The 60,948-nt window shown below is 49.5% G+C and overlaps 2 protein-coding genes and 2 long non-coding RNA genes across 4 annotated transcripts; 2 read left to right on the plus strand and 2 right to left on the minus strand.

Moving 5' to 3' along the window:
- Positions 1–17,008: 17,008 nt before the first annotated feature.
- LOC122371324 lies at positions 17,009–18,092 on the minus strand. Its single transcript, XR_006254712.1, has 3 exons — positions 18,073–18,092; positions 17,636–17,807; positions 17,009–17,372 (listed from the first exon to the last, which is right to left on the minus strand). It is a non-coding gene; the product is annotated as an uncharacterized LOC122371324 (long non-coding RNA).
- A 1,053-nt stretch (positions 18,093–19,145) lies between these two features.
- On the minus strand, positions 19,146–23,036 carry LOC122371325 (amiloride-sensitive sodium channel subunit alpha-like). The gene is made up of 5 exons (XM_043347568.1): positions 22,603–23,036; positions 21,152–21,273; positions 20,488–20,654; positions 19,958–20,092; positions 19,146–19,286 (listed from the first exon to the last, which is right to left on the minus strand). Exons 1-5 carry the CDS (start codon positions 23,034–23,036, stop codon positions 19,146–19,148), a joined length of 999 nt encoding a protein of 332 aa, XP_043203503.1.
- Positions 23,037–28,230: 5,194 nt separating this feature from the next.
- LOC122371329 lies at positions 28,231–29,867 on the plus strand. The gene is made up of 2 exons (XR_006254713.1): positions 28,231–28,607; positions 28,865–29,867. It is a non-coding gene; the product is annotated as an uncharacterized LOC122371329 (long non-coding RNA).
- Positions 29,868–32,011: 2,144 nt separating this feature from the next.
- On the plus strand, positions 32,012–55,021 carry LOC122371332 (chondroadherin-like protein). The gene is made up of 8 exons (XM_043347577.1): positions 32,012–32,303; positions 39,623–40,030; positions 40,620–40,869; positions 46,653–46,823; positions 50,997–51,119; positions 51,308–51,493; positions 53,448–53,634; positions 53,947–55,021. The coding sequence occupies exons 1-8, from the start codon at positions 32,110–32,112 to the stop codon at positions 54,066–54,068; spliced, it is 1,641 nt and encodes a 546-aa protein (XP_043203512.1). The 5' UTR covers positions 32,012–32,109; the 3' UTR covers positions 54,069–55,021.
- The last annotated feature ends 5,927 nt before the right edge of the window (positions 55,022–60,948 follow it).

Below are 60,948 nucleotides of genomic sequence, written 5' to 3' on the forward strand. Positions count from 1 at the left end.
CGGGTAGGAAAGGCACCACCCGTCTCATCAGCTCTCGCTATTTCTGGCATGATATGCGCCGTGACATTGCGCGATGGGTGAAGGAGTGTGAAGCATGCCAGGAAGCCAAGGTGCACAGGCACACTCGTTCTCCGCCCGGTCGATTCGATGTGCCCTCGCAGCGGTTCGAAACTGTACATATAGACATAGTCGGGCCGCTGCCCCCGTCAGTACCCCACGGGCACCCCTTCACCGCGCCATTTCGTTATTTGTTGACATGCATCGATCGCGCCACGCGTTGGGTCGAGGCCGTGCCGTTGGTCTCGATCACCGCGGAAAGTGTAGCCTCTGCTTTCCTCGACACTTGGGTGTCCCGGTTCGGAGTTCCGCTGCATGTTGTCACGGACCGCGGTTCCCAATTCGAATCAGAACTGTTTGCACACTTGTCTTCAATGATAGGTTTCCATCGCCTCCGAACCACTGCTTATCATCCGACATGTAATGGGATGGTGGAACGAGTCCACCGAACGCTCAAAGCCGCCATCCGGGCGCGCAGGCAAGAGTGGCTGCGCGCGCTACCCGTCGTTTTGCTAGGTTTGAGAGCCATGCCAGCAGAGTCGGGTTTTTCGGCATTCACTGCCGTCACAGGCGCGCAGGTGCTGTTCCCCCGCTGCGCCGTCGAGAAGGTCCCCGTCGGGACAAAGTACGTCCAAGAACTGGCCAAGCGTATGTCAGAAATCGATTTCGTCACACTCTCACAGGGCTCGAACCATGCCCGCACACCACCGACACATGTGCCACCCGATCTCATGACATGCACACACGTGTGGGTACGCGTTGACCGCGTGCGGCACTCTCTGGAGTCCCCGTACCGCGGCCCCATGCGAGTCATCAGACGCAGCCCTAAAGTGTTCACGTTGGAGCTGCCGACTGGCGCCCACGACACTGTAAGCGTCGACAGACTCAAACCGGCACACATGCCGCCACCTGAGGACACGCTTGGTCCGAGCAGTACCGAGCCTACGGCTCCGGAGCAGCAGCCGTCACCATCGACCTCGCTCGGGCCCTTTGCCACTGGGGCGCCCGACGAGCCGACACCGACGCCAACGACTACAAGACCGTCCAGCAAGAGGACTTCAAAACCTGGAGTGACGTCTTCCGCATCGCCGGCCAGGGACGACAAGCCGTCCGCGGCTGCGCCGGTGCACACCCGCAGCGGCCGCCGCGTGCAGTTCCGGCCGCAACCGGACTTCCGATACTTTTGAGTGCGCCCGCGTACGTGCGTTCGAGGACGATCCTGATCGCGTGGCGCCGACAGTGAAGTGATAACTGCGTCGCGCGGTGTAGTGATTCTTGCGTCGCGCAGGACCGTGCAGTGACAATTGCGTTGCGCCGTACCGTGTAGTGATTGTTGCGTCGCGCAGTGAAGTGTCGATCGCGTCGCGCCCGGAGTGATGTGAAAAGTGATTGTTTTGGCTTATCGTGTATGCGCTCCGCGCTGAGGCGGTGAGTACTGTGGTAACCACGTGTGTCGCCGGCCGGCACGGGAGTTCCCGGCGCAGACCGATTCGCGCGCCGACTTGTGACGTCGCTACCCCGCCCCGGCGCTGGGGAGGCGGCCCAGGACGTGTCTGTTCGTGAACTTTGTCCCATCACGATGCGACCGCGTGGCTGCGGCCTGCGCTGCCGCAGTGCGTCGGCCAGTGACCAATCCGCGCTCCGATCGGCAGCCACGTGGTGTCCGAGTGCTTCTGCGCATGTCTGGGCCCGGCCCGCTGCGTCGGGCCGCGCGCTTCCCCGGGACTTCTGGCCGACCCACATATTATGTGGTGCTGTGGGGCTGTTCACCACATATCAGTGACTGGATTTTACGGTAATCAGAAATGGAAAATATCAACCTGGTGCGTGTTCCAAAAATTCAATCAGTTCGATCCAAACGGCCCCAAGTAAAAGAATTAATTTAAGAGCGGGTTGTTATATTTAAATTACCAAAACGAAGTCAAAAACCAAAACAGCGAATCAGACAATGGAGCGACGAAGAGACGAGAATGAAATCCAAGTTTGCCAAATATGCCCTGCCTAATCTGTTATAAATCCCGGACAGAACGGGCCTAATGGAGCCAGACGTGACGCGTCTGCTCGGGTCAAGAGCTCAGCCTGAAGTCCCGGGGAAGCGCGCGGCCCGACGCAGCGGGCCGGGCCCAGACATGCGCAGAAGCACTCGGACACCACGTGGCTGCCGATCGGAGCGCGGATTGGTCACTGGCCGACGCACTGCGGCAGCGCAGGCCGCAGCCACGCGGTCGCATCGTGATGGGACAAAGTTCACGAACAGACACGTCCTGGGCCGCCTCCCCAGCGCCGGGGCGGGGTAGCGACGTCACAAGTCGGCGCGCGAATCGGTCTGCGCCGGGAACTCCCGTGCCGGCCGGCGACACACGTGGTTACCACACCTCCCTGTGTACGGCAACGGCAGCCGAAAGAATCTAGACAAGATTCAAAAAGTGATTAACTTTGCTGCGCGTGTCGTATCAGGTCGAAGGAAGTTCAGCCGTTCAGCGGACGTCAGGGCGGCACTGGGGTGGCTCGATGCGGAGGACCTATTTAACCCTCGCATGTGTAGGGGGGGGGTCGGATGGACCCCCCCCCATGGTTTTTCGCGAATAACTCGCGTAAAAAGCGGTCGATCGCGACGAAACTTTCAGTACCCTCACATTGATCAATTTTACACATACCCTGAAAATTTCATGACCCTGACCCTAATGACCTTTGACCTGTGACCTCTTTTCCGAGACCATGTTTGGCCGGAATCGCGATTCCGCGTATGTCGGCTCGCATTAGCCGCGCGTTTGCAAGCTTTTCGTGGTTTCAAACGTTCAAACATGTGATTTGATGTTACTCCCATGCATTAGGGTGGGTGTCAAGGTCACCTGAAGGTCAGGTCAGGTCATTGACCTTTGGTGACCTCGGTTCACTTTTTCGAGTTTTACATGTTTCTAGGCTAGTTTTTGGAGCTGAATTCGAATTTAGCAACCATTTGAACATTAACGAAGTAGTTTTGGGGACTTCGTAACATGTTACGAAGCTGTCAGAGGCGGTTGACACGTAATACGAATACCCGTCACGACGCCTACTGGTTGACCTGACCTGACCTGACCCGACCTGGTCTAAATGCTTAAAGACATCATCTGTGATCAAAACTAACACGATATTCGTGATCAGCACCCCGAAAAACCCCTTAGCAGCCACAATTTACGACTTTCTAACAGGTCCCGATTTTCCCGACCTTGGGTCATTGACCTGACCTGGAAGGTCAACCAATGACCTAGGACCTTAAAATTGGGTATCACCGGCTTCCTCTCGTCACGGGCAACACGCTCGTTTTTTCCGCGAAGCTCTAGCTCGATCAGGGGCCAAACGGCAAGGGGGGGGTCCAACCGACCCCCCCCCCTACACATTAGAAGCTGGAAAACGCCGCACACATGCGAGGGTTAAATTTCATACGCTCGCATTACTCCACAAAATTTGCATGCATCACACACCAGTGTCGCTTTCATCCTCACTCCAAACAAACCGTGAGGCACGAGAACGGAGCACTCGACATGATGATGACCTGCGTCTGCCACGTGTACGGACGGAGACTGGGAGGCGCCGGTTCTTGTACCGTGCACCGATGCTGTACAATGCCCTCCCAGTGGAAATGCGCACGATGACAGTCGCCAATTTTAATCACGCTCTCAAGCGAGTTATTAGCACGAGGGAAACATAGGAATGTGTGTTTTACTACTAGTTACCTGCTGTCGTCGTCATTATTGTCTTATTTTAGTTTTTCCCTTTTTATTATGCCCGTTTTAGTTTATGTGCATGTGGAAAGTGTGAATGTCTTTTTATATCACTGCATTTTACAACTTGACTGATGGCAAGGAATAGCCACTATGAGTGGATTTGCCTGAATAAAAAAAAATTGGTATTGGTAATTGGAACATGACCTCAGTTTGACCTCAATAACTCCTGACCTAAGGTGACCTAAGACTTGAAATTTGGTGTGAAGGTGTCAAATTGATGCCCGGGAAGGTAGTGAAAATTTGGCGGCGCTGCGCGCCGCCGTTTTCTTGCTATTCAGGAAAAACCACAGGGGGGGGGGGGCAAAATGGCCCCCCCAATGGGGCGAGGGTTAACTGGAGATGGCGGCATACATATGAAGCTTTATGTTAAGTAGCACACTCTGGAACATGTCGTATTATACATCGTTCGAATCGCCGATCTCTTCTGACCATGTCCACCAAAGGCCATCGCGCCATTTTGCGCCATTTTGCTTCTACGGTGGATAACGTGAGCCAGTTCAGTCCGCGAGCGGCTGTGGCTCCTGTTCGATACGACTAAGCTCATTGACCTGGGTCGAAGCTGGTGTCACCTGGTGTGCGCCTAAATGCTTGTCTTTTGCCATAAGATGTGCTTATTGAAATGTCATGTAGGCATAACGCTGTGCTCAAGAAAAACTGTCCGATTTCTTGTCGCGTTTGATGTCCAAGCTGCACAAGTCCCGTGGTCGGCTCAAGATCTAACGTCAAAAGCGCCTATGTGTTTGTATTGTTCGCGTCGCGCTGAGCTTAGTTGCTGCCCGGCCGGGGCCGACTAACGGTGGCTGGCAAGTGGCAACAGCTGTAGATGCGGTCACGTGACGCCCTGGGGCGTCCTGGCGGTCAGTGCAGCGCGGTCGGCTGGCGGGCTCGCCACACTTACGTTCGGAGCGGCCTAGGCCGGCGGGCGAGCCGTGCGAACGTGCGCCAAATGTTGGGCCGAGCGGCCTGTCGCTGTTGGGCCGAATCTCCTTGGGCAGTTCGTTTCTTTTCTTCTCTTTGCATTGGCAGGGAATACGTCCTTGGTCACGTGGTGATGTCTTGCACCACTTTCAGGTAATGTGGGAATTAATGCGTGCTAATTCTGAAAAAGGGCCACTGTGCGTCGGTCGTCCGAGGCCGCTGCCGTTCTCAATACTGACTGGTGGCGACACCTATAGCGATCGGCTCTTGGGTAGTAGTTGTGCAGCTCTTTCGGCAGGTGACAGGGCAGTAGGGCTTTGCATGAGCGAATCGATAACCGGGATCGGGCCAGGGGCGTCGGTGGGGCTTGTGGGAGCCGAGAGGATGCATCGCCGAACTGTGGACATTGAGTGTGAGGATGGTCGGTAAACAGTGTGATGCATTCAGACACCTCTCTCCAGCCTCCGATCTTTGCAGAGGCGAAGCGAAGCACCCGTCAATTGGTCACCGGCCACCGCCATGCCTATGGTATATGTATGTATGTACTTACATACGTTCTAAAGTGCCTACACCAGCAGGGGCGTAGCCAGGATTTCCTCAAGGCCGAGGGGGACACACTTACAAGGGCCCATGGTAACATGTAAAACATGTAAAAATCTTTAAATCTAAAAAGTCATCGGATTTCATCCACTATTTCTTAGAGGGGGGCCAAATAAATAGCAAAAAAGTTTATTAACCCTCGCCGACACAGGCCATTTTGAGTCCATCGACGGCACAAGGGGGAGGGGGTTGGTATGACCCCTCTCGCGTTTGGCCCCTGATGGAGCTAGAGCTCAATGACCCAAAAATCGGGAATATCGGGACCTGTTAGAAAGTCGTAAAGCGTGGCTGCTAAGGGGTTTTCCGGGGTGCTGATCACGAATATCGTGTTAGTTTTGATCACAGATGATGTCGTTACGCGTTTAGACCAGGTCGGGTCAGGTCAGGTCAGGTCAGGTCAGGTCAACCGGTAGTGGTCGTAACGGGTATTCGTAGTACCTGTCATCCGCCTCTTTACAGCTTCGTAACGTTAAACCCTCGGTCCCGGACAACTCCGGGGAGCTGCAGTACCTACCCGGCGGCCACCTCGTCAACTCGCAGGTCCTGTGGGCTTCCGTGATGCTTCAGTGCTTCACCGAAGCACGGGTAGAGCAGAACGATGTGGGGTGAGGTGAACGCCTCTTCATTGTAGGTACAACGTATACAGCGCCCGGTCCCGCCGAAACTCGGTAATCGACCGTGACATATTCTTAACTGGCGGATCCAGGAAGCGGTTTTTTGACACTGCGGGGGCATACCCTAAAAAGGTTTCTCTAAATTAAGAAAACGTCGGATTTCGATTCCTTGCGCACTGCTGTGCAGTTTGATTAATAAACTTTTCCTCAGAAAAGTTGTGAAGTTTTCGTTTTTTCCTCGAAAACCGACTTCGGACGCTGCCCCGGATGTGAGCCTGTGGGGGGGGGGGGGGATATTTGCCCCAACTGCCTTCCCCTGGGTCCGCCAGCGGGTTTCCCCATCCTGAGCTTAACTAAAAACGTCTTAAAATCCCACCAGAGAGCCGATGGTAAGGTCAATTCAAATCCGATAACTCATCTCTGTCTGTCCGCCTAAATATGTATACTACACACCGTTCGGTGCCCGGCCCTGTCGGAGCTCTGAGCTGACCGTGACATTTTCGGTTTTACCCCCATCCCAAGCTCGATTAGAAACGTTCTCCCTACCCACCCGATCGCTCATGATGTCATTTCAAATTCAATACCGCATCTCTGTCTGTCCGCCCATTCATTGCACACCATACGGCGCCCGGCCGACCCCACCAGAAGGATCCTAGCGCGCTGAGTGGTTGCCTCCAGCCGCGTCATTGCGAGGCCCCGCGAGGCCCAAAACTGAATACATTACGTGAATAGCCGTGTTGCCCACTGAAGGCAGTATTGGTATAACCCTCGCCGGACCTATTGGTTTTCTACATACGCGCCGGCCGAGGGGGGGGGGGGCGGGTACGACCCCCCTCGCCGTTTCGCCCCTGGTGGAGCTAGCGTGTCGCGGAAAAAACGAGCGTGTGCGTTACGAGACGCAGAGATTGGTACCCGACTTTAAGGTCCTAGGTCAACCGGTGACCTCTGAGGTCAGGTCAAGTGCCCCAAGGTACGGTTCAGTTTTTGGTGAATAACTTCGCAAAAAACGGCCGCAGAGCCGCGATTTTGGCAGCATCGTGTTCGCCTTGCTCAGGCACGTCGAATGATATACTTTTTGTTCGGGTCAGGTCAACTTGGGGTGTTGACCTCAGGTCAAGGTCAGGTCAGCACCCCAGGTCACGAAGTTGGTCGAAAGAGGTCATGTCGCATATCATTCGATTCGGCAGGTCTCCCGGAGTCCATTGGTGGCTTTCCCGACTCGCTAGCTCAATTTGATCAAGAGTTATTGATGAAAAACTAATATGACCTTGATGACGTCATAAATGACGTCACGCAAGGTCAACATTGCAAAAGTGACGCATCTAACCTTGCAAGGAGTGCATCAAATCACGATTCCGTGTGCTTGAGATAGTTGGAGATCGTTCCCGGCGCCAGAATAACAGTTTTCATTTTTCCCCATTGACTTATAATGGTGAGGTCACGAAAATGACCTGACCTCAAATGACATTTAGGAAAAATCCGAGATATACAAGTTGTGAGACTCATAATGGATACTAGATCCTGCAAGTTTCATTTCCCTGTGACATCTCCTCTGGCAGTGAGGGCGTTGCGAAGTTGCGACATCTGAAGACCGTGCAGAGGTTCACTTATGACGTCATAGGTCAGTGACCTGACCTGGCCCAAAAATGCGGTTGGTGTCAAAAGATCTGGCTTGAATCAAAGGTCAGGTATGCCAAGTTTCAGCTCTCTATCGCCAGCGTGGTCGGAGCCATCGCGAAAAAAACCCTATGGGGGGGGGGGCGGCACCCGCCCCCCCCCCCCTCGGCCGGCGAGGGATAAATTGCATGGCAATTACAGGATCAGTAACGTTTCCACCCACACCACACCGCACACCCACATTGCACAGCACTAGTGCACACATAGATAAATATGTAGTGCACCCCCGTAGTTGACACATTACCGATAACGGCACCGGCGATATGCTTGGCGTCCACTTTGTATTGTGTAATTCTGTGTCCGTCATTGATTGATACGGCGGCCGACGTTCTCGTATATCCTCACATCGCTCCGTACGTGCAGTGGACATGTTCATTGTCCAGTGAACACGACCTTCCCTGACTGATAGACGGCAAAGTAAGTCGGTCATTGACTTTGGCCAATGACCATTGCCTCAGTGTCATAAGCTCCTTCTAATGGCAGAAAGCGATTGGCTGACGCTTCGTATGGTTGCCCATTGTGGATGTGTTTTGTCAATTCCACGCTTAGTTTTAATAATTATATTTAACCCTGGCCGGCACAGGGGTTGATGGTTTTTCCCCTAAAACCCCCTAAAACCCCCTAAGGTTGTTCGCGAATAACTCGCGTAAAAAGCGGCAGATCGCGACGAAGCTTTCAGTACCCTCGCATTGATCAATTTTACACCCACCCTGAAAATTGCATGACCCTGACCCAAATGACCTTTGACCTGTAACCTTCTTTCCGAGACCATGTGTGGCCGGAATCGCGATTCGGCGTATGTCGGCTCGCATTAGCCGTGCGTTTGCGAGCTTTTCGTGGTTTCAAACGTTCAAACATATGATTTGATGCTGCTCCCATGCATTAGGGTGGATGTCAAGGTCACCTGAAGATCAGGTCATTGACCTTTGGTGACCTCGGTTCACTTTTTCGAGTTTTACATGTTTCTAGCCTAGTTTTTGGAGCTGATTTCGAAATTAGCAACCATTTGAACATTTACTAAGTAGTTTTGGTGCCTTTGTAACATGTTACGAAGCTGTCAGAGGCGGTTAACACGTATTACGAATACCTGTCACGACCCCTACCGGTTGACCTGACCTGACGGGACCCGACCTGGTCTAAATGCTTAACCCTCGCGGGCCCGGGGGGCGTTTTTCGCCCCCCCCCCCCTGGCGAATATTTGCGATAGCTCCCGAACACTTAGGGATAGGAAAGCGAAACTTTCAGTACCTTTTCTCCCATCAATTTGACATCTTCTGAAGTAAAAAGTTTGGATCTAGCCCCCTTGATGACGTCAAAAGGTCCATTTTGCTAGACCCCTGCACGGCAAACTTCGGCGTCACAGACGCAAACCTTAGCCCTCGCCCATGTAGGGGGGGTTGGTGCAACCCCCCCTGAGGTTTTTCGGAAATAGCGCAAAAACGGCGGCGCGCAGCGCCGCCAAATTTTAAGTACCTTATGGGGCAAACCTTGCGCATCTTTTAATAAAAAAATTTGACCGGGTCATGTCAGGTCACGGAGTTATGACGTCACAAAGGGAACAGCCTCAGACCGGATTTTCACAAACTGAGTGCCAACGCCCGAGGTTTCCTGCCGGTGGTACGGACATCGGTTGATGGATCGTGATGAAACTTCCCATGCATGTTGGGGCAAGTATTGGCTATCATATGGTATAAGAAACTTGACCGGGTCAGGTCAGGTCACGGAGCTATGACGTCACAAGAGGAACAGCGTCCGGTACTATTTTTGAAAAGCGCCCGAACCACTATTTTGCTAATTCTTGTCACCTCAATGGGAATATGCAGCAATATTAGCTTCTATAGGGAGCAAATGGACATCCCAAATCCAAAAATACAATCAGATTTCAAAAATTTAAATTTTGATTTTTCGAATTTCTGCCGCCGACTGTGACCTTGCCGACTTCCGGCGCTCCCAACGCGCCATTTTTAGAGCTAGGGAAACGAAATACATACCAAACGATAGAGAATTGATCAAGGAACACGATAGTGAAGGTTTCAAGTCGATATCTCCCACCGTTTTGCCGCAATCGCCACGGAAAATTTGAAAAAGTCTATTTTTCCGAAAATTTGACCTTTGACCGGTCAAAAGTAGGTCAAATGTTGACCTAGGACCAAAAAATATACCACCAATCGCGAGATCTCGGCGAGAGCAATCCGTTGGTCTTTTCCGTTAAGCTCTACGACGCTCCGTTTTCAAACGCCAAGGGGGGGTCGCACCAACCCCCCCTGCATGGGCCAAGGTGGCAGATCGCCGTTTACGGGCGAGGGTTAAATAGCTGCTAAAAATAGAGTTTTAGAGATAAAGACAAATTACGAGCACGGATGTGTAGCGTTTGACCTAGAGAAAAATAGAAAAATAGTTTTGGTGACCTGAGGTCAGAGGTCAGGTCAACGACCCCGAAATGTGGTTTTAGTTTTTCGCAAATAACTTCGACAAAAATGGTCCTAGAGCTACGGCAGTGGTACCATCGCATTCTCCTTGTCAAGCCGCGTCGAATGATATATATTTTGTTCGGAAAAGGTCAAATTTTATGTTGACCTCACGTGACCTCGAATGACCTCTGGATGACCTTGACACATGAAAGGTCTTTTATGATGGATTTGTATCCGCTGATCACGAATCTGGCATCTATTTTCCTCTCAGCCTTCATTTAGAGCTTCCGGATGGCAAAATTGTCTTATTTGTTATAACTAACTTGAATTAGTGAAATAGCCTCTAGCAGGGATACTCTTCTGTAACCTTGACCTTTGAGCAGCCTTGTATCGTAAGATGAACCACAAATAGGGAACTGATAAGCCTCAAAACATGTCAAAACATCTTGGAAGTTAGCACGCAAGATGTGCGAAAAAGTGCCAAGTTTGAGGTCAATTTTGAGCGTGACCTTGACCTTGACCTTTGATTTTGAGCACAATTTCGGAATCCTCAGATTCTTTTCTTTCGTTTGACACCCAATTTTGCCGGTTTGATGCAGCCTGCCGTCCTCTAGAAGGCTTACTTTGAGATCACTACACATGTGCCGGTTTTTGCCTTTGACCTTGACCTCTGACCTTGAAAATTGACCTGAGGTAAAAAATTTTAGGTGCTTTAGAATCGTCTTGTAAGGACCTTTCGTTTGGTATCGCTTTTGTTTCCGTAGCTCCCTTATCCCGCGCCCCACTGGGGTCTGTGTATAACACGCCCTACTGGGGGGGGGGGGGGGCTATTCATAGCCCCCCCTCCTAACTCCGAAACTACTGGGCCGATCGTCAAAATTCAAACGGCGTCTGATAGCCCCGGAAAAACTGTCGAGCGAAACCTAATTTCATTGACCTCGAGGTCACCGATGACGTCACAGGTCAGGTCAAAGTAAAAATTATTAGCACTTTGGCTTGTTCACATTTTGGGCTCTGGCCGCCGTCTTACAAGTCAGATCAGGCTCATTTTTGGTTTCCACACTCGTGAACAGATGCTCTAGATACCTTGAGGGTACCAAACTTGTACTTTGATTTTCAGGTCAGGGTCAGGTCATCACAGGTCACGAAAATATTATATCATGCGTCGGTCACGTGACACATGTTTTATGGTCCATTTAGGCCATAGATTTCGAATTTGATGTCGTCTGTGTCATTCAAGGTCATTTTGAGTCGAAATTAGCTTAGGTCAGGTCACTTTCAGGTCAAAAAAGGTCAAATTTTGAAGTTGAAATTTTTCAACAAAAAAGGTGTCTATTGGATGCAGTTTGAGCTCAGGAACACGATGGTGCCATTTATATTGGTGTACGATGCCAAATACGTACTGAAAAATTGATTTGAAAAATTAATAATTGTGAATTTTTTGCAATAATGCGTATAACTTGGCCATTTTTGAAGATATTTAGCTAAAACTTGCTAGAGTTAGTCATAATCATGCGTTCTGTCACATATATTCCGGTTTTTTTTTCGAAAAGTCAAAAACTTTTTGAAAAAAATATAAAAAATAAATTTTGAATATTATTATATAAAATTTTCGAAAATTTCAAAATTTTGAAAATCCGAGATAGCAGTTTGATAGCGCGGTCAATTCTGAGTTCTTTCATGCAAAGAAATTGGATCTAGCTTAAAAACTGAGCTCTTGGGAGCGATTGCCGTGGTTCAATGTTTTGCGTCGAAATCGGACGAACATGACGTCACTCTGACGTCATTTCCGGCCGACCTATGGTAGCTACGAAGTTCAAATTTTGACACAAGGTGTCAAATTGATGCAGCCGAAGGTACTGAAAGTTTGGCGTCGATTCGTCAAGCGGTTTGGAAGTTATTGCAGAAAAACGGGAGGGGGGGCTATAAATAGCCCCCCCCAGTGGGGCGCGGGTTATTTACGGAGTTAGACAGGGGGGGGGGGGGGGGCGAAAAACGCCCCCCGGGCTGCGGTGGTTGGGATTACCCCCCGGGCCCGGCCGGGTTAACCCTCGCCCATACATGGGGGGGGGGGGTGGTTGCCACCCCCCCCAGGTAGTCTTTCTGCTCTGCACTCAACATTTTTAGAACTAGAAGGCTGATTTTTCGTATAGCTGCTCCTTTATCCTTTCTTGATGTCCACTGAAAATTTCAAGTTTCTGTGATTTTTGGTTTCGGAGATATGACCTTGTTTTTCAGGTCATGTCATGACCCAAATGGCCAATTCTCAACATCTTGCGCTGGCTATGGGCCTTGTGAGCTTTTGACACCTTGATTTCGGCCTTTTTTGCCAGTCTTACCTCCCACCTATCATGGAACATGTTCAGTTCAGTTCAGTTCATTGTATTTTATCATATGTAAACAAGAACAACGAACAAAACAATAGAGGATTGGCGCAAAAGCAAAAGGCTTAAAGACATCATCTCTGATCAAAACTTACCCGATATTCGCGATCAGCACCCCGGAAAACCCCATAGCAGCCACACTTTACGACTTTCTAACAGGTCCCGATTTTCCCGATTTTCGGGTCATTGACCTTACCTGAAAAGTCACCCGATGACCTAGGACCTTAAAATTGAATATCATCGGCTTCCTCTCGTGACGGGCAACACGTTCGTTTTTTTCCACGAAGCTCTAGCTCGATCAGGGGCCAAACGCGAGGGGGGTCGTACCCCCCCCCCCTCCCATTGTGCCGTCGAAGGACGCAAAATGGCCTGTGTCGGTGAGGGTTAAGAAAGAAAGCATATCTCAGTGTTCTGAGTCTAGGGCTAACGGAGTTTTTGTTAGCTTCACAACACCAAAAATGCCTTTACAAATATGTGTCATTTGCTTCTACTGAATAGTAGCTAATTGTCGTGGCCACTCTGTCTTACTTTTGTATCGATAAACTGTGCTGGTCATGCACGTGCTGAGCCATTTTTCTATTCGGTATACCATATAGATCAGCCGTCTGCCAGCGGACATTATAGTCATTAATCAATATAGCACTTCCGTGTAAGTAATTAGTCCGTTTCCTCAGTGGGAGCGACACCATTTGCAGTTCGGTGTTTGCTGTTTTGCGCGGAGTAAAGGTATGTCGATCAGTAATTACGACCTCCATTTACTACCGTCAGCTCCAGTTACTTGTTGGGTATTGGGTTATTGTTACAATGTAACGGTATTGACCGTTGTGGTCTCTGCATCAGTAATTCTATTGAAAGGGCTTCCTCGTCGGCATCAGGGTCATCGTGTTTTTCGTGCATTTTTATTTGTGGTTGAAAGCAGGACTAGTTACTGCTTTAGAATTGGAGTTGGAGTCAGAGTCGACACTTCTTGGATCATATAGAAAGCGAATAAACGAATGTTATTAGCCGTTTTCACGACGGTTATCTGGTACTCATTTGATGCACATTTGGTGCATATTTGGACAAATTAGGTTCACAGTTGTTTTTAGCTTGTATACCTACAGGGTGTTCCATAGTGAATGTTCATTTTAAATAAGCTCAAAATCTAAGCAATTGTATTCATAACGCATAGAGCGATTTACCATTGTATTGGCGAAAGAATGGCTTTTTCTGTCGTGATGGCTTCAGACACTTGCATGCTGTCAGTTTTCGGCACTGGCGCCGTTTCTGCTGAGGCAGATTTCGGCCCTCCTGCAGACATGCCGAACCGCCTGCGTGACGTCCTCTGGCTTCAGCCCACGAGCAACTGCATCCACGGGGTTTTGCAGTTCCAGAAGTGTAGTGGGAGGGTTGCGCCGTAATTCCGTAATGGTACGTTATGCTTTTTCTTAAAATGGTACCCATACCTGCGGCGGACCGCAGTTATGTTTCTCAGCCTACCATATTCTGCGACTGCCCAAACTGCCTCTCCTTGTGTGAACGGCGCAGTGCATCAGCACTGTATTTCCAGCTAAGCCGGCAATCGTTGATTATTTGAATGATTATCAAATTATCACACGTTAATTTTCAATAACGCCTTAGATTTTAGAATAAAGTAATACAATGAAAATATCCATTGAAAAATATACAAACTGCAATACGACCGTAATCACAAATGATAGTCGTTTTCACGACGGCCATCTGGTACACATTTGGTGCACATCTGGTGCAGATCAGGTGTAGACTTGGTCAAATCAGGTTCAGTGTGTCTCTTAGTAGCTATCAGCTAGGGTTACACTAATTGCTTATATGCCTGCCCTGTCGTATTATCAGAGAGCATCATCGATTAAAACACTGAAATAAATTCATAAAATGAAGATATTTGCTGTAAAAGACATTAGGTGCAGATCTGGTCAAATTAGGTGCACTCGCCGGATAGCCCGTCGTGAGCCGTTTTCACGGCTACAGCCGTGAAAACGGCTTTTACGCTAAACGGCTTTTACGCTAAACGGTTTATATGTGCGGCTTGGCAGCTCGGTAGGTATTATAATACCTACCGAGCTGCCAAGCCGCACATATTTCATTCAATTCAGGCGTAGTACAGTAGAGACATCTGGAAACTAACGTGAACATGGAAAGTGTTAATGAAAATTAGCGTCTTATTACTTGATAAATCATTCAAATGAATTACAGTTGCTTCTAAGCTAAAAACCTACTGAAAATAACTATAAACCTAATTTGACCAAATATGCGTCCAATGTGCAGCAAATGCGTACCAGATAGCCGTCTTGAAAACAGCTATTGTATATAATTGTATGTGTTATTGATGCTTTGATTTACAAAGGTCGTGATCTTTGTTTGTTTGCCGGAAAGTTGACAATGTTTCAGAGTCATGGCGGCCAGCTCGGAGCTGCAGCTAGTCGTGGGTGGATCAGACGAGCTTAGCCTTGCGCTTCCCAATCTTATGTACACGCTTCCTTACACAACATCATCGCACACTGACAGACGTGAGTTGCTTTGATAGCGCTTCAAAAGAAATGGCCATGATCGATGCCGGAGTGGAAATCAATTTTTCAAAGCCGGAGTTGTCTGATCTACTGAAAAACTGTCGACTCCGGTAGCCGAACTCCTTCGAGAGAGACATTTTAGGCGGCTAGACCGAAGTGGATGACGCCGAAGAAGCGATAAGACGGTCCCAATAAGTATAAGCCGACGCCGAACGCTTTTGACCGTCCCTGTGTTGATAGCAACAGTGTTTCCGTGTGGGGCCAAACCGACACGGTCTGTCGCGCCCGACCCGAGCGTTTCGCCGTGCGAGGAACGTGCCTACCGTGAAAAACGCCTACAACATCTGAATAGCCACCAGTATCAACAGAGCCAACTACATTTCTGAATGGTCGTCACTCGTTAGTAATAACACAGGCGACTTAATGTCTGTAGAACCAACAGAACGGCCCCGCGCGGCCCGCTACAAACTCGACCGGCGGGTCGCGGCCGTTTGCTATGTGGCGCTCGCTGTTTGCTGTTGGCAGCGCAGTGTTTGATGGCGACATTGGCGCACCGGTGTAACGGACGTCAAATTAGTGTGGCGCACGTTTACTTGCGTCCTTTCCAATGGCACTGGATCGACTAATGATGCCATCATTTCTCGCTCAGCTGCCGTTTCGAGGGAGGATTATTTGGTTACCATGATCATGCCAAATGGGATTTCGTGCAGGCGAATGCTGGTAATTATTTTCCTTGCACGGTTTGTTACAAACCTACATGTCTTTGATTGTTATATCCGATCGACGTCTCTTATATTGCCTGTATTTTAACCCGCGCCGGGCCGGGGGGGTGTTTGAACACCCCCCCCCTTGCGGTTTTTCGCAGATATCTCAAAAACGGCGGCGCGGAGCGCCGCCGTTTTTGGCACACCTGTTCGTGCATCTTTTCCGCACATGTTGTGAAAATTTCAGACCCAGGTCACCTTAGGTCAGGTCACCAGGTCACGCCAAGTGACCTCACCTCAGAAAAAATAAGAATGCTCGTCATAGCTACACCGACTGAACGATTGCCTTGAAACTTTCAGCGATTGATAAGAGAAACACTATCTATAAAATGTATATCTCGGAATTTTGATATCGGTGACCTAAGGTCAGGTCAATTTTGCGGCCTCTCCATTATAAGTCAATGGGAGAAAGTTGAAAAACGCCTGTTTTGCACGAACGCTATTCTAGACACTCTCAAACATCGAGATGTAGGTAAAATAGACACACTGAACCAGAAAATGGCAACTGTGACCCCTCGTTATGTCCCCGAGGTCATCTCAGGTCACGAACAGAATCTAACAGTTTTTCGATGATAACTTCTGATAGAGGCGTGCTAGAGCGCTGAAAACGCCTTAGCTGTGTTCGGCTCGACGTTGCGGATCGACTGATATGCAACATGACCTTTTCCGGTCGGGTCATGACCTTGACCTGAGGTCAAATTTTCAAGTTGACCTTTCAAGGTCAAATTATAGTTCATTCGACGCGTCTCGACGAGAGGAACACGATGCTGGCAAAAGTAATGTCATAGCTCTTTTGAGTCAAAAGTTATTGCCGAAAAAACGTTTTTCGTAAAAACGGCTATTTTTGGAGTTTTTGCCCTCTGGAGGCTAAACCGTTGACCTGAGGTCAAATCTGAGAACATTACCCAGAAAGGTCTGTAAAAGGGCTATCGAATGCGTTTTTTTGCGGCGCTGTAGCTCTATCGGTTCCCGAGATAGCCGTTGGCAGTTTCCAAAATGTTGAAATAGTCAACATTTTACCTTTGGTGACCTCTGGTGACCTGACCTTTGACCTGACCCAAAAAATGACCGAAGTGTTTTCGTCCTTATTTTTGACGTTCTTTCGATTGCCGCTTACCGCGTGTCGCTACGTGGCCCAGGAGCCGAGTTAGAAGGGGGGGTGTTCAAACACCCCCGCGGCCCGGCGCGGAATTTCAGAGCACCGGCCCGGCGCGGGTTAATACAGAAACGACGTTTACCGCTCTAGCCTTGCGATTCTTATCGGCTGCAATATTCTGAAACACAAAGCTGTTGTCTGCTCCGTGTAGTATAACGTGTCCTAGGCACAAGACATATAGTTGAGGCATGGCGTCAACCCAATATTGAAAGCCGCAAGACATGTGCGAAGTAACGATTGTGTTGAACATTAGTTTACAATAATCTGAGCTTGAATAAGGCACAGTTGTCATCACCTTACGAGCTATTTTCGTTTCACCAAAATTATCCGTACTGCCCAATACGAGGTAGATTGTCTTATAATTGGATCGGATAAGGTCCTGGTCAGAGTTATTCTATTTGAGTTGCAGGCGTCTCCATCATTTGATGGCTGGTGTGTAGCTTGTTTGCAAACTTGTTCTCCGGGGCTGTGAAAACAACCCGCACGGCTCGCTTCTCCGCTGAAAGGGGAAGAATCTGAATTACAAACATGCAAATGTCGAACAAAAGTAAAAGTGACATGGTAAATGACACATGTGAAATATTTAATTGTTTGATTTGTTGGGGTAGGCCCTTTCGGTCTAATAAGATAATTGCAGAGCCTCAAGGATGATGGGAATTAGGGAGAGACATTGGTCTGGGCGGGCATCCTGGTGAGTCGTCGGGGCTGAGCCCATCACGAGGACAATGAGCATCCGGCGCAGGGTGTTGGGTGAAATCTTACCGGGCACCACCTGGCTGCTAGAGTGGCCGTCGAGGGGGTAGTAGCCGCACATGAAGCGGGCCGTGTCCCACGCCAGGAAAACCAGCAGCTCCACCAACTCTACCAGCAGGATGAGAGCAATACCGAGGTAGAGGGAGAGAGCGCCGCCCAGGCTGCTGATGAACGTCGAGTACTGCAACAAGGGGCCATTCACATAGGATTAAAGTGCAAATGGGCGCCCTGCCAGTGCACATGTATCCAGTTTAGCGCCTCCTCGAATACAGCGGGGTCATGTTTCACGGCACGCAGATTCCCAACACTACCCGGTATCGCCGACAAGCTTCCATAGAAACAGCAGCGATCCCGACACTTTGGCAGTGTGTTGGCGGCGTGCTCTCAGTGTACTTACTTACATTGTACGTACGTACTTACATTGGTCTCTATACTTTGGTACTTACCGTGTACGTGGCGCTCTCCGTGATTGAGGCGATGTTGAGGTCACGAAAGTAGACGTTCAGCTTGACGAACTCGCTGCCCCAGGCCTCGGCGATCTCTGCGGTGGTGAAGTTCGTGTGCTGCAGAAAGTCGAGCTTCTCGAGGAGGGTGCCCAGGTATTCACCCTGAGGCCACGAGGCTACCGAAGGCTGCGGCTCGTACACTGTTTCACTGAAAAAGAACAGACGGGAAACGGTTTACCCGGCAATGGCAGAACATATTTGCTAAATGCCTTAGTTCGTGTGTAAGGCAATCGGCGTCAATAACAAATAAGAAATGAAGTGCTAACTGCCAACGTCCGTCGATGTGCTTCCTTGCACAATTTTCAAGTTATTTATCAATGTCAATTTTTATTGAACAGCTGATCATGGAATGAACGGGGTCTGACTCACTAGCAGGGGCTGTGTGAACGGGGTCTGACTCACTAGCAGGGGCTGTGTGAACGGGGTCTGACTCACTACATAGCAGGGGCTGTGTGAACGGGGTCTGACTCACTAGCAGGGGCTGGAGCAGGTGCAGTACTCCGATCTGGACAGGGCCAGCGCCTCAGTCACGTTTGTCGAGCATCCAGAGTCCACCGCTGCAAACAACATGAAACAATACAAATATACATAAGGCTACTAACCTGTTGCCTGCATGGGACGTCCTCCAGGAAGCATAATTACAGTTGTTTCTGAAATATGTTTATTCATAACTTATGAGGGTAATCTGGAATTAGAAACGATTGAGAATAGCATGCCAAAGAAAAAGAAACGAATTATACTTTTCTGATACCACTAGCAATTACTTATAACGAGCTGCTGAAATCCACGGCAGAAGTAAAGTACAGAAAATCGCTCATTTTGCTCACGCGTAAGCAAAATTATGGACATTGTCAAGGGCTGCCGAGCAAACTATGCCGAGCAAACTAGTTACGACGTTCCGGCTTCTGCCCCAAAGCTGCCACAAATGCGATAGTCACACACCCGGCTGTGCTATTATCAACAATCAGATTTAGTCACCCGGGGCGCGCGCCGCTGAGGGCGCCGCCCGGGTCTCACTCACTGCCGAAGGAGAGGTCGCAGGCGGGTCCCACGTCCTGCAGCTCGCCGTCCACAGTGAACTCCAGCGGGTACAGCGGGTCGTGGCAGCCGCAGTTCTTCACCAGGTGGTGCTGCAGGCACATCCTGTTACACTCCTGCAAATACATGGAATAGATAAAATGCAGCTGGATAGCAATATCTCGGTGCAGACGTTGAAGTGATGGATGAATGATGAAGAAGTTGAAGAATATATGATGAAGATGATGAAGAAGACGAAGATGGCACACAAAGCCCTTAGATGGATGAAGAACTTCATCCATCCAAGAGCTTTGTGTGCCCGGGCATAATTAATCTAAAATCAGAGTATGTAGAAACAACGTTCAAGTGACATTTCAAAGAGACAAAGCAACGCTCAGAACTAATTGACTGGTGGAGGAGGCGCAGCCCTGAGCGCCCTTTGTCTCCGAGCGAGAAGGAGAAGTCAAGATTCCTACAAACACCGTGAGATCGACTAGTTAGACGCCTGACGTGGTGGTACATACAAATTCACCGAGCGCGGGCGCTCAGACTGATATGCACGTGTCATGTCACATAGGTGTGTATGTGTAACTGTAAGTACAACTGATGCAGGGTATATTGAATTAGGTGTGTTCTGAGACCACTCACCGCGAGAATAGCGCGCCCAGCTGAGACCAGATGTGCACTGTGCAGTGTTCAGTGTGCACTGTGCCGTGTCCAGTGTACACCGTGTAGTATGCACTGTGCATTGTGTAGTGTTCAGTGTGCACTGTGCAGTGTTTAACGGTGCGTGTGTCAGGCGTCTCACCGCGAGCGTGTAGCGCGCCTGGCTGGGACCGACGACTCCGGTGGTCGGATCGACTCCGTACGGCTCCAGACCAGAGTCAGCCCACGTCGAGATACAGTGAGACGTGTACGGATACGGCATGCGGACGATACGGGTCTGTCGGACATCGGTATGGTCAACGTACAGTTGGCACACTCGAGTCTCAACACGTACAATTGTCATATGGAGCGACGAGATTACAAGGACTTTCACTGTTTTGACCGTGCATTTATTTGCTTTCTTTCGCAAGTAACCATTCGAAGGACAATACGTGTCTGCTTCCAACGTCATTTGTTCTTATGAAATACTTTACACCTGTTCTTGTTTTCCCATTGAGAGCTAGAAGATAATCAAGCATAACTTGTGTGCGTCTTCTAAACTAAAATGGAGTGGATCTTCTCCTTTGCTATTATGTACATTGCAAAATGACATTGATCGGGCTTCAGTGATGGATATTGAGTTTGATGTGAGACTGGTTGGTGTGGTGCCGGTCGGGGGTGAGATTCGCTCACCTCAGTGATGGAGATGGAAGTGAGGCTGGTCGGGCTGACCTCCATGCCGGTCTCGGCCATCAGCGGCGTCACGTCGCTGGGGTGGATGGCCACGCGCGCACCTCGCGTCTGTGACACCGTCGACGGCATGTAGTTGTTGGTGTCGACGAACAGCACCAGACTGAGACCTGCGGGGAGAGAGGGAGAGAGAGAGAGAGAGAGAGAGAGAGAGAGAGAGAGAGAGAGAGAGAGAGAGAGAGAGAGAGAGAGAGAGAGAGAGAGAGAGAGTTAGAGAGAGAGAGAGAGAGAGAGAGAGAGAGAGAGAGAGAGGGAGAGAGGGAGAGTCGATCAGCGACGCCAGAACCGAGAAAAGTCGAGCAAAAGCCTCTGTCCTCTCGCATTAGAAATTAGAATACTTATCTCCGTAGAGGTCAGGCTGCCAAAAAGTAGTTCAAGCATACTATTCGATCCTTAAGCCTCGCTATGTTTTGCTGTCAACACATCATAATTCCCTTATAAGGTTACCTGTTGCAAAATTATTGATGCTTTAAATGACATTTGCCACAAAAATATGTTTTGTAAACGCTAAAATGCGTTAATTTACAATACTGTTGTGGTATTCTCAATTCCGTCAATACAATGCTCCAATTCCGTCAGGACGGCTGCCCTTCAGAGTCGCTCTCACCGGTGTTGGGTCCTACCATACTGGCGACCCGCTGACCGGCCTCGCGGTCCGCCGCAGAGCTGATGTTGGAGTTAAAGGTGAAACAGTTGCCGTACTCGGGCGTCGAGAGCACGCCGAAAAACCTGCAAGGTGCCCCCATTAAGATCTTATGCGGGTGGCTAAATCGAGCTGATGGCTGAATACCACAATTTTATAATCGCTGAGAAGTTGGTACCCTCTTTGAATACGTCGATCAGCTACTAAGTTCTCCTTATGACTGAATTTACTCTTAGCTTGGAATTTAAACTAACATTGTTTAGCGCATTTTGATGCAGTATATTTCCTTGGTCGTAGCTGATAACGAGTATACCTCTAGGTTCTAGTCTAGCGCCGTTCTGAGTTCTTACTCTGGATTCAGACAGTCCCGTCCGTTGAAGGTGCAGCTCTTGATGAGCGAATTGAGACTCTGCCCCATCTCCAGCCTCGTCCCCAGCGAAACATTCATGAAACTGCGGTAAAATCCTCTTCTTTTGTCATAGTCGGCGTCGACTCCCATCCTGAAAAGTACGAATCAGGGCTCAGCCCCACAAAATCTCACGTTGAAATAAATAAAAAGTTATCACTCGTATGCTAATTGTGTGGCGGCCCTTTCCAATGTTCAATAACATATTGCTGAAAAATCATATTGAATTGGCTTCCCGTAGGCACATATCGCAGATAACGTTGCTTTTATTAGGCGCCTACATATGTGGCCCTAACCCGAATTGTGCATTTCAAACTAGTTGGAAAATGGAAAGTAACTGTCATATGCACAATGCACATAGTGCTTGGCTGACCAGTTATTACGCTAAATGATAAACTTTTCATTTAGCTAACTGCCTGCTTACTCTGGTTGTTCATATTCCGAAGCACCGAGCTCTCTCTTTCTTCGATTACTTGCCGTTCTTTCCTAGAAAGAAGGAAAATCGCTGAGCCCATATCCCATCAATGCTGAACACGTATCAGTTGAAAGGTTTGGCTATTCTTTTCGGTTGTAACTCTTGAACGACTTGTTAGACAGTCGACAGTTCGAACAAACCAATGAAGAATGGAAATTCTAAAATAAAAGTAAAACCTATACATAAGCTCTGTTTCTTCATATTCTACTCAATACCGTATAAATAAGTTATTAAAGCGCTCCCGTTACCTGTGCTACTAGTTCATTCCACCACCGTCTTTGCATGCTCCTCTTCTGGCGTAGTTTGCTGCTTTCCTCGGATCCCTGAGCGCTACCGTTACCAATTTCCAGCGCCGCCAGAGGCTCGGACGACGCGGCACTGTCCCCAGGGGTCTCGCTTCCGCAGCCCAGCTCAGCGAGATGTGCACTGATGTTGACTGAATTCTGTTCACCAAACTCTTCCAGCTCACTGCATATCCCGCTCGATAACTGGAAACAGCTCGTATTCTGCAGCAGGCTGGGAAGCGTGCCCAACTCGAAGAACATCAGCTTCATAGGCATGCACAGGCCCGGAATGAGTGAGAGGCACGCCGATCTCTGGACGAGATCCAGGATCAGGGAGTCGTCGGGCTCTGCGAACAGCTGCTGCATCAGGTCGGTGCACATGACGCTGTTCTGATTGCAGACGGTGACGGCCGGAAAGGTGACGGCGCTGTCGTAGGCGATCGAGTAGGAGGTGGACACCGGGTAGGTCAGGAAGTCACTGACCAGCAGGCTGACATCGTTCAGCGACACGACCAGGCCGGTCAGCCAGAGGGAGCACCAGACCAGCCGGCGCAGCGGGTGGCGCGCGCGGCTGGCGTTGTTCACGCCGGCCAGGTTCGTATCGGAGGCGAACTGGGCCGCGGCGCGCCGCCATACCTCGCAGAGGGACGGACGCTCCTCTGGCGTCAGCACCGCGGCCGTCATCGCCGCTGACGGGGCGGTCCGAGCGGCGCCGAGCGTCAGTGGCGAGTGGCGCCGGCGGCGGCGGCGGAGCGGTCACCGCCGCCGCCCCCGCCGCCAGCGCGCGCCGATCCATAGCTCTGCGGCGGCGTTCGCCACCGACCGGCCCCGGGACGGGCTGTGCGGGGCTCCATCGGCCCACTGCTCAGAAACAGACGGGTTCACTAACAAGACACATCATCGGCCGAATTTAAATGATTTTGTTTTTTTATAATATATACAGCGGACAGCTCATGAGCGTTCATAAAATGTTCGTGGGTACGGTCAAGAGGGGGATGGGATGAGACACACCTAGCCACTTCGTTCCTAACTGAGCTCGAGGATCGCGGGAAAAAACAAGCTTTTGCGCCGTTATTATCATTTTTTAGGATGAGGCCCTCTCCGTCTAACGAGACATTTTCAGACCAGAAGATGTGATAGGATTTAGGAGGAGTCATTAGTCTGCTCACGAGCAGGCGCTGGTGCACAGCCGGGGCTGAGCCCATCACGTGGACAAGCCAACCAGCCCCACAAACGGTCACCCCAACACACGATAGGCCTGTTCCCGAGAACCAACACATGTCGGATGAAGATGACCGTCCAGCCCGGATCAGGGAATTTTAGATCTAGGGACGAACTCAAATCTCCTGAGGATAGAAAATGCCGAAACGGTATGCGTGCACCGGTAGGAGAAGCAGTGATTTGACTTTGATGTTTCAAGCCAACGGGTGACCTATGAGGTCATGCGTCTATGAGTGCCGTAGGGTAGGCGTTTGTTTTGAGGCAAATAACGTCGCCAAAAATGGTCGCAGAGCTGCTCAATGCATAATACATGTCGAGGGTGCCTCGATTTGGTGTGAAAGCTTTTGGCATAAATAACGTGAACTACCTGTTCAGTGTTCATGTTATCTATGCTATCGGCTAGTGCGAAGCCTTCCTCCGGTGCCAAGCACCGATGCGCCCTGTCGGAGTCAGTAGTTCCTTTCTACTGCGCTAGGTGGCAGGCCGGTGGGTGGCGCTAGTGTCGCGGCAGCTCAGGCGGCAGCTGAGCTCCGGCCTCCGCTGAGCTGTGACCGCGCTGCTCCGGTGGGCGTGAGCGACCAGCTGCAATGAGGTCATGGAGTGCACACACTTTGAAGCCTGAATCCTAGATAACGCCAAGGAGCAAGGTACCCGACATAAGAATGCCGGACATCCATCAAAACTTGTTTTGTCAATTACAGACAGGCACTGGCGGATCCAGGGGGGGGGGGGGGGCCACCGGGGCCATGGCCCCCCCCCCCAAAAGCTTGAAAGGGGGGGGGCCAACATATCTTTTGGCCCCCCCCAAAACGCTTGGAGAAAAATTAATGTGAGAAGGTTGCGTAGTAGATACTATAATCAGCAGCGTGATTCAATAGCGCAGAGAAAGTCAGGGGCGCGGGAACTACTTTCAGACTGGGGGAGCACACCATAATAGAGATCAACCTAGGGTCCCCCCAAATCTAGTTTTCTCACCGGCTTTAGGCCACTTATTTTTCATCCCTTGGCTTTTTCAACAACAAAAAAAGAAAACAATTGCAAAAAAGGACGGTATTCCGTTTGAAAGTTGTGGGGGCACCGCCCCCGCTGGCGGATTCAAGGGGGCCACCGGGGCCATGGGCCCAAAAAGCCTGAAAGAGGGGGCCAACAATCTTTTGGCCCCCCAAAACGCTCGAAGAAAAATTAATGTGAGAAGGTTGTGTAGTAGATACTTACTAGAATCAGCAGCGTGATTCAATAGCGTAGAGAAACCCAGGGGCGCGGGAACTACTTTTAGACGGGGGGGGGGGGGGGAGGTCACACCATGATAGAGATCAACCTAGGATCCCCCAAATATAGTTTTGTCGCCGGTTTTAGGCCACTTATTTTTCATCCCTTGGCTTTTTCAACAAAAAAGAAAACATTTGCAAAAAGGAGCGGTATTCTGTCTGAAAGTTGTGGGGGCACCGCCCGCACGGCCCCAGAGTTGGGGGGGGGGGGGCAAGCTGCCACCACTGCCCCCTCCCCCCGGTTCCCGCGCCTATGGAGAAACTACCGGGTTTACTAGCTTCCTTCATAAAGTGTCGTCATGTCTTATCGTCACCCGAGAAGGTCTTATTGCATAAATATCGATTGAGCTGTCAAGTTAACAAACTTGCTGTGGCAGCCTGACCTGACATGACCCGGCAACTTTTCATTCACGGAATATGCGCAATAAATTTTTTAGGAAAACTCACTGAGTTTTCGTTGAAAAAAAAACTTGTTTTGTTTCGTAATTGTACAAGAAGCATATGAGGGACCTTTTTGTCCCTTCCTGCGAAACGGTAAAAGACTTATTTCGGTCACAGCTCAGGCCAATCTCTAAGGGTCAGTCGGGTCACTTATTTCTTAAAAGGGTCCTTACGGCATCCAAGGACCAATTCCGGCTTTTGAGTGCGCCACATCAGCATTTGATGCTACGACAGATGTCGAAATCTGAATATATGTTACAGGCCGTATGAAAATTCGGTCCGTTTGCAAACGGCCTGGCCCAGTCAGGCCATATGAAACTACCTGAAAACACCGGCCGTTTGCAAACTATGACCTGAAATATCAGACCGTTTGAAAACGACCTAGTTAGTTTCGGCCTAGCGGATCCAGGGGGGCCACGGGGTCATGCCCCCAAGCCTGAAAGGGGAACAACATATATTTTTTGTCCCCAAAAACACTTAAGAAAAATGAATGTGAGAAGGGCGTAGTAGGTAGAGAGAAAATACCGTATCATTAAAAATCTGTGAGCTTGATAAAAGTGTTGGTCTTGTCTTCACCCAAGAAGTTCTTATTGCACACTTTAACCATGGATGAAAGAACCTTCATCCCCTGGTTCTCCTTCATCCATGCTTTAACTCTCGATCGACGTGTGAAGTTATCGTGTAAGGTATCATGAAGCCGATCGCGACGAAACTTTAGTACCCTCATGGTGACAAAGTCTGAAAATTTCATGACCCTGACCCAAGTGAACTTTGACTTGTGGCCTATTTCTCGAGACTATCCGTGCGTTCGGAGAGCATGGAATATTCACCGTCCCCGGGAATATTCCCCGTGCCGCGTTCGGAGGCGTATCTCTCTGAACGGCTAATCTTCGGAAATATTCCGCGCGCATGGAATATTCAACGGATTCCACGTGGAATGTGCCTCTCCGAACGCACCATATGTTTGGCCATGTTGGAGGCCATGTTTGGCCGGAATAGCGATTCGGCGTATGTCGGCTCACATTATCCGCGCTTTCATAGTCTTTTCGTGGTTTAAAACGCTCAAACATGTGATATGATGTTGCTCCCACGCATTAGGGCGGATGCCAATGTCACCTTACGGTCAAGTCAGGTTATTGACCTTTGATGACCTTGGTGCACTTTTCCGAGTTTAACATGTTTCTAGGATAGTTTCGTTTAGCTGATTTTGAATTTAGCATTTTGCAGCCATTTGAACATTTACGAAGTAGTTTTGATGCCTTCATATCATGTTACGTAGCTGCCAGTGGTAGTGGACACCTGCTATACGGACGCCCATAAGTACTCCTACTGGTTGATCTGACCTGACCTGCCCTGACATGGTCTAAACGCATGAAGACATTATCTATGATCCAAACTAACATGAAATTTGTGATCAGCACAAAAAAAAACGTATTACAGCCTTACTTTAGGAGGTTCTGACAGGTCCTGATTTTTCCGTCTTTTGGGTCTGTGACCTGACCTGGGCGGTGTTTCACGGCACGCTGCCAGCCGCTGCCAGCGCTGATGGCACTTTTGGTTTCAATGGAGACATCAACAAGCCTATACCCACAACACTACCGAAGGCTGACCTTAGCTCGCGGAATGCGCTGTCAGCGGCTGTCAGCACGACCGTGAAACACCGCCCTGGAAGGTCAACCAATGACCAAGGACCTTAAAATCGGGTATCATCGGCTTCGTCTCGTCACTCACGGGCAACACGCCTGTTTTTTTTCCGCGAGCTCTTGCTTAATCAGGGGCCGAACGGCAGGGGGTCCAACCGACACCTCCCAGCCCGCGAAGGCTGCGCCACGCACCGACCCGGAGCGGGCTAATTGGTCGACAAAAGCAATTTGAAGTGTTTTCAAAGTAATATTTAGGCTCGGGTTGGGTGGGCTACCATTTCTATATTTTTTTTTTATTTTTAGTTTAAAAAAATATCGTTTCAGGGCTGTGACGAAAAAATAAGTGGCCTAAATCCGATGAGAAAACAGGATTTGGGGGTACCCTAGGTTTGGTTACTTGCAGGAATTGGCCCCCCCAAAACGCAAGTCTGGATCCGCCAGTGCAGACAGGCCTACCTAATTAGGAAACCCTTACCAAACCAAATATTAGCCAAATCATTTGGAAAAATACTAAAAAAACTAACTTCGAAAGTCAAAACGTTTCAACAATTCAGAACATTTCATACTACAACCCTCGCCCGCATTGCTGTTTTGCCAGCCGCGAACGTACAAAGTACAAACCTATAGTGGAGAGGGGCTCTGTCGGACCCCCTTGCCGTTCGGCCCCTGATAAAGCTAGAGCGTCGTGGAAAAGCGAGCGTATTTCCCGTGATGAGAGGATGCCGATGATACCCAATTTTATAGTTCTAGCTCATTTGTTGACCTTCCAGTTCAGGTCAATGACCCAAAAGTCGAGGAAATCGGGACTTGCTAGAACTTCGTGAGGTGGTGGTGTTACGGGGTTTTCGGGGTGCTGATCACGACTTTCATGTACAGGGTGATTTTTTTTAACTGTTAAAAAGTAAATGTCAATGGTGGTCCCTAAATCGAAAAATCGCGTGCAAAAAAGCAATGCACGTGATAGATAAATCTGGGACATTTTGTATGGTGTCATGATTTGTCCCTTTTAACCGAAGGCCTCGGCTCCAATGCACTGAGAAACACATTTTAGAACTTATACTGATAGTACTCACCTGAGTACCTTCGATGGTTTCCATTTTGCCGCTTTGAGGAATTGGTCTTTCCCGAGAACTGTGCATGGTCTCCACTTCGGTTTCAGGAGTGGATTTGGTCTTGACCGAGATAGTTTAGTACTGGAAGTTGTCTAGCTACCCGTGTAACGCAAACAGTCGGTCTGCGGTGAGATTCGAACCAGCAGTCATTCGGTCAGAAAGGATGGTAAACTCACTTTTTTCCTAATAGTTCTCGCAGCTGACGTGTTTTGACGACAGATGTCAGCACAGAAGGAAACTAAAGGCGTAGGTGGCGCTGTGTTAAGAGTAGAGCAGTTTGAAGTGCTGCGATTCCATTTTCGCTTAGGAAAATAGCAATTATTGATAAAAATAAAACATGTATTTTTCAGTAGAAGAAATAATTTTTAATGAAAAAGAGCCTTACTATATGACACGATGTTTATCGATTTTAACAGTTCAAACCAATTCAAATGGATATCCCTAAGGAACATCTCTATAATGCCTCAGTGCTTCCGGTCCCTCCTTTCTCGAAAGCACTGCGAAGGCTGCCGGCAGCGTGGTTGTTCCTTTCGCGAGTTGGTGTCTGGCGCACAGCGCGAACGTCTCATGGTGAGTTTGTTTTCTGTACTCTTTGTGTGCACTTAACAGCTTGAAAGTAACCACAGCAAAGGTAATTACTTAGGTACTCTGGGAGGTGGCAAAATCTGTGTGCCATTGCCCATTTTTGGGATATAGGTTGCGATTGCCATCTGTTTGCCAGTGTTAGCAAAATCTGCTTAAATACCAATTCGTGTGCTTTGAGGATATGGCTCAGAAATTAAGCGTTTCTGCCGTTTCTCTAATATTTGTCTTACTCTCCCTTTCAGAGCAAGAAGCCGTAGAGACAATGCTCTCAATGTTGGACACCGAAGTGAGGCAACTCATCGGGCACAACGCCAAAATGTCCCTGTTGTGTCCTGGCCCTGGGTCACGCGTGTCGCGTCTTGACAGCCGTGACCTTGAACGACCTTGACCGGCCGGGCCGGGCCGAGCGGCCGAGGGTCAGTATCGTCCGAGCGGCGCTGGTGTCAACTGTCAACACAGCTGAGTGCCGCGAGGTGAGGTGAGGCGTGTTCGCCGAGAAGGTCCGGCCACAGTGAAATAGTGAAATAGTGGTGTAATCGATAATATGCGTGGCCAGTACGCGAGTGAGGTTGACCCTGTGCGCGACACCGCGTCAGAGACGCACATAAGTTAACACCGTCGTGTCGGATCGCTCGTACCGGTGATGGGAGACAACGAGCAGCTGGAGCGTCTGATGGCGCTCATGGTTCAGCAGTCAGCAGGCTGCCATGCTGGAATAGCTCCTCCCCAGCCAGATGCAGCTACCAGCTGCGCAAACTGTCTAGCGGCCAACCGGCTGTCGTCGCCTCCGCCGCTCCTATGGCTAGACTTCGGTCTCACATGGACTGCCGTCGGTAGTGTTCACATGCCAGCCCATACATTTTACCTGTATTAACTTTTTAATGTCTGTGCCTGTGTAACTATTGTACGTGCCTGTACTTAACAGTGTTTGAATTGTACATCGTTCGCACAGTCTGTGGACCGTGGGGAACGCCGCTTGACATGCATTTTTGCACTTACCTACCTGCATTCCGTGTTAAAAGTAAAGTAAAGGGACTGAGCTGTCGTGCACCGGGAGATATTATGGTCTCTTGCTAAACGACACAGTTGAAACTCAGCACGCTGGTTGGTACTGACTGGGGCGGCAAGCGAAAGGGTTTGGGCAGCTTTTGAAACAAAATGTTCGCATCGAATGACTGCATCGCATGTTCTGTTCCAGAGTGAGTTTTTTGACATCTGACACAATAAATATACATGCCTGTTCTTTACCTTGTTTGTGCATGGATGGAATGGGAAGGATCGAGAACGCGGATGCTGTGCCATGAAAAGCTGGCGCTCTACAGGGAGGGAAGAGGGGGGAATGGGTCGTGAGCGCGAATGCCGTGCCAGGAAAGCCGGCGCTCTTAAGTTGTAAAGTTCTCGGAGACCATACAGGATCATATTATGAGCGGGAATGGTGTTCGTTTATGATCTCATGACCTGGTAAAGGTTCTCATGGGAGATCATCCCGCAGTATAAGAGTACCTTATCCGGGCAAAGTTCTCGTTCAAGATAGCACACCATTCTCACTCGAGAACGTTACGGGAAAAACCTGAGAACTTTACCAAACTGGAGACCAACAACTGTAAACAAAGTTCTCCCCAATTGAGGCTCTCATACAAGACCAGAACGACCCCTGCATGGTCTCCGAGAACCATGGATAGGCTTGAGTGTTTCTCAGTGTGGTGCCTGAAAATGTCCCACCAATCGGGCACGCATGGTCCACCGCCGTTCAGTAAGGAACGACACAAAACGATGATTTTGAAGCATTGAGGCAGTTCGAAGCATGCGATCATCGAGGAGATATCCCAGAAAGACGTTAAATAATGCACGAACAAGCTTGTAGTCATAAATAACCTTCAAATGGTCCATCTAGCGTATGTGCAGCCTCTGAAGAATCAGTCTTCAGGGAGAAAGAAAAACAGCGAATCAGACACCACCAGGGCTGCCAGTAACGAAATCCTCGACCTGCCCTTCATAGACTTCTAGTTTTTGGACCCAGCTATGGCAGATATAACAAGAAAACATTGGAAATATCTGGCAGAGCTAAAAATGGGTGATAGGAGCCTTTTCAGTCCGCCTAAAGGGTCTAGGAGTCCACGGTGCTGTTCAACACGTGCTCAGGCGGGCTGATTCGTGTCGGTGAGAGAGGGGGCAACTTCAAGCACAAGTAAAATACACGATGGACGTTCCTTCACATCGTGTCTGCATGAAATCAAAATGTCCCAGAATGCTTGTCATCCTGGTATATAATTTTGCAATATATATTTATATTTTAATGCCACTAGACTTCATTACTTTTTAACAAGTAAAAAAAATCACCCTGTAGTTTTGATCACAGATAATGTATTCATGCATTTAGGCCAGGTCGGTTCAGGTCAGGTCAGGTCAACAAGTAGGCAGCACAAGGATATTCATAGCAGGTGTCAACCACCACTGACAGCTTCGTAACATGCTACGAAGGCACCAAAACGACCTCGTAAATGTTCAAATGGTTGCTAAGTTCGAATTCAGCTTCAAAAACTAGCATGCAAAACTGGAAAAAGTGAGCCGATGTCATCAAAGGTCAATGACCTGACCTGACCTTCCGGTGGCCTTGACATACACCCTAATGCATGGAAGCAATATCAAATCACATGTTTGAACGCTTGAAACCAGGAAAAGACTGCAAACGCGCGGCTAATGCGAGCCGACATACGCCGATACGCGATTCCGGCCAAACATAGTCTCGAATAGTACCTAGGTCACAGGTCAAAGGTCATTTGAGTCAGGGTCATGCAATTTTCAGGTTAGGTGTACAATTGGTCAACGCGAGGATATTGAGAGTTTCGTTGCGATCGGCAACTTTTCACGCGCGTTATTTGCGAAAAACCTTAAGGGTGATGCATCCCCCCCCCCCTGTGCCGGCAAGGGTTAACCTGTGCCGCCGACTATTCGAAGGGCCAGTGCCGAAGAAATAAAAACGGCAAGAACGTTTTTTGTCATCACATTATCTACCGTTAATTAAATAACGAGCTGTATCGGGACGAAAGTGGGATGCACTAACACGCAGGCGAAGTTTCTTGCGTTGCGACATTACATATTAGTGAAGGAACAGGGTTTGCTATTTATTCGCTTGCTTTATACTACACATACCTACTCGGTTTATTATCATTATTATAATTAATTTGCTCATGCCCGAGATGAAGACAGGAAGGAACAGCCCAGAATGAACGCCATATGAGCAGAGGCAGACCGTGGATCTGGGAGTATATGCCACAGCGGCCGGGCCGCTCGTGAGTGATCAGATGCCACATCTGATCGCTCACAGAGCGGACCGTGCCGGGCCGAGCGTGCAGCCGGGGCGCCCAAACAGACGGCCCAGGCCGGTGCGCGCGCCGCCTCTGGGCCGCGGCCGCCCGGGGCGCCGCGCCGCCGGCAGTTCGGGCCGCGGCAGCCGGCGGGGACGGAGGCCGGGTCAGTGGCAGCCATGCAGGTCGTGCTGTGTCTCTGCGTACTGCTGGGGCTGCTGCGGTGGCTCGACGCGCTGCCCACCACCGGCTGTGCCAGGGCCAGTTTCGGCCCCGGAGCGATCTCAGAGATCCGCTGTGTGGGCGACCGATGGAGCCCGGCGTCCGAGGAGGTCGACTGCACCGTGAAGGAGGAGGACGGCTTGGTCCACAGGTGAGTTGGACCGTCACCTGCCGGCGGGCGCCCGGGTCACCAGAGCGGCGCCCTCGGCGCTCGGGAGGCGGGCGGCGGTCGCCCGACCTGGCGCCGTAACGGTTACAGTGACGCCACCCATTCATCAGCGTGTTCTGCTCCGCGCCCGCGACTTGCCCACTGGAGACACGAGTCGGCTATGACGGCGTGACCTGCTGTTAGTTGGCCTTCCGGTTGGCTGACGGCTGACTTTTTTCCATTTTTGCGGCAGCGTACGATCGGATGGAGAAATCCTGGTATTTACATATGTTGGAGGGACACTGACAGATGCATGAGCACTTAAAATTTTACAATAATTTTACATGTTGTGACCAAAAATATTTCCAATAGTTATGATAGATTGGCCATACATGACGGCAGAATGATGTCATGTTCTGCCATTTTCGACCAAGAAAGGTTGACCTTCCAGGTCAGGTCAATGACCCAAAAGTCGGAAAAAATCGGAACCTGTTAGAACGTCGTAGTGTGGCTGATATGCTTTTTTCGGGGTGCTAATCACGAATATCATGCTAATTTTGATCACAGATGATGTCTATGCATTTAGGCCAGGTCGGGTGAGGCCTGATCAGGTCAACAAGTAGGGTCCTTCCGGGTAGTCGTATTGCGTTTCAAACGCCTCTGACAGCTTTGTAACATGTTACGAAATACGAAGGCACCAGAACTACTTTGTAAATGTTCAAATGGTTGTTAAATTCGAATTCAGCTCCAAAAACTAGCCTAGCAAGCTGGAAAACTAAAAAAAAAAAATGAAACGAGGTCATCAAGTGTCAATGACCTGACATTGACCTTGACATCACCCTAATGTATGGGATCAACATCAAATCACATGTTTTGACGCTTGAAACCACGAAAAGACTGCAAACGCGCGGCTAATGCGAGCCGACATACGCTAAATCGCGATTCCGGCCAAACATGGTCTCGAAAAGTAGGCTACAGGTCAAAGGTCATTTGGGTCAGGGTCATACAACTTTTAGGGTAGGTGTACAATTGATTAACGCGAGGGTACTGAAAGTTTCGTTGCGATCGGCCGCTTTTTACGTGGGTTATTTGCGAAAAACGTTAGGGGGCTGTATCAACCCCCCTCACCTGACCTTCACCTAAGCTGGCCCCAATGGTCACCTAGCCCACACAATCGCATTTTTCATGTAACATGGACTATATAACATGCATCAAACAACACTAGTTCATAGTGTGACCCTCAGTGACCTCTTTGAACTGACCTGGTATCAGTGACCTCAGATAGCAAATTATGTGTTAGACAATCAAGTCCCCATCGGTGATTTTCAATAATTTGCCTTTTAGGGGAAAATGGGGAAACACCACCCTTTGTGGAACACCGCCCACCCCGATATCAGAAATATGAAAAGGTCTAGGGCGACAGCTGACTGTCTTTTGGCAGCGTGACGTCAAGAGAATTGCAGGTATGAGCAGTGCACCGCATTGTTTTATTTAGATGATTTGCGAAAAATTCCGAATTTAAGTTTCATGAATACGTTTCATACTTTTTTCTAGTATAATTAGCAGAAGAAAAATTATCCTATTTGACAGACAATAGTCCTGAAGTAGGTTTTTTGCCATAATTAGGACTCATCCAAACATTTCGTGCTTCTGCTCGAGTGCTATTTTTGTCGTGCTGCCATATTGAAGGATTTTGTAGAAAAATGCAGACCCTTGGGTAACAATACCCACTTGGGCTATTTGGTATTTAACCCTCGCCCTGGCAGGGCATTTTTCATAACACGGCCTGGCAGGGGGGGGGGGTCGATGCGACCCCCCCCCCCCCCTCGCGATTGGCTCCTATGGCACCTAGAAACACCAAATTTGGTAGGTAGGTGGGCCCCCCGGAGTTCTCGCCCCTGTGCAAATTTGGTTGCTCTAGGTCAATATTTAGGGTTTTTTTGGGGGGTATGAATGTAAAAATTTTGCTAAAAACAGGTCAAAAGTTTTTCGCTTATAACTTTTGATCTAATTAAGATAGAGCAAAAAGAAAAGCACCAGTGAACTCAGCACGTCAAGGTGCGTCCAATGATATACTTTTTAGCTTGCTTAAGTGTACTTAAAGTTTTTCTTAAATTTTAAGTAAACTTAACTTCATAAATTAAGTTCAAGTTACCCAAATTGCATCATATCGCATATCATTTGATTCGGCTCATCAGCAGGAACACAATGATACCATTTTTTAAGCTCTAGCGTCATTATGTGCCAAGTTACTGGAAAAAAACGTCATTTGACCTCAGTTGACCTCATTTGACCTGACCCATGGATAAGTACACCAAACAAAGAAGCACCAAGTGACCTGCTGTTAAGTACCGTGGTTTCAAAGCACAAAAGTGATAAAACGAAGCGGATATCTCCAGTATTTTCCGAATTTAGCCCTCGCCGATGTGGGGGGGGGGTTGGTGCAACCCCCCCTGAGGTTTTTCTTAGCTACACGCCGAACCGTTTCAGATAGCCTGCTCAAATTTTCAGTACCCTTTGGGGCATCCTTTGCGCAACTTTTGGTAACTTTTTTTGTCAAGGTCATGCCAGGTCACGGAGTTATGACGTCATAAAGGGAACAACCTCCGGCCAGATTTTCGCTAAATTGGCGATTGCTTCACATTGGTATAAATGCCGACTGACCTGACGCACTGATGGATTGTTTTAGAATCACAACTGGCTGATTTGACATTAGCACAATGTCCGTTGACATTTTGAAGGTCACTAAAGGTCAAGGTAAGGTCAGTGACCTCGGTTGACCTGTAATGACTTCTTGCACTTGTGTGCCTTTTCGGGGTATTTTGATGCCCTGAATTCGAATTTGCTATCCATTTCAGGCATCGTCGGTTTTTTCTTGTAGTTCATTTTGGGTCAGGGTCAGGTCAGTGACGTCACACGCCTGACGTGACCCAATGCACAAATGACCTTGCAGACTTCCGATGCTCCCAACGCATCATTTTTAGAGGTATGACATCGAAATACACACCAAACGATAGAGAATTGATCAAGGATCACGATAGTGAAGGTTTCAAGTCGATATCTTTTACCGTTTTGCCGCAATCGGCGCGGAAATCTGAAAAGGTTAGATTTTTCCGGAAATTTGACCTTTGACCGGTCATAAGTAGGTCAAATGTTGACCTAGGACCAAAAAATATACCACCAATAGCGAGATCTCGCTGAGAGCAATCCATTGGTCTTTTCCGCTAAGCTCTACGACGCTTCGTTTTCAAACGCCAGGGGGGGGGTCGCACCCCCCCCCCCCTGCATGGGCGAAGGTGGCAAAACACCGTTTACGGGCGAGGGTTAGTATTTTCCCATAGGCTTAACATTACGACGTAATGACCTCTAACTGACCTCAGGTCAGTGACCTAAAAAAACCGGACTATATGTTATACAACTCGGTGAACTTAGCACATCCTGAAAGTTTGAAGGAAATCGGTCGAAAACTGTTAGTTGGACAGGTGCAAACAGAAAATTGAAATTTGACCATGACCTTGTACCAGTTTTTCTGACCTGGTGACCTGACCCAAGGTCACCCGGACCTGAAATTTTCAGGTCATATGTAAAAAGGTTGCCCCATAGGCTGTGCCAAATTTGGCGGCGCTGCGCGCCGCCGTTTTTACGCTATCTTCGAAAAACCTTAGGGGGGTCGCATCGACCCCCCCTGCCAGGGCGAGGGTTAATAGCACATTGTGCTACCTGACCCAGGACTGACGCATTTCAAATAAAGAAAGAACTCGTATTTACTATGTTTTATTAGAGGTCAATGATAAATTTGGATAAATGAACTTTTGGGGCTTAAAGTCGTCTAACTAGTTTTATAAATGAGTAGGGGAGACCCGGGAGGTATGGGCCGGTTTTGTGAAAAGGCAATTTTCTTCCAGTGGGCAGTGGCTAGACCCGGTTTTTCACTCTGTGTACGTGAAATTGACTTTCGCCTGCAACGTGTGCCTGATATTAGACATCTGGAATAAACTATTTTGTCTCGAGATAACTTTCACTAAATCAAGTGCTTTTTCGATCCATCAAATTACAGGGTGTTGCAGATAAATCAGACACTTGAGAGGCAAAATACGAAATCGGCAATGAAAGCATGAATATTGCACACACAGGCCTGGCATTTTAGTCAGCACCAGTTCGAGTCATATGCTGCATTTCTACTCGATGTAACCGCCGTCGGCGGCGACGACGATCTCAAGCCGAGGGCGAAATGATTCGCACGCCTTGGCGACCGTGTCCTTGTCTACGGCGGCGAACTCTGCCACGATGGCGGCCTTGAGAGAGTCGACGGTATTGTGTGCGTGCTTGTTGGTCTTGGCCTCGATCACGCCCCAGAAGAAATAATCGAGGGGGTTGCAGCCAGGCGAGGAGGGCGGCCACAAGTCCGCCGACCAGTGGTGAGGGACGTTGTTGAGCAGCCACGCCTGCGTCGTCCTGGCCTTGTGCGCCGGGGCGGATTCTTGCTGGAAGACGTAGGGGCGTCCGTTGGCGATCCTGTGTTTGTGTTTTGGGGGAGGCAATTGATCATAGAGATGTAACATGCTGCCCAAGCTTTTCATCGTGAGCATAGCACTCGAATAAACACGTTTTTTCCAAGTGTCGGATTTACCTGCAACGCCCTGTACACCGGGAGGTATGGGCCATGGCCCGGGAGGTATGGGCCGGTGCCATGTTTCATATTCTTTTCTCGACAATGAGAATAATACTAGTAGCTGGTATCTACCTTGATCTCTCTTAGAGCCGTTGGCCGCTTATGCGGTTCCTGCAGGAACCGCATAAGCGGCCAACAGCTTGCTTCAATGGAGGTCACTTGGGCCCATATGTATTTTGGTAAACTCAATCATGCACCATGAAATAAGATCAATAATATTTTTATTTGCGAATGAAATTTGAAGTTAAATTTTCGACCTTGCGCGACAAAAATAAAACCTATTGAAGATGACACTGAATGAAAGCATCTTTTTATTTATTTTGGATCAACGGGGGTGGGTGGCCCGAACCTCCCGGTTAGGACGCCATAATGTGCGTAGCATCTCAGCTCATAATCTTGCAAGAAAACTTCAAATTGTCTATCCAGTCTTAATTTGCATGCTTTAAATTTTATGTTAGCGATGGTCTGACATCATAAAACGAGCCTGGTTCAAATTTATCACGAATTTTCTGTATGTACCGTATTTTACTCGAAGAGGGCAAAAACGCTTTATCACCGCTCATTGCCAAAGAAGACTGATGAAGGTTTTAAGAATCACGTGGGATGCATAACGGAATGGCTGCTACCAGTTAACGCCGTCTAATGTGTAAAAATACGCAACACTTCTTCAAAACTGCGATGGCCCATACCTCCAGGGGGCCCATACCTCCCGGGTCTCCCCTACTTCATTGTACCAGGGATATAATAGTATTGCTCCCACTGCATTTTATGAATACCTATACTGAAACGCCTAGAAATTCACGATAAGAAGAACAGCTTAGTAGTTCAGCAACCTGCAAATTTCGTTGCCTGCTGTGCTCGGGCGGTGTCAGTGTTACCCAATTGGCGGCGTTACCCCGAAAATGTAGATTTTTACTAAATGTGGAATAATGCAATGATGAACGAAATTACAAGAAAACAATTGGGTGATATGTATGTAAAATTAACGCGACAATCTAATGAAACGGAGAGATTTACCATGTGGCCAAAAAATTACGTGACAACGCACTAAAAGGTTAAAGGGGTCGGTGTTCCCCCTTCTTTCCCTTTTTGATTTTACAACACATTTCTAAGAATGCCTGTAAACGGTGAAAATGCGACTTTTGACCTGACATGTGACGTCATCGGTTGGACGGAAGTCAATAAGATTTGGTCACAATGTAGTTCTCCGGCGGGGCTATCGAATGCCGTTTGAATTTTGAAAATCGTCCGGTAACTTTCCGAGATCTAAGGGGGGGAGGGGTGAAACGATGCCCCATCCTACGGGTGGCAGGGTCCGCCGATAGCCCTGGGGCTCGAGTTAAAATCTGCGCAAACTTGAATATCCGTGCTCCTTTCGTTTAATATCATTATTGACATTTACATCGAAATTTATAAATCTGTTGTTACTATAAATCCGGCTCTAAGGATACACGGATTTTGTTAGGTATTTATATTATTGCCACAGTAATTGTTTTCGGCTTTCTCCAAAGGTATTTGTTTGGGAGACGCATTTGCAATTTCTACTAATGGCTTGCGCAAATCTGACTATTTATGTTTCGTTTCTTTTATCTTCATTGTTTTCAGACACAATGATAGAACGTTTAATACGGATTTCATTATCTCGGTTCTTGTAACGTCCAGTGTTATCGCTTATGACAATTCATTATCTAACACGCATGCATCTTTGCTCCGCAGAACAGTTCAGAAGGGCGAAAGCTATAATGACAAAATGTCATTGACCTCAGGTCAGACGACTGACTCGGGCCGGTCTGGTTTGACAGCGTGAATGACCTGATAGTTCATGTAATTTCCCCATCAGCACATGTAGCAGTGCGCGCGCTATGCAATGGGGACACCAGTTACACTTGCCCCAGCTCGGTGTACTGCTACTTCGCCACTTCGGTAAGGCACTTAAGACGGTTTATTATACTTTACGAGGTCTTGCTGCCATTTAGTAACGACGGTTCAATTTTTGTTTTTAATTTATCTAATACTTTAAAATAATAATTCAATAGTTGTCACTCCACTGAAACATGTTAAGGCGAGACATTGCGGAGTTTTACGGAGGTAATACGACAGGAGAATGACTAGACGGTAGTGCTGGAAATTGCCGTTGTTGCCATGCGCCGGTTGCTTGCGCTGCCGCACGGCTGACGCCAGAGGAGACCGCGGCACGAGTCACCATGTGCGGTTAGCGTACGAGCGCCCGACGACCACTCACCAACCGCCAACCCGCCCAGTGCGGAGCTTCCGGGCTCCCCGCAATCCACAAAAGCGTCAATTGAAAATGTTTTTAGTAGGAACTTTGTGGTTTCAATAATTTGCGAGCAGTGAATGTTTGGGTTTCACCGCTTTGCTTGCCCACTGCCTACAGCATCTACCATCTGTAAAGATCTATCATCGGATAGGACTCGCGTTCAGACACAGTGGCTCAGCTGCCAGAGCATGTAACGCTACGATATTTGCCAGAGTATATCAATCAGTGCGATGCAACAGTCTGCGGTTGTCAGACGTCTCGGGGAGCGATAGAGAAGGTCTCGCAGAGTTTTGTGTCCGGCAGGAGCCGGCTGCGACTTTCCGGCTGGGTCGGAGGCCCGTTGGAGAACTAACAGAATCCTGTCTCCGGCAGGACCCGGCTGCGGCTCTCCGGCTGGGGCGGCCCTCTGGGCGCTCAGCTGCTCGGCGACAAGCCGCGGCCGGTCAAACAGCTGGAGCTGAGCGGCACCGCGCTCAGCTCGCTGCCCGAGGCGCTGTTCGCCGGTCTGGGCTCGGCGCAGCTGCTCCGGCTCGACGACAACCGTCTGTCGGCCGTGCCGGAGGCGGCGCTGGCCACTCTGCCGCGCCTACAGACGCTCACCATGAACGGTAACCGGATCGGGCGGCTGGCGCGCGGGCGGCTGGGCGCCGCGCCGTGCCTGCGCCACCTCTCTCTGGCCGCGAACGGACTGCGCCGGATGGAGCAGGGAGCCCTGCCGGCCGGTCTGCGGCACCTCAGCCTGACGGACAACCAGCTGCACACGCTGAACGGCACAGTCAGGTGAGCGAGGCGCATAGTAGAGCCACCAGACACCGACCTTAATATCATCGCTTTTCAGCCCGCCAGCCGCCGCAGACCAGCCTTGTTGAGTAAATCCACAGCCTGCACGAACCCATCCAGGCTGGATGAAGTTGATTCAAGTACATACGGCGTGCCTAATTGATTATCTTAGCGATAATGCCTAAAACTTCCGCATCCACTTCTTTAGCATGTAACGTGTAAAGAAAAACTATCCAAATGCCGACCTGACCCTTGCGGTGACACATTGGCTCATTGCTCTGGCTGTATTTCCACCCACCTGACCAAGTGACCAGTCTGCTCTATCTGTCTGTATGTCTGTCTGTATGTTTGTCTGTATGTTTGTCTGTCTGTCTGTCTGTGTCTGTCTGTCTGTCTGTCTGTCTGTCTGTCTGTCTGTCTGTCTGTCTGTCTGTCTGTCTGTCTGTCTGTCTGTCTGTCTGTCTGTCTGTCTGTCTGTCACAGCCAGCTCACCAGTCTACTCTGCATGTTTGTCTGTCTGTCTGTCTGTCTGTCTGTCTGTCTGTCTGTCTGTCGCATCCAGCTGACCAGACTGCTCTGTCTGTCGCAGTCAGCTCACCAGTCTCCGCTGGCTGTTCGTCTCCAACAACCAGCTGACCTCTCTGCGCGGCCAGCTGCCGGAGGGCGGCCAGCTGACCTCCCTGATTGCCTACGACAACCGTCTGGAGTCGGTGGACGGCCTGCAGGAGGCGGCCGGCCTGGACCGGCTCAGTATCGGCTCGAACCGGCTCCGCTCGATCGGCCACCTCCGACTGCACCGGCTCAGCAGACTCGACGTCTCCCGCAACCTGATCGACCAGGTAGGCCAGCGAGGGAGCCGCACGGACCTGCTGGAGCTACCTATTTAAAATGATACATACTGAAAGTACCCTATTCAAAATGGTACATACACATACCTACTAAAAGGCTTTTGCGAACATATTCAACAGCATTTACTCAATGGGCGCCAGCTATGTATTTGTGGATAAGTAAGTTGAAGCGAAAACCGCCACTGTCCACACCTTTTGCAGGGCTGACTCACATTTGTCTATGAATTTGGCCGAAAAGAAAAACGATTGATAGAGACGTTGCGGAACAAGCATGGCATCATACTAATAGCAGTAAATCCCAACGGCATACCGCTTTCAGGTGTTCAGGTCAAAAGGACATGCTTGAATGTAAACAAGGAACATAATAATGAATGAACATCCTTAGATATTTGGATAGGTATTGACTATTGTAACAGGTAAACATATGTGAAACACCATGTGCTGGGCTTTATGCATGTTCGACGCAACCTGTCGTTTTTAATGGCTGTTGCACACCGGCGTTGTATATATTGTCCTGCGCTGATTCCCCAGGCGACCCCTGCGCCGATTTCCCAGGCGACCCCTGGCTGCCCGCCCTGCCCTACCCCATTGACAGCCCATTTCCGGACCATTTCCGCGTGCCGCCAGCGGCCCAGCTGCCGGGAGTGGGCACTAAACGCCTCGCCGAACGGCCCCTTCATAACGTGCCAGCCGTGTTTATGTCTTGCCTGGCCGTCGTCGAGCCCTTACGTCACGCCTTTTCACATAAGCGGCCGATTAGGCGAGACCGGCAGCCGCCGAGGCACGCGTACTCCCGGCACGCGAGTGTGACCTTAACCTCCTCGGTGACGCAGGCACTAGACGCATTGACGTCACCACGTCCCGCTAGCCGGGAAATTAGGCCACCGTATAGTTGCCGGCTCTCATGACTGATGTTGGCCGGCCGGTGGACGCGTCGTCAGGCGTGTGACGTCGGCGGCAGTTTCGCGTCAACTCTGACGGGGGCGATGGTGCGTCAGGAGGGAGTCCAAACGGCCCCCGTCCCCAGTCACAACAGAGGGAGACGAATGACGGTGACGCCCGCGGTCCCGACCCACAGCCCGCTGGTGCGCCGCGGTCACGCACATGGATAGCTGTGCTGACGGCCAGGCAGTCAACAGTCTGAGTGCTGACGTCTGAGTGAGGTCAACAGTACAATAGGCCCGCCTCGCGGCATCATCTGTATTCATTTTGGCCGATTTAACCCTATTAGTGGCAGGCTCCTGGCTACCCCCTATTAGTGGCAGGGGGGGGGCTGTTTACGACCCCCCCCCCCCTTGATATCTTGAGATCTAACGGGCCGATTTTCAAAATTCAAACGGCATTCGATTTCGCTCAACGTGATCTACATTTCTAAAAAATAAAAATTAAAAAATGTCAATAGGGGGGGTAGAGGGGGGTAAAAACGGGCAAATTGCAGATACATTTTAGACTGTTTATCACGGCCAGGTTTCTGAACCAATCTTAACGCAACTTTTGCCGATCGATAGAGAATGAACCAGGCATTCACATGGATCCTAAAAATATGCATTTTCAAAAATCATAGGCGGATACAGATCATTGAGATTGGGGGTACACAAAAAGTATAGTAAATAAGGTTTTTGTTGGTACTCTTTCCAAAAAGGGTGGTAATGGTCTTGTTATGTTATAATTTTCTTATGAGAGAACGACTAAAATTGTATTGGTAATGCATAGGCGGTGTCAGGGCACCTATGTTGGGAGGTAAAACATAACCCCCCTTTTTGGACGCCTGGATCCGCCTATTATAGCAAAAACGTGTCAAAAGAGGATGCACAATAACTGTATATGTTATCACATGATACCTTTTATTCACTGTTCGTAAAACTGGTGCAGCATCGTGATCTTCGCCCAAATGACTCGCTTCACGAATAGGACCCCCCAATTCCCAGTGCTCTGGAGCCGCCCCTGGTAAAGTTATGAACTTGAAATTTTCAGGGAATGTGCCCAATTTAGTTTTAGGAAAAGTCAGAAAATTTCAGCATCGTAGCTTCAGCGGTTTCGGAGATATTCCCGAAAAACCTGAGGGGTGGATAAAAACAACCCCCCCTGCCACTAATAGGGTTAAATACTGCTGTTTGGTGCAATAATAGATCGTGACATATCTCATAATATTTTGTTATAATATGAAATACCGTCATAACATATCGTATCAGACTAAATATCGCAACAACATATTGTACAATCATTCACATGCTCGTACTTTTCTAATGCTATGAAATTATTGCTGTCCCTTTTGCTTACATAAAGTTAGGTTTATCCCTTCAGCATATTTACAATCGTAAATGTGAAGGGTATAGGAATTTCCTATATCCACCCGTTTTCCGGTCTGTAATGTCTTCTCTGAGACCGCGAATATAAAGTCATCTTTAAAAAACGTTTTTATTTCTTATTATTATCTGGATGCTGAGACTACCCCGGAACTTGTGCTATGTTTCTCACAAATGTTCCTCATATCAAAATATTTCGATAATAAAGGCTAGCGCTCTTCTTTGAAGCTTTATGTCATACTGGTCCCCCTAAAGCATCGGTTGTTTTATTTAGATAGTGGTACCGAAACATATAAACTGTGCAACACAACAGGGATAAGTGAAACGTTTTTTATGCTGCTAGTGGCGGATGCCAATGCCACGACGTCATCCACACCACATGCCTGATTCTGCCGGGCCAAAATTTGTGTTTGGAATCGAAGAAAATCCGCGCCAATGTCGGCATTCCCAAGTTCCTTTCACTGAACGAATATGTCGCGGATGACGTCACCCGGCCTCCCGAGTGGAAGTGCAGGAAGCCTTCCCTGTGCACCCTCTCCGACTTCGAGGAGTCTGAGGCGCCCAGGTCGGGTCCGTCGCCGCCGCCCGCCGCCTGTGGACCGTCATCAGTGCCGACCGCCAGCGCCGGCCCGCCGGAGTCCGCCGCCGCCGGATCGCCGGTGTCGGCCGGAACCGCAGCGCCGGCGCGTCCCTCTTCACCGGCGACCGGTGCCGAGCCGCTGCCGCCGCCGCCGCCAGCGCAGGATGAGCTGGTGGTGCTGGACGCTGACTCCGAGTCCAAACCGGCGCGGACCCGCGAGGACGAAGATGGCGAGCTCCAGGAAGCCATCGTGAGGTCGCTGGGGAAGGGAGCGCCGGCCGACACCTCGGAGCAGGCACATCTCTCGGATTTCTGCGTGGAAGACGGCCAGTCTCTCTGCTCAGTGGACCTGGCCGGCGACTTTACCTACCGGCTGGTGGGCATCGTCAGCCACTACGGCGGCGCCACGCACTCCGGACACTACGTGTCGGACGTCTACAGCGTCGGCAGGGACCGTTGGTACCACTATAACGATAGCCGAGTCAGCTGTGTCGACGAGGCCGACATTATGGGCGAGGGACACCAGAGAAACGGCTACATATTCTTCTACCTCCACAAAGACCTATATAACCAAGTGGTCAGCGCAGAGGGAGCCGGCGGGGCGCTGTAACCGCCGCGCCAGGGAGCACAGGCTCTGAGCGGCACCGGCGGTTCGTATGGGTACATGTGGTTAATGTGTTTATGCATGTGAGCTTGTACTTTCTGTTAAATAGCACAATAAATGTACCTGAATAAAAAAAAAAAAAATGTGTCGTCTCTTATACAAATCATACCAATCTACTAATGTTTGTCCGGAAAGATAACTTATCCCCTCGACATGATATATAGCGTTTTGACGTAAACTGAGATAAAAGCCAAAGTAACATATCTCTGGACGAAATAGATCTTTATACAATATAAAATGTGGTGTTACACTTGAAATTATATGACATCGTATCCTGTCGGTTTATTTCATGCGATTTTACTTTATTTGTTGGGATAAGTGCTTGTAGCTTATCAATGTATTGTGTCATGATTGGGGTGCAACATGCACGTGCGCACGTGCGGATTACGCTCCTACACATCGGAAACGGCTGGACCGCTTGCACTAAAAGCTGGTGCATCGCTGTGGAATGGTGGCCCACACTGTCAGTTAGGGTCTCACTTAGCACGAGCGCAGGTGCAGGGTCTACACATCCACGGCCCATTAGCAGTCTATACCATGGTTTTCTAGTTACCTTGTCGGCTTTGGTTTTGTTAGTAATTAAAAATTGTGTGATCAGGGTTAACTCTGACTGACCTATAACCTTCGCTACCATCCTGTCGCGTTTTTGGCGTGTGAATAAAAAAAAAACGGCGGCGCGTAGCGCCGCGCCGCTTGGAGTAGCTTTTTGTACATCAATTTTGGACAATTTGTGAAATTGTTGACCCCAGGTCATGTCAGGTCAGGTCACCAGGTCAAGTTAACTGACCAAGCCTAAAAATGTTTGCAATCATGGCCAGCCTGCAGTGCTTGTCAGAAAGGTTTTAAACTTGGTGGATTGCATGATGTTATGGGCGCCTACAAGTTGTATATCTCGGATTTTTTATATCCGTGACCTAAGGTCAGGTCAGTAGTGTGACCTTTCCATTATAAGTCAATGGAGAAAAACGAAAATGCCTCTAGATCCGTGTGTACGAATAGGAACAGTCCAAATATTTCAGAATCACGATAATTGGACCACCCGTGACGACCAAGTTGTCTTTTTTGCTGAGTAGCCTCTAGAGAGGTCATCCGAGGTCATTTGAGGCTACAAACATATTTTTGCCAATCACTCTCGATTGGAAAGAGATAGAACGCTGGGGATGGCCTCATTGTGTTTGTCTTGCCGAGACGCATCGACTGATATGCAACATGACCTTTTTCGGTCAAGTCATGACCTTGACCTGAAGTCAAATTTTCAAGTTGACCTTTCAAGGTCAAGTCATAATTCATTCGACGCGTCTTGGCGAAAGGAACACGATTCTGGCAATAGAAATGTCGTGGCGCTTTTTAGTCAAAAGTTATTGGCGAAAAACACTTTTCGTTAAAACAGCTATTTTTGGAGTTTTTGCCCTCTGGAGGCTAAGCCATCGACCTGAGGTCATTTTTGATAATTACCTTATCAAAAGAAGAGTTCAAAAGTTATCGATTGCTTTTCCAAGCGTTTTTCTAGCTATCATAGTTCCTGAGATAATGGCATGTTTTCTGAAAAATATCATGACAATTCGCAAATTTTGACCTTTGACGACCTCTGGTGACCCCAATATTGCTCTAAGATGAAAAATGACTGAAATACTTTCAAACGTACTCATCGAGGGATATCGACGGCTTTTTACCGCGTCTTTCTAGCCCTCTTAGTTTTTTAGTTAGAGGTGGGTGGTAACATATGCCCCCCCCCCACTAGGGCAAAGCCGTTGGCTGAGACCGCCACTGGGGCGCGGGATAAGTACAAGAACCTGCTGGTTTGAGTAGGGTATTTCGGTTTCAGTGACAGTTGTTCTGAATTCAGTGCCGGTTGTTCTGGTTTGAGTGCCGGTTGTTCTGAGTTCAGTGCCGGTTGTTCTGGTTTGAGTGCCGGTTGTTCTGAGTTCAGTGCCGGTTGTTCTGGTTTGAGTGCCGGTCGTTCTGGTATTTGTGCCGGTTGTTCTGGTTTGAGTGTCGATTGCTCTGGTTTGAGTGCCGACGGTTGTTCTGGTTTGAGTACCGATTGTTCTGGTTTGAGTGCCGGTTGTTCTGGTTTTGGCGAGATGCTTTGGTCCGGCGGGGTGCTCATTGTTCATGGTTAGATTGCTGAGTGCCCTGATTCGAGTGCCGGGTTGTCCGGTCGGAGTGTCTGGTGTTCTGGGTTTGGGTGTCGGGTACTGAGTGGGACACTCTCTACCCGCAGCTGTCGGTGGATCAGCTGCAGGGGCTGCCGGCGCTGAAGGAGCTGAACCTGGACGGCAACCAGCTGCGGCAGTTGGGCCCCATCCTGACCGTGCTGCCCGCGCTCACCAAGCTGAACCTCTCGCACAACCAGCTGAGCTCCGTCGCCGAGCTGGCACCGGACCGCCACCAGGTGGGTGCCACTAGAGGGGCGATAGAGTGTAGTTCTGGGCCAGTCTGCCGCTCCGTGACCCGCGTGGGCCTGCAGGCGGGGCCGCTCACCCCCAGACGTGAGTCGGCGGGCGAAGTCGCGCGAGGGCAATGATCACTAGGACTGTCGAACGGCCGGTCATAGTTTTCCAGCACTCAGTTGGTTTTATCCGACCGTCAGCCAGTCAGGAGGGTTTACAAATTGCCCGTCCGTCTGTCTTGTGGGTTTATCCAGTGTGGCAGGTCCAGCTCTCTGGCATCAAAGGTTAGCCATCTGGCCGACCATCAGTGTATCGACCAGAGACTGTCCGGCAGTGGGCAGGATTTGTTGGCGCTCCTCGACAGGTCTGGTCGGAGCAGAGTTATACGTCGGAGCGCCTGTGGCCTGCCCGGTCTGTTGTCTGAGTTGGCCTGACCGCAGACCGCCGCACCCGGCTCTGCTCCTTGTCACTGTTATCAATATTGACATTGGGCCGCGCCGACAGGCTCCTTGACCAAACATTTCACGCATTATCACATGTCCCATACTGGCTCAAGGGAGAAGAGCTTGCACTTGAGCGGTGACCTGTGCAAATACTCCACATAAATATGTAATTTTCGACGCTAATTTCATGATAACATCACGTGTTTGCTGATTGCAGTACTCCTTCCTACGTTGTTAGTTGAATTTCACCGACTATCGCTATAGTGAAATACAGCGAGGCGAGCACGGTAGAGCGTGAAGCGGTCTGTGGATGTCGGACTGTCCCTGCCCTCCTCCCCACTACCCACTACCCACGTACCCGTCAGCCTGCAACACACAGCCGGGCCCACACAGCGCACACACTGAGGTCCCGCGCTGCGGCATCCGACGCCGTTAACTCGCTTACATCACATCGCAGTGCCGGCAATTGCTTTCACTTGCATCCAATCGAACTCATACAGGCTGGTTCTGCGGTCGTGGAGCGCCCTCTGACCCCTGGAGACCCCGACCACGGAGTGCCAGCTGTACTAGGCATGTTCAAACGGACATTGATCGGCAAATGTCCTCGTACTTAACCCTCGCCCTGGCAGGGGGGGGGGGGGTCGATGCGACCCCCCCCTAAGGTTTTTCGAAGATAGCGTAAAAATGGCGGCGCGCAGCGCCGCCAAATTTGGCACAGCCTATGGGGCAACCTTTTTACATATGACCTGAAAATTTCAGGTCCGGGTGACCTTGGGTCAGGTCACCAGGTCAGAAAAACCGGTACAAGGTCATGGTCAAATTTCAATTTTCTTTTTGCACCTGTCCAACTCACAGTTTTGCACCGATTTCCTTCAAACTTTCAGGATGTGCTAAGTTCACCGAGTTGTATAACATATAGTTCGGGTTTTTTGAGGTCACTGACCTGAGGTCAGTTAGAGGTCATTACGTCGTAATGTTAAGCCTATGGGAAAATACTAAATTCGGAAAATACTGGAGATATCCGCTTCGTTCTATCACTTTTGTGCTTTGAAACCACAGTACTTAACAGCAGGTCACTTGGTGCTTCTTTGTTTGGTGTACTTATCCATGGGTCAGGTCAAATGAGGTCAACTGAGGTCAAATGACGTTTTTGCCAATAACTTGGCACATAATGACGCTAGAGCTTAAAAAATGGTATCATTGTGTTCCTGGTGATCAGCCGAATCGAGTGATATGCAATATGATGCAATTTAGGTAACTTTAACTTAATTTATTAATTTAAGTTTACTTAAAATTTAAGAAAAACTTTAAGTACACTTAAGCAAGCTAAAAAGTATATCATTCGACGCGCCTTGACGTGCTGAGTTCACTGGTGCTTTTCTTTTTGCTCTATCTTAATTAGATCAAAAGTTATAAGCGAAAAACTTTTGACCTGTTTTTAGCGAAATTTTTACATTTATACCCCCCAAAACCCCCCTAAATATTGACCTAGAGCAACCAAATTTGCACAGGGGCGAGAACTCCAGGGGGCCCACCTACCTACCAAATTTGGTGTTTCTAGGTGCCATAGGAGCCAATCGCGAGGGGGGGGGGGTCGCATCGACCCCCCCCCCTGCCAGGCCGTGTTATGAAAAATGCCCTGCCAGGGCGAGGGTTAATCATTCACCGTTTAAAGGTTGCATCGTTCTCGGCATTTCTGTTAACCTTCGCCCTGGTGGGGGGGGGCCATTTTGGCCCCCCCCCCCTGTGGTTTTTCAGCGATAACTCAGAAACCACTTGAGTTAGCGCCCTGAAACTTTGTATAGCTGTTTATTCAACATTTTTACATCATGTCCTGTTTTGGGGGGTTCGGGTCAGGTCAGGTCAGGTCACAAGGTCACCAAAACTGACACCACCTCTAAAAAAGTTCAAAGCTCTCTCAAAGGCACAGCTTTTATCCGATCGATGTAAAATTTACAGTACTTGAAGATGTCACCCAGCTCTACAAAATGGCTATCTCGGATTTTTTATAAATGTGACCTAAGGTCAGGTCAGGTCATCGCTGCTCCCCATTATAAGTCAATGGGAGAATCGAAAAGTAGTTGTTTTTCAGCTAAATCGGGCGTGATTGATCCTATATTTCGTTATTGAAGTGTCTTGGGTCAGCAAATCACAGCCCATGTGAAACCATTTGCTTGTGACCTCGCTGAGGTCACGCTAGGTCATCTCCCTGGTCACCAGAGGTCACCAGCGGTTTTTCTGCACTTACTTGTTATTGAATAGAGATAGAGACTCCGTTCGACGTTTATCGTGTTTGTCTCGTCAATGCGGATCGAATGATATGCAGCATGACCTATTTCGGTAAGGTCATGACCTTGACCTGAGGTCAAATTTTCAAAATGACCTTTCGAGGTCAAGCTATATATCATTCGACGCGTCTCGACGAGCCAAGCACGATGGTGCATGAATCGTTTCTCTATTTTCTCGTGAATGCATGCTATAGTTAAAAACATTTTCAACAAAATTTGCCAAGTTGACCTTGCATGACCTCTGTAGGCCAAACCGTTGAGCTGAGGTCAAATCTGACGAACCTTGGCGAAAGAGCTTGAAAAGAGCTATCGATTGCTTTTTTCCGCGGCTCTCTAGCTCTTCTAGTTTCCGAGCTACAGCGGAATATGTCCGGCAACACCGAAAACACTGAAATTTGACCTATGATGACCTCTAGCGACCTCAATATTGACCTTAGCGAAAAAATGACCGAAATACTTTCGAACGTACTTGTTATGGGCTTTCGTTTGCTTTTTTCCGCGTCTTCCTAGCCCTCTTCGTTTTCGAGTTAGACGGGGGGGGTCATTTTGGCCCCCCCCCACCAGGGCGAAGGTGGCTCAGACCCACACCAGGGCGCGGGTTAAGCGTCTAGTGGAATGGCCGCGTTTGATTTATTGCCTGTGTGTAGCTTGTTTTTGTTGTTTCCAATGTTTTTCGTTTTCTGTTGCGGGAGATAACGTTACCATTCGTTCCGTGACGGCATGTTGATTGTCGAACCCCTTCCGTCTTTTGCGAGGCGAATGTTCTGGAAATCCGCCGCGCACACAAAGTCCTTTGTTATGCTCTTAAACAACGTAAATGATGCTATGCAGCCGGCATTACGCCATTCAAGTACATTCTGACGCCAGACTAGGTTATGAAATTAATTTATTTTTACTATCGCTAACACTATCCATTCCTTGCGTCACAATAAAGTAGACAGCGGCAGAGCGTGTAACAAACGCTGCTGACGTCAGACTTTTCGAGTCAGACGCAATGATCGAGGTAACCAGCACTGAAATATTGGACTGTGTTGTAATAAAACTGTTAATCGTTTCTGGATTTGTTGTTTTATTCTACGTTTGTGGATAGGTATTCTTTATGCGTACAACACACCGGTAGAAACATACAATTTTGATGAAATATAGCACATTTTGAACCTGTTGAAAAAATGCAATTATGTTTAGTTGAATGCTAAGTGATTGTGCTTTTGATAATGCATAAAATGACAAGTGTTTCTTGCGCAGTGTGGCATAAAGATTGTTTCAGACTGCGATGTGTCATTGCTGATGCCATTTCTCAGAACTCAACGACCTGCTACGCACGAAGTTGTGTTCAAAATATCTTCCTGGACACTGGGAAAAGGATGCATTCGATGCGCTATGCATTGTGACAGCTGTCCAATTTGACCCCCTCCACTACCCATGAATCTATTCCTGTTTACAGGGCCGGGTATTTTCACACTCACTTCGGGAGCTGTTCGCTGTTGGGAATCGCATCACCTCCGTGGGCCAACTGAACCTGCCGAAACTCGTCAAGCTCAACCTCTCAAACAACCAGCTCGTCGAGGTGGGTGGGTACATTGTTATACTGATCGATCACATTTATATTCATTCCTAAGTCACGTCGTTAGTTGAATTTTCACCGATACTCCGCGGTTTCGGAGAGACGCTGTCATGTAGGCACTCTCTTATGCCTCAGTTTATTTTCATTGCTTGTTTGTTGAATTGTCACCGTAACCGCTGCTCTTTCGGCAGTTATCGGCGGCCAACTTTGCCGGTCTGCCGTCGCTGGAGGTGCTGGCTCTATCTGGGAACCGTCTGCAGCGCATTGGCCAGCTGCTGGAGGCGCTGCCGGCTCTCGTCAGCGCCGACCTGTCCGACAACAGCCTCACCTCCGTGACGCCGCTCAGTCCGCGCGAGCAGCTGCCGCACGAGAGCAAGGTGAGACGCGTGAGAGCAAGGTGGGTCCGTGCCAGAGCGAGGTAAGAACAAGGTGAACCTGCGAGAAGAAGGTGGGTCCGCCTGAGAGCATCACAAAAGGAAGGTGAGCTGCGCGAGAGCCGAGAACAATGTGACACCGGGCGAGAGCACGGCTGTTTTAGTCGAGGATACTGTTTGATAATTTTATGAATCAGGTAACTTAGCAACTACTGCAAACTAAGCTGAAAAACTACTAAGAATCAATCAAGAACCTAATTGGAACAAATTGCACCGAATGTGAACCAGATGTGTGCCAGAAAGCCGTCGTGAAAACCGCTAATAAGATATGCTTGTTATGCTCATTTGCTGCTGGTAGTTTGGCTGCGCTACGGATACCAGTTGTCCGTCCCTGATATCCGTCCCAAGGGATGCTAGCCTGTGCGCTGTTAGCATATAAGACGGGAACGAAAGTATATGACAGTATGACAGCTGATTACCATAACAAACACCACGTTCTAAGTATTCTGAAGAACGAGTCTGACCCAATTTGTCTGACCTTGCTGATGCTGTCATCTGAATCCCTGGAAACCCTCTTGCTTTTATTGTCTTCATCTGACAGTGCCTCGCATACTTTAGCGACTAATTAAATAGCGTTGTTGACGCTCGTCAATTATTCAGTACGGAATTTGGTGTAGATTATTTAGGCTCTGTGCTGTGCGGCGTGGCGCCGATTTACGCCGTTGGGCTCGCGGCTCGCGGTGGCTCAAGCGGTCGGTGCGGTCGAGTGCTGCAGTCCGTAAACACTCCGCCCGGGGTGTCTGTTACCGGCTCGGTAATCGGACCCACCACGCGGTGTCCGCCACCGTCCGGTCGGCTCACTGTGTCACCCGAGGGACGCAGCGGGCGCTTCAGGTCGGGGCCGCGCCCGCAGAGGTTCGTCACAGACCCGTCAGCGCCGCGCCTGGCGATTGAAAATTGGTGACGCAGAGCACCGCGGATTGGTAACTTTATACCCAACGATCCTGATAGCTGTATTATGTTCTTGCTTATTTATCCTTGCAATTTAAGTGGTCGGATGAGATCCTTGAGTGTTTTCCTAATTGACTAGCGTTTAAAGAGGTGAAGTATAGAACAGTTTCAAACACTCTATGTAGATGTCATCGGTTTGCTTTGGGGTCTTTGAGGTCTACTTTGAGGTCAAAAGGTCAAGCAATGACCCCGGACATTGTATATCGGATATTATCGCATTTGTTTGCTGACGAGAAGCTCATGCGAAGCATCCGACATCACGGCATTGTATCCTCATGCACGCCAAATATTTGGGACCGTGGTACGTTTGCACTAACAACGTTGTGACCGCACCTACCACAGCTAATCAAACATCTAAACCTCATGATAGACAAAGGTCTGTAGCTCTGCATCGGCCACTTATGTTATCATCAAGTCTAAGGACTGTGGGGGCTGTGGTTTCAAGTGTCTCGATTCGCCCACGCCTTTGTAGTACGCCGGTGGCCAACTCATTGTAGCTCAGCCTGACTCAGCAATTCTCTGCGCTTTGATTCACTCAGCGTGGAGCGGTAATCAGAGGTCACAGCAAGGCACAGGGTTGCGTTCGGAGAAGATGGAACTTCCGCGCTGATCGTGTGTAGCTTATCGTGGTTATTGATAAAATATCTTTCACGTGATTAGATCTGTGTCGCCGATGACCTGATGTGTATGCAATATGCATCCTTGGTGATATACACAATTCTGCTTCATGTAATTAAAATTATGTAATTAAAATTAGTTTTATGGCCTTCGCTCATCCCAGGCTGTTACGAGGAACCACAAAGCAGCATATTTTCCCAGCATGCTACCGAATAAGTATTTGGATTGTACTAAAGCCCGATGGGCGATGACTGAAGTAATGTGGTGATCTTCGCGGCTCCTCTGTCCAACGAGCTAGCTCACTGTGTGCGTTGTGTGTATTCCACAGCCGCGCCTGCTGCATCTGCAGACCCTGCTGCTCAACAACAACCGCCTGCAGCAGCTGGACGTATCGCTGCACCGCCTGCCGGCGCTCTGCGTGCTGGACGTGAGGAACAACACCGTCATCCGGCTGCGCTGGCACAGCCACCCGGACTGGCGCTGCAGCCTCCAGCATCGCAAACTGCGCGCAACCGGTGAGTTAGGGAGCGGCGGGCGGCGGCGCGCCGGCTGCCCGTTCTGTTTACCGGCGCCGGTCGGCCGACCGTGCCGGCCAGAGGTCACCGCGCAACCCCGAACCATCAACATCTGATGGACGTTCCATATGCAATCCGTCCAAACGTTCAATAACCAATATTACATTAAATAATTACTGGTGGAAATATGCGATCTTTCAGTGCGGAGCAGCACGCTTCTCTTCTCGGTCGTTGGGTCCGATCACGTGACGGTTCAGTGTTTGTTTAATTCTTTGGATCAAATTCAACTTTGAACTCTTGTGTTTGCGGCAGGCAACCCAGTGCACTGCGGTGACCAGGAGGTGCGGCACTCCCTGAGACAGGCCGCGATCAACTTCACCGTCGACCTGCCGCTGTGCGGGGGTGTCTCTGCGGCGCCGGTCAGCTCCGGCTGAGGGGCACCGGCCACACACTGACGAACCCCAGCCGCCAGCTCGGCCGGCGCAGACAGTCGCCAAGTGACCGTTGGCATCCGCCGGTCGCCGCAGACTGGCGCGGATCCACCGGCACGCCTCAGCGGGCGCAGCGCGCCTGACCCGAGCGCGGCGCTATGTTGTTGTTGTCCTTTATTTATGCTGTGACGGCGGAGCAGCCGATAGCTCGCCGTCACCGCACCTGTGTGCTGCATACGCATTGATCACCTTCATAGCAAACGGACCTGGCCGCTGCGCGAGCGGCCGACGTCGCCATTAGTAGTGTCCGCGTTATAGTCCAGCGGCCGGGGCTGCTGTAAAAGCGTCGGCTCGAGATCATGGCTGCAGCTTCTAGACAGCCCATAAACATTGTGCAGTAAACAAGCCGCGGCCCGGGCCATAGCCCCGCTGGGGCGCTGAAGGCACTCGGCTGGACCAGTCTCATTTTCGGATTTTGTGTGCATGTATGTATTGTGTGCTCGTGTGCTGTGCTTGTGTGTGTTTGTTTTTCCCACCGTCATTAAACGCTGCCGGCAGTTGGATCGAGTCAACCGTATTTGAAGTTCTAAAGCGTGCCGCGATTCTGCTCTATACGGTCTTGACCGCACCTCGCACCATTGTATTGTTAGTGGGATCCTACGCCAGGCAATAACTTGATATGTTTGGCCCAACGCTTGTTTGTTTATTTGTTTGATTATGATGATAATGTGATGAGGGATCTGAAGCTTGTGCTAACTGTTCGGATCTTACCCTTCGCCCTGGTGAGGCGAGAGTGGAGTAATTCAGTCTGTTCGACGTTCGTCTTACCCTGCGCTCACCATACTATTGGGTGATTCGTTCCAGTCAATTTATAGCTTGAGAGGTGGAATATCATTTTATAGTCAACTGTATATACGTAATGTGATTCCAAATAAAACAACATAACGCTCGCCGTACCTATCAGTTTTATGTTCTCCTCTACCGAGGGCTTTGGCGAATAACTTCGCCAAAAATGGTAGCAAAGTCACAATTTTGACACATATCGTGTGTGTCTCGGTAAGACGCGTCGAATGATACACTTTTCATTTCAGCGAGGCCAACTCAGGATATTTATTTTAGGTTAGAGTCAGGTCATAGCCTGTTAGGTCACGATATTGGTGGGAGGAGGTCGTCATGGTGCATTAGAATTTATGCATATCATTCTATTTGCCAATTCTGAGTTCATTGGTGGTTTCCCCGAGTCGCTACGTCAATTTGAATCGGAGCACTAACGAAAAACTCCAACAATATTAGTTACATCATGAATGTTGTCACGCGATATCAACGATCGATCCTCGTGTGCGACTTTTAGACGAACTAAAAGGATCCACATTTGTGTATTAACAATTCACTCGATTCGGCGCAATGCCCATGAACAATATCATATGACAATAAATTACACAGTCATGGCTGATAATAAAATACACGAAAAACAATTGACAATGCGATCAGCCGCGCCGCGTCCCACCCCGCTCCCGGGCGCGGAGGGGGGACAGGCCACGACCGATAGGGTACACTGCAGGGTACCGGCGCAGCGACAGCGCCGCGCCGGCCAGCCGTCCGTGCCTCCTTGTACACAGACGTGTAGCGGAGAACACGGAGCCCGCTGGCTGAAGGGTCATCAGGTGAGGTCACGGTGTCTGATAGGACACCTCTACGCTCACGATAGCACAGCACTCTCTTACACGGACACAGCACGGGGGGGGGGGCAGGTGGGGGCGGGGGCTCAGCCCCGCCGCCTGGCCGGCCGTACCGCGGTACGCCGGTGTGCGGCGGGTGGCCACGCCCGCCCGCGCCACCTGCCCGACGCGGACCGGTCGCTGCTCAGCACAGCGGCACGCTCGGGAACGGCGCGCTGTTGGGGAACGCGAACGGGTCCGGGTTGATGGTGTTGCCGAAGTTGCAGCGACGGCCTCCGAAGCGGGTGCGGCCGCCGAAGGAGCGGCCGCCCCGGCCGCCGCCGCGGCCCCGGTACACGAGCAGCCCGCTGGCGGGCACCATCAGCGTCAGCGCCAGCAGAGCCAGCAGCAGGGCAGAGACGACACGGATGGCGTGCATGGTGGCGGGTGGGGCTGCCGGCACAGACAGACACACACGAGCGTCAGTGACGACTCACGGCGACTCACGGCGACTCACGGAACTCAGTAACACAGTCTGCAACACGTCCAGCAGGCCGACTGGTCGCACATGACCGGCGGGCCGCCTCGCGGGCCGTCCGCGGGGGCGGATCCCCGCGCAGGCGCCGTCCGCGGTCCCCTGGCCCCCGGTTCCGCGTTCCAGCCGGCGGGGCTCGAGGCCACGACGGGCGCAGGGCCGGAGCACAGCTCCCGGCTGCGGAAGCTGCGCTCAGCCGCACCTGACAAGGCCGCGCGCGCTCTGATGCCCTCCCCAGCCGGCCTGTTAGAAAGGGCAAGAGCCGGCGCTCGAGCGCGCGACCTTGACCAGTCGTGGCGCCAAGCAGCACCGGACTTCCGCGGTGCGGTAGGTAATGGCGTGTTTACGACGGCGGCCGCAGCAAGGGGCATATGATGCATATCCCCCTAAGGGCCTGACTTTTCAGAGCGTATATAACTTTTATAAAGTATTTTTGAAATTATTTTTATCAAGATATATCATGTTGAGCATTACAAAAAGTAAAACTAAAAGGATTTCCAAAATAAAAATAAGTTTGTTGTACAAAAAAAAATCACAGAAAAAAGACACAGTAGTACAATAGTTAATTTTAGGCCTTCCATCGAGCATGGGGAACGCCATCTCCATTTCTTGTTGCGTGCAATGGTGAGGTAAAACAATACCTATCAAGCCCAAACAAAAATATATATGGTTAATGTTTATCAACCGTAAAAGTTATTGGACCCTAAAAAGTACAGCGTAGAACAGTCTACAAAGTTAGGTATATCCCAATCAGTTCCGAGCGTCCCTGGTCGGGGCCGGGGCCGCCCGGTGTCGGCCGCCGGTATAGACTGACTCACCTGAGATGGGTGGAGAGAGGGCGGCTGCCGCGCGGTGCGCCGTGGAAGAGAGAGGAGTGAGTGCTGGCGTCCGGACCGGCCGCTGCACATTTATACGGCCCGCTGAGACGGTCCGCACAGCCACCGGGCCGGCCGCAGCGCGAGCAGGAAGCGGCCAGGGACACCGCTGGCGGCGTCACCGACCCCTTCCGCAGCCCCGCCGGGGTACAGGGGTACCTACCGGACCCGCCCGCCAGTGAGAGGGGAGACGACCGGGCCAAGGTTTACAAGGCATGATTCACCAGCTGAGCAGTGGTGAAAAAACAACAAATACTTATCGGTCAACTGGTGGTTTTAAATTTACCCGTCCTCTTCATGATAGATCTACTTTTTATGAAAGTTCATTCATCTTCTTGCACTTGAATTCCAGCCTTTCCGGCCTAAGGAGAGGGATGGTCTAACTTTTTGTGGTTGGTCAGAATGCGTTGGTAATATGCGAGTAGTGATCTGAAAAGTGGCACACCTGGCTGTTCATTCAAACCAAATCGCATGACACGTATGCGGTATGACACGCATTTTCAGCTCAGGTCAGGCCAATGACCCATAACGTCATAAATGAATATCTGCACGGTCCTGGAACGTCGAAGATTCGCGATACCCTCAGTGCCAGGTAGGTATTCGTTCTAGGAAGATGAAGTTTACAGGACATAATAACCTTCCCAGTAGTCACAACTAGTTGTAATATGCATTTTTTTATAATAAAACCCACTTGAAGTCAGGTCAGCCACATGGCCACATCATTTTCAGTCATTGGGAATTATGGAGGCTATGACTACTCTTTTGGCGTCGGAAGTTGTCTTAGACTACAGCGCACCGATATCGGTGTATCAATTCAGTGTCACCAGCGTATGCTGATATCAAGCATACCTATCAGTATAAGCATGATCGCGTTTTCATGCACTCATTGCAAAGTTTGAAGGTTACTTTTACATTTTTTTGTCTTGATTGACGTCATGTAAGAGGTCACAAAGCACTAAGTTTATCGGGGTTTTCGTCAATAAATCCCGATCAAACTTAGCTAGTGAGTCCTGAAAACCAGCTTGCCTGTCCCGTAGCTCAGTTGGTAGAGCATCGGACTCCCGGTAGTGAGAGCCCGGGTTCGAGACGCTCCGGCGCTCGATATATGAGACTCCTGACGGGGATGGTCTGCGGTTGGTGGGAGCAGCCGCAGCCAGTTGAAGTCAGTTGAGTGGGACAGGCCGTGTCCGGCTTTGAAGGGCACGTTAAACTTTGGCATCTAAATTCTCCCGTTACCCGGAATTGCGCGATCGGACGGTAGGGGTCGGGGTCTACGCAACAAGCTCTGCTTAGCGTGGACTCCGGCTCTGTCAATCCGTCCATTCAAACATTCGAGCTAAATTTATAAATAAAAAAAAGCTATGGGCTCAGAAAAAAGAGCCTGCACCGATTCGAATGATATGCAGTCTAGCCTCATCCGACTAGCTTCGTGACCTGATTGACATTGACCTGACCTTGACCTGAGGTCAATAGTGGATGCTCTAAGTTGCTTCCCTCCGAACAAGAAACATTTTTTTGAAGCCATGGATAAAAGAGAAAATACTTATCCAACCGATTTTGGGTCATCAAAAATTTGTGGTTATTGACGCAAGTCAGTTATTGACCTGACCCGTGAAAATTCCAACTCAGCTAAATACCAAAACAAGGGGAGGACTGCACCACCTTCTTTGTGCTATCATAATCTGCCTATGGCCAAATACCAGCAAGGGTTAGATGTTTAGTTCTTACGTCGAGCTGCATTGTCTTCTGTGAATTCTTCCTCATCGCTTGTTTTACTCTGAGCCAAGGCCATCAAGACAGTCTGAGCAGCTGCGCCGTTTCTGCACTGCCGCTGCGCAGTCCGAACCATCAGCCGGTGCGTATACCGCGTCGCGTTTCGCCATTACCATATGCAAAGCGTGTTTGTGCCGCGCTGTGCGGAATGCCTCCTCGTCCTGGCCTCCCCTCACAGTCTCGTCTGAGCGCCTAATGCTCGTACTTGAACTTCACCGTCAGGTCCCAATGGCCGCATATTAACATCAGGAAGAGAGCGACTGCATATACTAGATTTTGCAACCGTGACCTTGGTGGCCCGCGGCGGCGACATAGCAGCTGACTGCCATCAGATCGTGGCGTCTAAGTAAGGGCAGCGTCCGCGACCAAATGGCTCTGTCGATGTCATGGAGCACGTACAGTTCCACGACTGGATGGTCAATTACCATTTCATCCCGTTGACATTTAATGATAACAGTTCCTCCTCAGAAGAGCACTAAAATCCTTGAACTGCGCCGGTCATATGGATATGAGCAGCTTCGGTGACAGTGACACGTGATGAGAGGAGCGGGAAGGGTGGCCAGCTTATAGTTGCCACTTGCTTGAAACGAGTGCGGGGTTGTGTTATTTTTATTCTGATTTTTTGCTGAGAATCTGCGAAAATAGCTCAATTAGCAAAATACACGGGGTAAGCAGCAATCGAAAGAACGTCAAAAATGATGACGGAAACACGTATGCCATTTTAGCTCAGGTCAAAGGTCAGGTCACCAGAGGTCATCAAAAGTCAGTTTTTGTCCATTCCAAACTGTTAACCCTCGCCCGCACATGGGGGGGGGGGGTTGCCACCCCCCCCCAGGTAGTCTTTCTGCTCTGAACTCAACGTGTTGTTAGAGTTAGAAGGCTGATTTTTGGTATATCTGCTCCTCTATCCTTTCTTGATGTCCACTGAAAATTTCAAGTTTCTGTGACTTTTGGTTTCGGAGATATGACCTCGTTTTTCAGGTCATGTCATGACCCAAATGGCCAATTCTCAACATCTTGCCTTTGCCATGGGCCTTGTGAGCTTTTGACACCTTGATTTCGGCCTTTTTTGCCAGTCTTACCTCCCACCTATCATGGAACATGTTGTTCCATGTTGTTCGACGATGCACAGGTGTCAAGGTCAGGGCCAAGGTCAACCTAGGTCATCTAAGATAATTGCGTTTTAGGCAAGCTGAATTTACTTTTTGTGAAGTTTTTTGACTGCATTTTTCGTAAAAGCTTCTCAGATCATGATTTCATGTAATATGGACACAAAAACAATCGGTGCACACATCAGTACCTATACACACAGACACACACAGACATACAAACTCATATAATTGACCTTGACCTAACTTGACCTGAAATGACCTCAGCAGCAAAAATCTGGTCGGGTAGTGTGACAAAGAGGTTCTAGCTGGCTTGGCACCAGAAAACAGCATCGTCATCGGTATATGATAAGCAGTGCACTTGATATCCAACGGTGACCCAATACAGCAACATTTTTTAGTTTGACCTGACCTGGAAGGTCAATGACTGACCTGAGAAGGTAAAACTGGGTATCATTGGATTTGTCTCTTCCCAAAAAATCTTTTTGGTCTTACCGCTAAGCTCTATCTCCAACAGGAACGAAATGGCCCGGGGGGGTGGCAACCACCCCCATGTGCGTTCTAGGATGGGAAAATGGCATGTGCGTGCGAGGGTTAACAGTTTGGAAACTGCCAATGGCTAGCTCGGGAAGCAATAGAGCTATAGCAACGCGGCGCATTCGATAGCCTTTTTACAGACCTATCTGAGTACTGTTCTCAGATTTGACCTCAGGTCAACGGTTCAGCCTTCAGAGGGCAAAAACTGTAAAAATAGTCGTTTTCACGAAAAGCTTCGGCAATAGCTTTTGACTGAGGAGTGCCACGACATTAAAGGTAGTGTGCCACCTTTGAAAGATTTCCCATTTTATTTTTCCTAGGATAAGAAGCTTCTGTTTTTACCTAATATCGCAAAAAAATCAAAAATGGGCCTGGAATAGTGCTTTTTCGCCTAAA

This window comes from Amphibalanus amphitrite, unplaced genomic scaffold, assembly GCF_019059575.1.
Source record: "Amphibalanus amphitrite isolate SeventyFive unplaced genomic scaffold, NRLGWU_Aamphi_draft 001232F_arrow, whole genome shotgun sequence".
NCBI classification, from domain to species: domain Eukaryota; kingdom Metazoa; phylum Arthropoda; class Thecostraca; order Balanomorpha; family Balanidae; genus Amphibalanus; species Amphibalanus amphitrite.

Bases quoted from the DNA above. Each gene is read 5' to 3' on its own strand.
- LOC122371332 (XM_043347577.1), top strand. From the start codon at position 32,110: ATGCAGGTCGTGCTGTGTCTCTGCGTACTGCTGGGGCTGCTGCGGTGG. The intron at 40,031-40,619 runs GTGAGCGAGGCG...TGTCTGTCGCAG, and splicing joins ACGCTGAACGGCACAGTCAG to TCAGCTCACCAGTCTCCGCT. The intron at 40,870-46,652 runs GTAGGCCAGCGA...CTCTACCCGCAG, and splicing joins CCCGCAACCTGATCGACCAG to CTGTCGGTGGATCAGCTGCA.
- LOC122371325 (XM_043347568.1), bottom strand. From the start codon at position 23,036: ATGACGGCCGCGGTGCTGACGCCAGAGGAGCGTCCGTCCCTCTGCGAG. The intron at 21,274-22,602 runs GTTGGGCACGCT...GGCACCTTGCAG, and splicing joins ATGAAGCTGATGTTCTTCGA to GTTTTTCGGCGTGCTCTCGA. The intron at 20,655-21,151 runs GTGAGAGCGACT...CTCTCCCCGCAG, and splicing joins TATGGTAGGACCCAACACCG to GTCTCAGTCTGGTGCTGTTC.